The 66,916-nt window shown below is 44.2% G+C and overlaps 2 long non-coding RNA genes across 4 annotated transcripts; both read left to right on the top strand.

Moving 5' to 3' along the window:
• Nucleotides 1–17,221: 17,221 nt before the first annotated feature.
• LOC138915609 (uncharacterized) lies at nucleotides 17,222–18,750 on the top strand. Its single transcript, XR_011421656.1, has 2 exons — nucleotides 17,222–18,330; nucleotides 18,454–18,750. It is a non-coding gene; the product is annotated as an uncharacterized lncRNA (long non-coding RNA).
• Nucleotides 18,751–20,816: 2,066 nt separating this feature from the next.
• Nucleotides 20,817–58,013, top strand: LOC102147851 (uncharacterized). Of its 3 annotated transcripts, XR_001377521.3 has the most exons (5): nucleotides 20,817–21,093; nucleotides 30,932–31,017; nucleotides 32,237–32,272; nucleotides 50,694–50,805; nucleotides 53,913–58,013. It is a non-coding gene; the product is annotated as an uncharacterized lncRNA (long non-coding RNA). The 3 variants fall into 3 exon arrangements; XR_011421655.1 differs by lacking the exon at nucleotides 32,237–32,272 and having other exon boundaries at nucleotides 20,980–21,093; XR_011421654.1 differs by lacking the exons at nucleotides 20,817–21,093; nucleotides 30,932–31,017; nucleotides 32,237–32,272 and adding an exon at nucleotides 42,128–42,600.
• The last annotated feature ends 8,903 nt before the right edge of the window (nucleotides 58,014–66,916 follow it).

The raw sequence follows: 66,916 nt of genomic DNA, 5'->3' as shown, positions 1-66,916 counted from the left end.
CAGTTGTAAACATAAGCTCTGAGGTTATAAAATGCCCTGCGTGGTGGCGGTGAACAAGACCGGTCACTGCCTAGTTCTCCAGTGTGAAGATGGGAGAATAACCCACACTCAGGACAACACTATCATTGTATCTGCTTGAGAGTCACTCATTTAGGTGTATTCAATAGATTCTTCCCCCATTTTTCTTAAAGGTTTGGTTTTGTTTTGTTTTTAATCTGGGTTATTTTTTCATGTCCAAATTAGTCTGAGGATAAATTTAATAGGCTTTGTTTTAGGGTTATTCCAGCTCGAAGGGTGCAATAGTAAATCTCTTGAGATTTAAAAAGATAAATGGATAAATTTTTTATTTGCTGGAATCATTAAAAATTAATGTGTGCATATATTATTTTGTGAATAAATATGTTTCAGCAAATTACAATTGTTATACCTTTCTCTTTTTTACAGTGCCCCTTTATGTGCTTTTAAAATTGTATGGTATGTAGGGACTGGCCCAGTGGCGCAGTGGTTAAGTGCGCACGTTCCGCTTTGGCAGCTTGGGGTTCGCCGGTTTGGATCCTGGGTGCGGACATGGCACCTCTTGGCACACCATGCTGTGGTAGGCGTCCCACATACAAAGTAGGGGAAGATGGGCACGGATGTTAGCTCAGGGCCAGTCTTCCTCAGCAAAAAGAGGAGGATTGGCAGCAGTTAGCTCAGGGGTAATCTTCCTCAAAAAAAAAAAAAATACGTTCAGTAAAATTGTATGGTATGCAATGTTAGCTCTGCAGAATACTTATGGTTTTGTATGTGTTCATAAACCAAATTCTTTTTTGGAGATTCAAGAATAATTGTTAGTCTAATTCTCTTGCATCTTCATTCTATAAATTGCAAGTATTTAGAAGTATGGAATTACAGAGTTAGTTATTTCTTCCTATAATTGGGCTATAAGAAGGTTATTCTCTGTCACAATAAAAATTAGTATTCCTTCTCTTTGGGGATTAATTTCTAAATTTGAAGACTCTAGGTCAGAGTTGGCTGGACTGTTTCACTGAAACTTCAGCCCCTAAGAAACAAAAATAGGTTTTGAAATAGTTTTTAGGTCACTGGCACAGAAAGCTGGCAAAAGCTGTAACTTAACTTTGGATAGTCCTAGTTAGTACAATTCCATCAGCACAGGCTGTTCTTTTAGACTGTGATTCAAGTTTAGGGGAAAATAAAATATAAGGACCCCTAAATTCTTTCTCTCTAAGTTTAGGCTTGGGTGATTCTCCTTTAATTTATTAGAGCCCTTGATTTGGGGGAAGGGAGACATATTCAATCAGATATCAGTTCTGTATTTCACCTTTTTGAACTATCCACTTTCGTTTGTTATTTTAAGTTCCAGTTTGGGATGAGACACTGAAAGCTGTGGTTACACTGGAAAACATGTAGACTTGGGGTTGATCCTAGCTTTTCTCAATATGGACTGACTTTGCTCAAATAATTCACATTTTTTGAACCTTTGTCTTCATCTGTAAAACAGAAATAATACCCACCTCACAGACTTATAATTAATTAAAAAATAACTCTCTTATGTAGGTGCTGTGTGAGCACATGTATGTGTACTAGGCCTGTTGTTATCCCTGTAAAGAAAACAAGGCTAAAAGAGTTAAGTACGTTTCCTAAGATCGTGGAATAGACCAAACCAAGGATCTGTCTAATTTCACTGGTTTTGTGTGTGGCCATTAGAACATGGTGCTTCTCCTATTAAATGAGCCACCACATCAGCAAGTAAGTGGTACTTTATAGGGGCTCAATATAAGTTACTTCTTTTCTCTTGGCAGAATAAATTATATGATTTATTGACGGAACTCTAGCTTTTCATGTGCAAATGAGCTACACATTATCACACTATTTCTTATTTGCCAGGGAAGCTTTAAAAGCTGCTTTATTAATTATAACCCCTATCCATGATTTTTCATAGCAGCCTTATAAGAGCGCATAGAACCTTCTAGGCATCATCTGATTGGCTCACCGATTAGGAAGTTTTAAAATGCCACCTACACACCCTGTAGGACTCAAGAGGATGATTTCAACTGAGTTCTATGAGAAAAGATCTGGGTATTGGTAGCCATGTTTGCCAAATTCTGTTCTCTACTAGAATTGCTCTTGATGATAACAGAGAAATAAGAATTATGGAAGCTTGTATTTTCTTTCTAGTCGAGCTTTTTTTCTGTTTAGGAAGCATGAAACTTTTCTCTCATGATTTTTGTATCTGCGATTATGTTGGCACTATCAGATCTCCAGAGCTGTGTTCACATCATCTTGCCTAATTACAAAAATGTTTTAATGGCTGAGCTTAGAAATCCACTATACTTCTTATGATCTTCAAAAAGTATATGTTGGTCACATGAAATGGAAATGCAGTAGATCCTCAATCAACAAACCTTCAGCCCGGTCTGGAAGCAGCGGCCCCAGTCCCCAACACAAAGGAACTGCCCTTTCATCTTTCCCCTTTGACAAACCCTCCACCTTTCCGAGGCCTGCCCCGCCCAAGTCTCAAGCTGCAATCCGGAAGAGAACGACTTGGAGGGCAAGCAGTTAGCTTGTTCTCTGGCCCTGACTCAGAGAATGCTCTAAATAGAAGGGACCAGGAGCTCCCACCCACCAAATTATGATTCTTTTTGTACAGACTAAACATCTGACCCTGCTCAGACTACAACTTCTAGTAAATCAAAAGGCTTATCCTTATTAGAAAGAAATTATTCCAATTCCAAGGTTATGTGACTGAGCCCCTTTTCTCCTGCTGATTGAAATTCTTTATTGTCTTTAATGGAGTCCTAATTACTCAGGCAGTCACCTAACTTTGGTTCACTGGTTATGAACTGCTCAAATAACATTCTCAACTGTGGAATAAATATAGACAGTCAACTTATTTCAAAAGTCAGCCTTTTAAAATATGTATGGATATATGATTTTTCTTGACCATTTAATTTGGATAAAATAAATTGTAACAGAGGGTCAACGCAGTGCTTCTGAGTTGCAAGAATGGATACAAAGAGATGAGATGAAATGCCCCACCTTCAGTACCCTAAGGGAAACACACAAACACACAACTTGGTCTTTCTAGTCACCGTTTACCAGATTCATATGAAAACAAAATAAACAAGGCACAGCTTTTCACAGACACCTTCTGATTGTGACTAGGGGGCAGAATGGTGTGGTGGTTAAACACATGGGCCTTGGAGTCAGACAAACCTGGCTTTGGATCCCAATCCCACAACTATAGTGGAGTGGCCTTGGGCAGGTTTCCTATGCCCTCTCCCCAGCCTCGGGTCCATCATCTGTTAAATGAGAATAGTAACACTAACCGGAGGCTCAAATGAGAACGTATGTAAAATACTCAGTGCACCTGGTATATAGTGACTCTCAATTATTAGTATAATTATATGATTATTTCCCCTTTAGGCCAACCACTGCCTAGAACTGTGACAGCCCCCACACAAGAAGCATTTATTGGCAGAAAGACAGGACAACTTCTGTTCTCTTGTAATTGGTCAGGCCCTCAGGCACTGGCTGATTGGGTTCTCAGATGACTGAATGGCTTTCACTCTTCTTTGAGCTTTCATTAAATAATACCTTAATTAGTAGCTCAAGAGGACGTTGAGCACACACCCTGCCAATCTCCCTGAACCCTCCCTGCAGGAAGCCGATTTGAGGAGCTACAGAACACTTCCTCTGCATGTTAAGAGAGATCTGAGGACAAGAACAAAAGCACGCCTTATGCTTTCTAGGTCCATCTACTTATTCTCTTATTTGGTCCCAGTGCTTCTCTGTAGGGTAGCAGAACTGGGATTTTTCACCCTCCCCTTGTTTACAGAAGAGGAAACTGAGGCTGGGAAGCTTTGCAAGGCAAGACAGAAGCCGAGTCCAGGCCATCTAACCTTCAGGTCAGAGCTCTTTGCACTGGCAGCTCTCATCTGAGCATCAGAGGCTGAGAGAGGAGGGACACAGATGCCAGAGTCCCTGATGGGTAGGGCTGTCCCATTCACAATTTGGAGCATGAAGCAGCATCTCTGAAGCTCTGCCGTTGGAGAGGAAGCAGAGAGACCTTCCCGCAGGGCCCCTACTGTCCAGTTCCTCCCTGCAGGCCGCTCAGGGCACCTGCCACTCTCCTCCCTCCCCATTCCTCAAGCCTAGTTCAGAGGGCCATCCTCTCCTCTGCCAAGGCAAGATGCGACCTCCACAAGGCGAATCACATCCGTTTGATCTCGAACAAAAGGCTGCTATGGTGTCTGAAATGACAGCTCCTTGGCGGTGATGTCCTGCTGCTTTGTTTGTCTGCATGGACTGTGGGGATCTGATTTCAGTTGCGAAGAAAAATGGTCTGGGGAAAAAACTTACTTCATTCGGAAAATTCCGAGAAGCCATAAATACAGTTTGCAGCTGATGAAAGCACATTCACAGGCAGACATGGCTTTGAGATGGGAGAAAGCCCTCCCAAGAGGCTGAGCCCTTCACCCCACCCACTGCCAGGCAGCCTTGCTGCGCAGGCACGTGTATGTGTGCGTGCTTCTGGCAAAATCCCAAGCAATCCCCCTCTCCACTGAGGACACTCTTCATAACCCAGTGGCGAGTTGGCTGGGGACGTGTTTTCCCTGGTTCTCATCCTAAATTGCCTCCAGCCCAGTCCATCCTTGGATCATCCAGCACAATTACACCCACTTCTCTCTTGTAAATGCTTCTGAATCCTTTTTGCTTTTCATATTCTTTTCTTTTTTTCCTACAGTCGGCACAGTGAGAAAGAGGGAGAAAACAGGATGAAATTCTATTTTGCTATTCACAAGAAACTTAAAAGTTTAATTCCCAGGCCAGACCTTCAGCCCTGAGTCAGGAAGGAGTACCCACTGCCAGGAAAGACCAGGGGCAGAGAGCTTAGATCCAGGGGCAAATTTTCAAGAGATCTTGCATCCCCCTGCCCATCTCCCTCTCTCTCTTTTTAAAAAAATAATATAAAAACAATATGGCAAGATTACAGAATTTTGGAAGATAGGATAAAGTCTCCTTAACCCAGCCCCTCCTTCCATCCTTGTATATTCCTGTCGCCAAGTCCCTCAGTCACTGAGCCCCTCATTCTGACTTCTCTGTCCCCCTGGCACCCAGCTTTGTTGGGGTGCCCATCTCCCCAGGACTGGCCTCCGTGAAGTCACAGCTCCACGGTGCTCCCGGTCTCTGGCATCTGGTTTTTCCTGCAACTCACTCACAGCCTCTTGTTCCCATCCCCAAATCAGTTCCAGAGCCAACAGGCCCCTTGCATTTTAGTCCTGAGAACACAAAGACCCTTGGCCTAAGAAGTGAGCTGGTCTCCAAGCAGCACTCCCCTGCCGGGTGCCTGTCCATGCAGATCTGCCCCTGCAGCCCCCAGCTGCCATTCTGAGGGCCCGAGTGGAGGCCATTGCTGCCCTGACTCTGCCCCCAGGCACCTGCCCCTTCCCTCCGTTGGGCTGCTGCTTGTGAGCTTCAGCAACACCTCCCAGTACACAGGGTCAAGGTGGGGACTCTCTAGCAGGGCATGGGAGTGGCCCTGTTTACCGCCCACTTCCCCACTCCTCCTAGTTCCTGGGTCACGGGCCGGTAGTTCAGTAAACATCCGAGGAACCCATGGAGGAGATGTGTGTGTTCTCTGGGAGGGCTTTCAGCCCCTCAGGCAAAGCATCACCATATAGAAGAATAAAAACAAAGCCAAAGCTTCTTTAAAAGTTCCCCTTAACCCAATTAGTCAAATCCTGAAGGGGCCTTTGTCTTAATGGAGTTCAACTGTATCTTGATATTACTTGAAATAGAGGAACCATCAGTTCACATTTAGGAAATGTGGATTTTCAAGGTCATGGGATTTGATTTCTAGATGCAAGTAGTTTTTCCTCATAGATCAGCACCATGCCATAGACATATAATGCAAGCCACTTACGTAATTTTAAAGCTGTTAGTAGCCACATTTTTTTTTAAAGAGAAATTATTTTGAAGATTTTATTTTTCCTTTTTCTCCCCAAAGCCCCCCGGTACATAGCTGTGTATTTTTAGTTGTGGATCCTTCCACTTGTGGCTTGTGGGATGCCGCCTCAGCATGGCTTGATGAGTGGTGCCATGTCCATGCCCAGGATTTGAACTGGCGAAACCCTGGGCCGCCACAGCAGAGCTCGCAAACTTAACCCTTGGCCACGGGGCCAGCCCCCAGTAGCCACGTTTTAAAAAGTAATAAGAAACAGGTGAATTTAACTTTAAAGGTATATTTTATTTAACCCAATATATCCAAAATAGTAACATGTAATCAATATTAAAAATTATTAATGAGATATTTTACATTCTTGTTTGTACTAAGTCTTTGACAGTTTATCCTTTCAACACGCGTCAATTTAGACGGGCCACATTTCAAGTGCTCAGTAGCCTCACGTTGACTAGTGGCTGCTGTGCTGGACAGTGCCATTATAAACAAATGTCATGCAGCCCGGGAAGAGGGGGCTGTGTTCCCTATGAGATGTGACCCTAGAAAGTGGACGGTGGCTCTGAGAACATGACTGTAGCCCAACAAACCAGAGCCCCACATCTGTCTGAGATCCAAGGGCACAACCAAAAACACTCCAGGAAGAGTCTGGCGCTTCTCCCAATTTTCTCAGTCCTGACATGGGGAGGGATCCTTCTAGATCCACCTTTTCTCTGTAATCTCTTGTTTCAGCCTGGTCAGATCTGGGCTGATAGGCCAGAGGTGAGAAGTGTGCTCCCTCTGGAGAAATTGCTTTAATTCATTCAACAAATACTTACTGAGCAGCTTCTATGTGCCAGGCACTGTTCTAGGACTTGGAATACAGCAGTGAACAAAACAGTCAGATTCCTGCCCTTGAGCAGACAGACAATAAAACATAAACAAAATAAATAGCCTGATTGTATAGTATATTAGAAAGTGATGAGTGTGATGGAAACACAGGGAAAAAATAGAGCAAGCTAAGGAAATAGGTGCTGGGGTAGGGAAGGTTGCTGGATTAAATTTCGTGAGTAGGCCTCATTGAGAAGGTGAGATTTGAGCAAGTCTATGTAAACAACTGAAGGGAGGTGAGGAAATTGGCCAGCAGAGCATTCCAGCTAGAACAGCTAGAGCAAAGGCCCTCAGGTGGGCACGAATGTGCCTGACATAACCGAGAAACAGCAAAAAGACCAGTGTGTCTGGAGAGGAATGAGCAAGGGGGAGAGTATTAGGAGATGAAATCACAGAGATAAGGTGGCGCAAGGCTAGATCATGTAGGGCCTTACGGGCCACTGCAAGCCATCGGCTTTTATTCTGGGAGAAATGAAGAGTAGCTATAGAATTCTGAATGACGTGATCTGACTTAAATTTTAACAGCGTCACTCTGGTTGCTCTGTTGAGACTGGACTGTGGGAGGGCAAGAGTGGAAGCTGGAAGACCCAGTTAGGATTCTGTTCCAAAAATCCAGAAGAAAGATGATGGTGGTTGGACCAGAGTAGTGACAGTGGAGATGATGAAGAATAGACGGATTATGGATATATTTTCAAGGCACAGCTAGTGGAGTGTGAGAAAAAGAATAGTCAAGGATGTCTCCTAGGCTTTTGATTTGAGCAAATGGTAAGATGTCAGGGCCATCTATGGAGATAGAAAAGGCTGCAGGTGGGCATATTTATGGGAGAAGATTAGGAGTTAGGGTTTGAGCACGCTGAATTTGAGATGTCTATTCAACATCCAAATAGAAACGTCAAGTAGTCAGTTGGAATTATGAGTCTAGAATTTGGGAGAGAGGTCTGGGCTAAAGATAAAAATTTGAGAGTTCTCAGCACATGGATAGAATTTAAAGCCCTGAGACTCTGTGAAATCATCTAAGGACTGAGCACAGAGAAGAGCATCCAAGGCACTCCAACATTAGGAGGTTGGGAAGATAAGGAGTACCAACAAAGGGGACTGAGAAGTTATCAGAGGTAGAAGGAAAACCAAGAGATTACTGTATTGTGTCCTGGAAGCCAAAGGAAGAAAGCGTTTCAAGGAAAAAGGCATGAACTGTATGGAATAGTCCTCTAGGTCAAATAAGATGTGACTGAGAAATGAGAATTGCCCAGTAGATTTAGCAACATGGAGGGCACTGCAGTCTTGATGAGAGCAGTTTCCATGGCATGATGAGAACAAAAGCCTGACTGGTGTGAACTTAAGAGAGCATATGTGGGATGGAATTGGAGACAGTGAGTATACACAATTCCTTCAGGAGTCTTGCACAAGGGTAGCTGGCAGGGTAAGTGGGTCAAAAGAAAGCTTTTTAAAAAATCAACTTCATTGAGGCATAATTTACATTTAATACATTTGAAGTGTACAGTTCAATGAGTTTTGACAAATGTGTACATCCATGTAACCACAACAATCAATATATATAACACTTCCATTACCCCCAAAAATTCCCTCATGCCCCTTTATGATCAATCCCTCCCACCACCACCACCCCAATCCCTTGCCCCAGGCAACCACTGGTCTGCTTTTTGTCCCTGAGATTAGTTTTTCCTTTCTAGGATTTCATATAAATTGAATCAGACAAGGTGTACTCCTGTGTCTGGCTTCTTTTGCTCAGCATATTTTTGAGATACAGCCATGTTGCTGTATGTATCAGTAGCTCCTTCCTTTATATCGTTGAGTAGTATTCCATTGCATGGATATACCACAATTTGATTACCCATTCACTTGTTGTTGGACATTTGAGTTGTCTCTAGGTTTTGGCTATTATGATTAAAGATGTTTTAAACATTTGTATCAAGTTTTTTTGTGGGGATAAATTTCACTTCTCTTGGATAGATATCTAAGAGTCGAATTATTGGGTCGTATCATAATATATGTTTAATTTTATAAGAAATTACCAAAATGTTTTCCAAAATGACTATATAATATTACATTCTCACCAACAATGTATGAGTTCCAGTTGCTCCACAGATTTATCAACTCTTGATATTACTGTCAATCTTTAAATTGTAATGAAAGGTTTGTTTGTTTATAGAGAGCTCTGGTATACACTTTGCCCAGCTTTTCCTAATGTTACTTTCTTATAAAGCCGTAGTATGTTTATCAAAATTAAGAAATTAACATTGGTACAATACTAATAGCCCAGGTGCAATCTCTAATCAGATTTCACCAATTTTCTCACTAATGTTCTTTTCCTGTTCCAGGATGCCACATTGCTTTTAGTCATCATGTCTCAGTGTTCTCCAATCTGTGATCGTTTCTCTATCTTTCCTTGTTTTTCATGACCTTGACAGTTTTGAAGAATATTGGTCAGGTATTTTATAGAATGTCCCTCAATTTGAATTTATCTGAGGTTTTCTTATGATTCAGCTGGGGATATGGGTTTTGGGGAAACACATCCCAGAGGTGAAGTGCTCTTCTCATTAGATCATGTCGGAGGTACATGATAACAACGTGGTTTATCACTGGTGATGTCACCTTCATCACTTGATTAAGATGGTGACTGCCAGGTTTCTTCCCTATAAAGTTACTGTTTTTCCCGTTCCATTCTCTACACTTTGGAAGCCAGTCACTAGGTTCAGTTCACCATCGGGGAGAAGGGATTAAACTCCACCTCTTGGAGAGGGGAGTAGTTACATGTATTATTTGGAATTCTTCTGCAGGGGAGATTTTCTCCTTCTCTTTTATTTGTTAATTTGTTGAGTCATTTATTATAAAGAAAATATTCTTTTTAAAAGATGGAAAAATGCCAGCATATTTGTAAGTTGATGGAAAGGATCCAATAGAGAGCAAAATATTGTGAGAGTTTCTTTAGTTTTTTCACCAAGTGTTGAAAAACTTTTTGACTGTTAGAATTTCTACTAGGCCTTTTCTCATGTCATTTTAAACTTCACTTTAACCCATAATTCAGTTTCCTTAGGCCCTGTTGGAGGTCAGAGGACCTGTTGAGGTCAGGGCAGTTTTCATAGATGGCCCCACCCTTGCTAAGAACTCCGTGGAACTAAGTGTCAGGTCTGGTCATCCAGCAGAAGCCTTGGTGCTTGTGGAAGGGGTCACCTCTCTCCCCAGCCCTCACCCTTCCTACCTTCTCAGCTCCTCAGCCCATAGGAGCCCAGTGCAGGATGGGGAATTCCAAGACTAGGGAAGAGCCCGTGTTTTCCTGTGGGTAGGAAAGAGCCAGACGTCTATCATGGGGAGCTGTAGCAGCTGGAGCCCTCTGGAGGGGACTGTGGGGGCTGATGATAGAATTCTCCTAGGGGAGAATTCTAGGGGAAGGAAACAGCAGATGGAGCTCCTTGGCTCCAACTCAGGATCCAGAACAGTGGGCCCTGTGTTTCTACCATCCACTCATTGGGAAGATGGAGCTCCAAGGACAATGGCCAGGGCTTGAGCCCTGGCTAGGGGCTCAGGGAAGAGGCAAATCTGAGCACCCCAGGGAAGTGGGATGATATGAATGACCTTAGAGGCGCAGGTTAGAAACTCAGGAGTAGAAGAGACAGCTGAAGAGAGGGATGCCCAGAACAGGCCCTGGAAGGGACTTTGGCCGCTGCCAGCCAGCTCACCACCCCAACTTCCACCCGCACCTCCCCAATCTCTACACATAGAGACCTCTCATCTGGTCTCCAAGTGGGGAACTCCAGGCCCACACACTCGGGCCTGCAGAGTGTGAGGGTGGTGGAGAGAGTGGTTGTGACAAAGGTGACATATCCTGGGTGGTGGCAGAAATTATCTCTAGGCATGTATTTTGCAAAGGCTAGCAGTCTCGTGTCTACATAGATGTATATATTTGTAGATGAATCAATCCACGCTCTGCCACGACACCAGAAGAACTATCACCATTAAAGGAAAGTGGTAAATTCCCTCTCATTCAGAGAATACCTCTCTCTTCTCAACCAGCTGCCCACGGGTTTCTCATCAAGATAGTAATTCATTGTACAGGGAAGGGAACTTACCATGTGGAAATTCCCACTTCCTCCTGAGAACAGTACGCACTGTGTTAACCTTGGTGAGTAAGAATCCCCCACCCCACCCCCACACCTCCCAAGGCAGCTTTTCTTTTTGGAAGCTGGCAGTCACACTAGGTCTTACCCAAAATCTTGGCCCAAGTCTGAAAAATGTCCAGGGCACACCTATTGGTCTTCCAAGCACCAATAACCTGATTGATTGGAGCAGATATTATACAGTTTTTCTTGCCCTGAGCCTCCTTCTTCTGACAGCAGAACTTTGGTTTCCCTTTGGGGCAACAGGTCTTCCCCCCTCTCAATTCAAGTGCTTCTATAGGGGCCTGAGGGTCACAAGGCCCAGGCCTGGCCCATCACAGCGGTACATCTCTCTAGCCTCAGGGATGGACACATAACCTAGGCTAAGCCAGTCAGAGTGGACTTGGGCAGGCATTGCTAGCCTTGAGTCCAAGGCAGAGCCTGCCTGAGAACAAGCTGATGCTGAGGAAAGAAAGCTAAGAGATGGACGGTCCTGCAAGCATCCTCGGAGCTCCTGGCTCCAGCTGGTCTTTTCAGTTACAGAACCAAGCATATTTCTTTCCTTCTTTCTTTCCTTCCTCCCTCCTCCTTCTTCTTCCCCTCTCTCTCCTGTTTGTTTTGACTCAGTCCAGTCTGAGATCAGTTTTTTTCTCTTGCACTGAAATTGCTCTAACAAATACCCTAATGGCATTGCCACCTCACATGCCTGCCCACCTCAACCCCCAACTCTTTGAGAAAGGCTCAAGCTCTCGTTCTTTGAGGTTCATGAGACTACTGAACCATTGCAACCTACAGCTGCTTTCGTCCCCTAAAGTGTAAAATATGAATACATTTTTTAAATTGAATATATGTATCTTTCTATTATATAAATAATACAAAAAATTTTTCTTTAGAGAAGGGGGGAAATTCCTCATCATCCAGCTACTATGAGCATTTTAGCTTATTTCCTTACAAATGTTTCCCCACGCACATTTACATAGTTATAGCCCCAGTGCACACAAAATGTACACTGCTATTATTATCACTATCATCGTCATCACCACACAGGGATTGTCATCACCATCTGTCTCTTTCTGTGGTTTTTCAAAGTCTCCATTTTCAGTGGCTTCCCTTCGTGGAGGTAGAGTTGTTGTGAGATTGGAAAGTAAGTAAATACCTAGAACAGGGTAAACCCAGTTGTTTAGGTGGAAGCTGTTACTGTAATTAACCATTTTTTTTTATCGTTTCCGAGAATCTGGCTTTCATCACCTGGAGTGTTACACTGATGCCTGGGTCGCACCCCTAGAGATTCCGATTCAGTAGATCTGGAGTGGGTTCCAAGAATTTGTATTTCTAAGCAGTTGCCAGGTGATACTAGTGCTTAAGGTCTCAGCATGTAGGACTCACCTGGAGGTTGAAAGGTATTTGCTGTTCAGGTGGTTCATAAGCATATTCAAGTGCAAGAAGCCCAGATATAGAGGAGTCCTAACTTTCAGTTTAATAGTCATTTACTAAATACTAATTCATGCACCTGTGGTTTTTCAGAAGACTACATCTTTCTTGAGGGCCAAGTTTCCGAGGGGGTATGACCTACAGCTTCACACCTAAAGCCCCTGGGAACCCCCAATTTCACTTAACCTAAAAAAGGGAAATGTTAGTGAAGGGTTTCTTTCACTATTCTCTAATAGCCTTCGTTCAGTTGTTTAGAGGTCAAGGGGCAGGCTATGGGGATTGGAGTCTTTCAGTTCAGTTTCATCTTTATTGAGTGTTGGGGACTATGTCGGGGGATGCAATGATGAATAAAACATGGTTCCTGTCCTCTAGGAGCTGACCGCCAATGGAAAGATGAACACAAAATAAATAAATGCTATGTAACCTGAGAAAGAGCAAGGGGAGAGGAAGGCAGGGTTCCCTGGGAGCCCGGAGAAGGGGCACTCAGCTGGCCCTGAGGGATCGGGAGGCTGAGCTGAGTATGAGTTGGCAGTTAGCCAGGCGAAGGAAGGTGGGAAGGGCATCCATGGCAAAAGGAACAACAAAGGCAAAGGCAAGGAGATGTGAAATCTCCTGGTGTTACTAGGTGTAGGATGGTGCGAAATGGACCTGGACAGTGGGGTGGGTCAGGCCCCGCAATTTCAGCTGGAAGGACAATGTGACACCTCTCATATCTCTCCCACTATAGGACCATTTGAGGATTTTCATCCAGTCCACTAAGTGGAATGATTGGTTTCTCTGATTGCTCTCAATTTCACCTTAAAGACAACACACTTGGTCAATAATTTCCCAAGCCTGGTTTAGGCCTGGCCACCACAAGGCCCCATCAAGAGCTCCTGCAGCTGGAACCACATGTCCGTCTAAAAGTAAGGACAATGTTACTAGATTGGGTTGCTAGTAAAAGAGAACCAAATAGCAGTGGCTTAAATGAAATAAGGCATATTTTCTCTAGAAAGCAGTCCAGGGTTCATCTAGGGGACCCATGGCCAAACTCAAGCACTTCCAGCATTTCAATCCACCATCCTTTACTGTCTTGCTATTCAAAACATGGCCTGAGACCCAGCAATGTCAGCATCACTGGGATCTTGTTAGAAACACAGAATGGGGCCTACTCCAGACCTACTGATCCATGGTCAGCATCTTAACAATCTCCAAGTGATTTATTTGAATACCCGTAGTTGAAAAAGTTGGCTTTATTACTCATTGCAGCCAAGGAGACTGCATACCCTGGGGAGCTGTGGACCATCTCAGTAAAACAGTATTTGAAAAGACTTGTAGGACTTGGGTTTTGGTTAGGTGAATTTGTTGGGGTGGGAGTTGTCCAAGGAAGCATGGGTTTGCTCTGGATTGGATACTGTCAGGAAACAGGACAACTCTATGACTGGGTGTCTTAGTACATCTTTATCTATAAGGAAGGCAGACCAAATGGAGGCTAAAGTTGTAGTAATTGCTAAAGAAGCATCTGTCACTCATATTAGCCAGGAGAGGGAGTTATTTAGTATTTTGTGGTTGTTTTTGTCTGTGCTTAGACAAAATTATAAGGGGTCTGTTTTGACTCACTTCATCACAGTCGCAGAGTGACCTTGTCTGATGTTGGTGTTCTGTGAAATTGTTTATGTCTAACAAGAGAACATCTAGGTCAACTTCTAGCAAGACTAAGGCCTAGCTGAAAGTGTCAGGCCAGTTTCCAGATGTCAGGGGCTGCTTTTTCCTATCTCAACATTAAAGACTGAGAGTCAATGTTTTAGTTTATGGCTTCCTTTTTCAAGGTTGCCTTGAGGTCCAATATAGTTGCTAGAGCTCCAGTTATCACATTAATTTCCAGGAGCAGGAACAGGGCAAGGGAGGGTGGAGATCACATTTCCCAGCTCCCTTTAAGAAGTTAAGGAAGCCCCATCCAACTCCTTGCATTTATGCCTCATTGGCTGTCCCTAGTTTCAAGAGAATTGGGAAATAGTCTTTTAGCTGAATGTGTTGCTGCCCCTCCCCAAATCAGGCAATTTCAGTAAGGCATAAGGGGAAATTGGGTACAGAGTAGGCTACTGGCAGTCTCTCTCAGACAGGGCAGCCAGGGCTCAGGAATGGGGAAATTCCAGGCCCTGGGGGGTGGTGAGATTTTATCTCCTCCTCCTTATCAATATTTAACATTCCTGCAACCAGAGTTGGCCCGAACCTTCACAGTAAAAAAGAATAAACCTGTCTCCAAGGTTTGCAAGGAATTCTTGTAAGGTAGAATTTGCTTCTCAAGTTTTCCATACCACTGGCTGGGTGAGCAGGAGTGACATAAATATACAAGTCAGAACTGCCCCCACAGCCACAGGTGGGAGAGCTATTGGGACAAGAAAGGAGTGTCTGTGGGAAGAGTTGGTTTGCTCCCTTAGAAGGTTTATTCCATAAACCAGCACAACGGCTGGGAATCCCAAAGGTTACCAGCCTGTGTATGCAGAAGGGTCATACGTGCCTAATTCACAATGACTCACCCCACCACACACATAACCACCAACTCAAGTAGAACTTCACTCCCTTCAAAGTGTCCCCTAGTCATTTTCTGGAAGCCCCCAGAGGGACCTCTCACATGTGCCTCTTAGTAGTGTGCCAGTTACCAGGTTCATTGCCTCATTTAACACAAATGTATTGAGCACCTTCGAGATGCCAGGTCCTGTGCCAGACACCAATGTCAGCGAGAGAGACACATCACTGACTGTATGGAGCTGACACCTTATTGGAGGAAGACGCAAAAATCGGATGGGTATATATAGTTATAAATTGCGGAAATGCTATGATTAAAAAAATCTGCTAGTGACCAACAAAGGTAAGGTCTTCCTTAAAAAGACCCCAAGTATCCCAATGTGTTCCTGCTTCAAGGCGCAAGTGCTGTTCTTTCTGCCAGGAGCAAGTTTTCCCCTGCACATCCCCATGACTCATTCCTCATCCCTTCAGGTCTTTGTTCAAATGTCACCTTCTCAATGACACCTTCCCTGATGCCACTCCCACCCCCTGCACTCTCTAGTTCCCGTCCTTGCTCTGTCTTCTCCACAGTTTTACCATCTAACATCTGATATATTGGTTTATTGATGGTCTCCTCTCTCTTCCACTAAAACTTGGTTCCATAGAGATCGGAGTTTCTGTCTGTTTTGTCACTGCTGTGTCCCCAGTGTCTAAAAACAGTATATGATATGACTTCAGTGACTGTGTGTTGAGTGAATGAGTAAGCACAGGAAGAGGACAGTCAGGAAGGGCCCCTGGGGCCATGATGAAGAGCTGGCCTTTTCCTCTTTGGGAAGTTGGTGAAGCAAGTTCAAAGGTGATTTGATGTATGTTTTATCACTACTCTGGCTATTTTGGGCAGAATGGCTTGGAAAGAGCCAAGTGTGGAATTGGGAGAGGCAAACAATGTGGGAGGCCGTTGCAGTGGCTAAGGCAAAGAAATCGGTGCCTGGATAAACCAGCTGGATACAGTGCTGGTGTAAAGAGAGCAGGTTAAGAGACATTTTGGTGGTGGACTGGACAAGACTCTGAATTGTGCTGAATAGGAAAGGTATGGGAAAGAAGTCAAAACTGACCCTTAGAATTCTGGCCTCTGCCACTTGAGACAGGGCAGATGGGAGGAAGAACAGGAATGGGGGAAGTCAAGAGTTTCCCTTTGGATGTGTTTTCCCCCTCTTGCTCTGCCCCTCAAGCAGCTTGTGGCCAGAGTCTCAGCACTGCCACCATGGAAGGCCTGTGGCTATGCAAGGTAGGGGCTTGAGACCCGCCAGGGCAGCCAGTCCTTGAGGAGCCCGAGCAATGCTGGGTTCCATTCAGACGGGGGATGTGCCTACCCCGACCTCTGGGCCACACTTTGCCCAAGCCACTCTGGCCATCGCCCTCTAAGGTCCAGGACCTCAGCCTAGTCCATGCGGATAGCGGGGGAGCAGACACCGCCTGCTCCTGCACTGTCCCATTCCCTCTCTCATCTGCAGCACCCCTTGCTCCAACCCAGCCCACCCAGCTCAACTGACTGAAGAGACTGCACATGCCAGTGTTCCAGGGGTGAAATGCAAATAATGAACAAGCAGTATAGCAAGCGCACCGCCAATCAGAACAGACACCTGGCCCATCAGCTTGGAAGCTGTCCAGATAGCTATCAGCACCCCTAGGCAACCCTCATCCAACACCTACCGTCCACCAGCACACCTGGAAGGAGCAGGGAGAGCTTACTAGAGGCTCAGGCCCTCCCCAGAGCCTTGAACCCTGCGGGGAACAGACACTCCAAGGGCTCTGTCCCCAGTTCCAAGGGGACCAAGAGAGGCCTCTGATGGCCTCGCATGCCACAAAACTGAGTCCAGTCTCCTCAAGGTTTGCATATTCTCACTTTCTCCACTTTCTTTCCTGCCCCTTCCTTCCATTCCCCAGATGTGCTCCAGTCCCATCCCCACCTCTCCGCCCCACTCCACCTCCTCCATAAAGTCACCCCTGGCTCCTTCTTCTTTGTCTGTGTTTCTCCTTTGGGTTCTTTGGCATCTGTGTTGGGTTTTTTTTTTTTTTTTTGAGGGAGATTAGCCCTGAGCTAACTGCTACCAATCCTCCTCTTTTTGCTGACGAAGACTGGCCTTGAGCTAACATCTGTGCCCATCTTCCTCTACTTTATATGTGGGATACCTACCACAGCATGGCTTGCCATGCGGTGCCGTGTCCCCACCCGGGATCTGAACCGGCAAACCCCGGACTGCCAAAGCGGAACATGCACACTTAACCACTGCGCCACGGCCGGCCCCCAGCATCTGTATTGTTATTTCAGTGTTTGGGGCTATGTGTTTCATCTCCTGGCTTTTTCATTCCTACAAGCTGGAGAGTATGTCTTATGTTCCTACAGAGCGGTGTGGGCAAGCACAGACTTTGCAGCAGACAGAACGTGCATTCAGGTCCTACCTGCTGCTAAGTGGCCTTGAGCGAGGAACCTAACTTCTCTATGCCTCATCGATAAATGAGGATACTCACGCTTACTTGAGAGGTTCCTGGGAGGGTTAAATAAAACCCTGTTTGCAAAGCACCCAGCTCTGTCTGGTGAGCAGTAGGGACTCCACAGATGTCAGCTGTTATTCTACTATGACGAGTCTCCACAATACTCAACATGACACCAGGCATTCCTTAAGTGCACAGTAAGGGCTCAGTGGCTCAATGGGCTGGATCTCTGTCTTCAGTTGCCTCATGTGAGTTATGCAGTAGGGCATTTGTTTCCATTTTTCTATGAACTTGCCTCATATCTGCAGGACTGGAGAAGTACAAGGCTGATCTTTCATTTCCTCAGAGCCTGAGCTGGCAAAGAGACAGCAGGTCAAGTTCAGGGATAAGTAGAGGAATTGATGCTGGGCCCTACTCAAGGGGTGAAGAGAACTTTTCTCACAAAAATTTTCACTATTCATCCCACTCTTTTCCTCATAGACATCCCTGAAGCAGAGGCAGAAGACAGATTCTAGAACACTCTTTGATGATCTCTCAGGTGCCATGTGCCCTGCAGCAGTGATTGAGGCTCTGTCAGAGAGTGGTGAGCTTCTCTGTGATATGTGGTCATCATGACACCTCCCTATTGACCCTGTCCTGGGATCCAGGTCCTGGACCAGCCATGTTATGTACCAATGTCTCCTGTCATCCGCATGATAACTCCATTCTATAGGTGAGGAAACTGAGGCTTGGCAAAGCTAAGTAACTTACTTAAGGTCACACAGCTGGTAAATAGCAAAACCAAGATGTCCACCCTGTTTGACCTGTCCCAGCCCACATTCCTGCCACTGTGCCACTCCCCTTTGTAATGGGGCAAGCATTGGCCTGGAATTCAAGATTCCAGCTCTGAGCCAAGTGATGGACTTTCCTGATGGACCTCCGCTTTATCACTTTGTAAATGGAAGGAGGAAAGGCCACCCTCCCACTGCCCAGGTAAGAGTTTTTTTGTAGGGGGATTGGTCAGGAAGAGACTAAAGAGTGAAAATAACTTTTTTTAAATTTGTAGCTAACCAGATTCTCTCTTGCAGTAATTTATATCCATTTCCTCTAATCCAGGCAACTCTGAATATGAGAAGAGCAGTCAGCCATTTGAAGAGTGCTATTTAACTCATTACAGAGAACAATCCTTTTGAATCTATGAGAATTTTCTGGAAGTCACATGTCATTTTCACTTTCACCTATTAAAACCGAAGCTTACATTCAGCTTTTTTAAAAGCTTCCCTGTGCAGAGGCGGCCAGCAGCCAGCGGCACAGGCTGGGTCTCAGGCCTGTGCTGAAGGTCAACCCTCTCTGGAATCATAAACCAGCTCAGCAAGCTACAGTCTTGGGCTCAAACCTGAACTTACTTTGAAAGAAAGAAAGACCTGCAAAAAGGTCACAATGAACCAATAGAAAATATTCAATGGCTCTCATTATCTTGACTCAATGTAGGGTTGGGGGGCGATGTAGCACATCCTAAGAGCCCAGCGAAGAATAAACTGAGCCGTGAGGAAATGGAGTTTCTGGGCTGGAGTGGGGCCCAAGGCCTGGATGAGATCCCTTACCACATCTGCTTCCCTCATAAGGGATCCTTAACTCCCAGGCTTTGCCAGGTGGAAGCCAAACCAGCCCTGGGCCAGGAGCCAGAGCAAGGACTTACCTGGAAGGGACATCTGCTAAGCTCTTTGAAACAAATGCAAAAGCTGCTATTTTAATGATCATAAATTCCTATAGCAGGTTCCCCCAGTACCCTGGCTACCATATTAGCAGAATCATTTTTCAATTTACTGGGTACAGAGGAGACTCAGTGCCCACGGCCAAGCAGAGGGGGTGTGTGTGTATGTGTGTGTGTGTGTGTGTATGTGTGTATGTGTGTGTGTATGTGTATACACGTCTGCATTTTTCAGGAGTGAGGATATTTGCATAACAGGTATCTTTGCAGATACCAGACAAACAGGAAGTTTCAGAACCTATGCCATTTCCTTTCACTGTGAATCAGCAGCCTCTTTCTTCTCATACAGAAATGATGAAATCACAGGGTATGGCCCCGGAATGTGAAGACCAGGAGAAGAGCACAAAGCCTTCATAGTCACCTTCTTTGGTGGGTGGCTTCCCTGGACACTCACCCATAGCTGCCCTCCTTGGGCCATCGCTCTCCACCTTCCCAGCTTCTTAGAGTGCTTCAAGAGATGTTTGACACCAGCCCTAAACACATTAGCAAACAGCCTCTAGTCACACAACACGTTACCTCAGTGCTGGTGATGAGGCCCAGCCACAAGGCTAGGGGGAACCCCCACCTCCTAGTTCCTGGCCCCAGGTTTGCATCACAGAGAGGCCCTGCCGAGTAATGAGCACGCCCTGATCTTGGCACCAGAATACCTGGTTCAGACCCCTGCTCTATCCAGAGAGACCTTGAGCAAGCTGCTTTCCCTCTGAGCCTTGGTTTCCCTGTTAGTTAAATGGGCTGATAATGGCTCCCTGCAGATCTGGGGCTAATAATGCATGTGAAGGGTGGGGAATTTAAAGCAGCAATAAAAGCACAGGCTCTGGAGTCAGATACCTGTGTTCAAAACCCAGCTCCATTGTGTACTGGCTGTTGGACTTTGGGCAGATTACCTGTTTTCCAAGTCTTAATTTGACCATCTGTAAAATGGAGATGATAAGAATATCTACTTGCCAGTCTATTGAGAGAGTTAAATGATACATCTCTTAGCACTGAGCACAGCGTCTGGCTCAAAGAAAACTCAACAATGTGAACCAGTTTTCCCACCGCCTCCTCCCTCCTTCCCCACCCAAAATTGCAAGATCCATGAGGTAGGGACCACTGCTGATCTTCAGCAGTGAGTGCCCAGCACCTGGTTTGGCCCTAATAAGGCTTGATAACTCAGTTGAGTGAATGAATGGATGTTCCTAGTTCATAGCAGGTGCTGAAGAAATATATCTATATAAAATAAATTTATATGAAAGCCACAGGCCAAATCATGCTGTCTCTGTTTTTGAAATTTCTAAAAGGACGGCAGTATAGAATAATGATTACAAACATCACAGGCTTAGCAGTCAGATCTGGCATGTCCTTTAACTTCTCTCAGCCTCTCTTTCCTGATCTGTAAAATGGGCACAATTGGTAGCAACTCACCCATGCTGGGTTGTTTCAGGGTTAAATGAGATAATGCATGCAAAGCACCTAACATAGTACTCTGCACATAATAAGCATGTGGAAGAATGTATCAGCTAAATCCCAGTTTCATGACCCTAGAAGAAGATAATACAAAGACTTGACTTTTTTCCCAAGAGGACAAGCCTTGGTACTGGCATCCCTCATGCCTCGTTGCTCTTGGTTCCCTCCTTCCCAACAGTATCCCTCTCCCTCCTTAGGCCTAGTGGTCTGTTCTTGTTGAAGAACTGGAGCTTCTGAGGCCCATCTCCCCCACCTCCTGCAGAGCCCACTCCCCGCTGACCTCACCCTACTGCACAGAAGTACAGGGATGCAGGAGCCTTGTTTCTGCAAGGAAGACAGCACGCTCGCCCAGGCGTTTACTCTGAAGCACGAGTGTTCAGCTCTGTCTTCATGTCGTCTCTGCCACAGTAGTGCTCACTGGCCACTCCTCCAGGAGTAACTCCGGGACACAGTGGACACACAGGCTCAGCACCAAGGTCTAGAGTCGGACAGCCTGACTTTTCATCCAGGCTCTGCTCAGACAAGCTGTTTGATCTCAGGTAAGTCTGCTATCCTTTCTCGACCTCAATTTCCTAATCTATAAAATGGGAACCAATGGTAGTACCCAGGGCTGATATTGAAAACATTTAATAACCAGCTTTGCACTAACCTCTTAAATGAATGTCAGCCAGCACCAGGGTATACTTGCAAATATTATCTCTGCTAATTTCTATTGCAGAGGGTGTTATGGTTTTAGACACATTGTAAACACCCTAAACATTAGCCACTAGTTTTACTATTTTTATGTTCAGCTCATGTCACACAGTTCCTGGCACAGCCCCCAGTGGAGAGACCTTCAGAGAAGTGGTGGCTCTAGACAGACCTTGTCTTCATTCTCTCCCAGGTTAACTAAGGCCCTCCTGCCTCTCTTTGCTCACCACAAAGTCACAAAAATGCTGGGGGTGGGATGGGACCTTGGGCTCATCTGCCTGAAGTGAATCAGAGTGCATCCCTATGTGACCCATGGGTAGGAGCTCTTTTTCCCTGTGAACACTCTTTGCAAATCTTCATCGCAGCAACATAAGAGCCAATACCTGGAGGCCCAGTCACTGAGTGTATATTTACAGTACAAACCAAGCCAGTATGTGGCTAACATATCACACACTGGCACCCCTTGCATTGTCTGGAAGGAACAATCCAGTAATGTTTATTGTGCATGTACCACCGGACAATTTCTGTGTCAGAGGCCAGAGTTGCTTTCCCTCATGTTATCACTCCTTGGACCAGTTTTTTAAAAAGGGTTCCTAGGGCATTCCAAGCATGGAGGCAGCCCTCCACAGCAGCAGGAGCTTAAGTTCAGTCATCCGCAGTTGTGCTTCCTGCGCCCCAACAATACAAAGCCAAAAATAGCAGGGACGCTGGGCCCAGCTGCCCAGAGACCGGAGGTCATCTCTACCCCCAGGGAGAGACTGCTAGAGTCCACATCTACTAAGAGCCAGGACAGCCAGTCACCCTGGAGGCCTGTGATCCCCTGCCTGGGCTTTGACAGCCTGCTGGGCCCCTGTTGTGAAGATTAAAAGCAGCCATCTCTCTCCGGCAGACCTGGCAGTCCATCTATGTACTGGGCTGCGTATCTATGAAGTGCTTTCTTGTCATCTTGTGAAAAATGCTCCTGCTGGAGTGAGTGTGGAAGCTGGCCAGGGAGGAAGATGACTGCACCTCAGAGCATGGCTCTGGAAATGTAACCTAGGTGATGGCTGCTCCATCAAAGCCAAATAACAGAATACACACCCAAATGGGATTTTCTGATAACTGTTAGATCAGTGAACTTTTTTTTTTAGAACTGCAACCTTTGTGAATAGAACCCAGCAGGAATTCACCCATGAGTTTTCAAGCATCTAGATCTGTCCTTTGCTATGTCGTGACTATGAACAATGCAACATAACATGGTAATCATAAACCTACCATTTCTTGTCTGTAAACTATGCTCATATCTCTAGCAGGTATTTATATGTATTCTCTCCTTTGATGTATTCCTTGCCAAAAACCCATGATAAAAAATGATAGTAACAATTATTATTATAGTAATTATACTTCTAATTATAATAGATTATTATATTTAATAAAATAGATTTTATTTTAATAAATAAAACATTTATTAAACTTTTTCAACATGCCAGGCATTGTGCTCATTGTCTTATAACTAACATCTCATTTGTTCCTCTAGGAGCCCCATAAAGCAAGAACTATTATGAGCCCATTTCACAGATGAGTAAGGGGAGACCTGGGACTTCGGCCCAGATCCACTGCACCCAGGGCCTGTGAGCTTCCCCACTGCACCCTCTGGCCTCCCTTCTCAGCCCTGCTGCTTCTCACTCGTCTCCTGCCGGGAGAGACAAGGTCCAGGGGGAGGCAAGGTCCATGGGGCTGAGGAACTCATGGCCAGAGTGTGGGCGGCTGAATCAGCCAAACTCCAGAATGCAAACCCACCTGGCTTTCTGGGCAGGTCAGGATTCTGGGGCTGGCATCCCACTGCCTCCCTGTCAGTCAGTGCGGATGCATGGTAACTCTCCCGTTAGCACAAACAAAAAAATCAGGATGACTTCTGAAGCTCTGTGACGGCCCTGGTTTAGCCACTCGAACTATTAAATTTAGGCTTTGGGGACTGAAGTTAGAAGACCGAGGACTGGATAACATTAGCAGAAAGTACAGAGATCCTGTATACTTCCTCCCTCCCCTCGTCAGTTTCCTCTATTATTAACACCTTGTATTAGGGTGGTACATTTGTTACAATTGATGAACCAATATTGATACATTATTACTAACTAAAGTCCGTAGTTTACATCAAGGTTCACTCTTGGTGTTGTACATTCTATAGGTTTTGACAAATGTCTTCAACACAAAAGTCCTGGTTCACTCCTCCTTCAGAGCAGGGAAATAACTGTATGGCTTTCACAACCAGTTAAAATTCATTACTGCTGAGTGTACACAAAGATGTCATTTATGTCAAGCTAAATAGTTTAGAATGTCAACAGAATTTGAAAGTAAAATTTTGGAATAATTCTGGAGTATAATCGAATTTGTACGACTATTACGATGTTGTATGATGTTATTAGATTCTTGAATTTTAATATATTCCATTTCTTTTTCTTCCTTGAATGCTGTTTTTCTTATTGAATTATTCCTTCCTCTACTTAGCATGCATACCTCTGCTTTGGAAAATCACACTCATGCTTTATTAGCTCAACAGGGCAGGAGGCAGGCCTTATTTGTCTTTGTAACACCTAAGTATTTATTGAATGAATATTTTGGAGAAACGTATCTTGTTTTTTCCCTCCAGTTTGAAAATGTCTTTCCATTGAGTCAGTCTTTACAGATGGAGTACAGATATGTACTCGTGAATATCACTGGAATGTTATTAACATACAGATTTAACATGTATTTAAATGTACTGTTTACTTCCCCGGGTCACAAAGTCTTGGAGGAGATAACAAAGGGCATGAGTTCACTCTCAAGGGTGTGTCCCTGGGGTTCCAAGCCCCCCATCTCAGGCCTTTCTCACAAGGTCTTAGATGAGCCTGTTGCTGCTGCTGTCAGGGTCCTTTACACACTGTCCCTTGGGTCCTCTCTAAGGCCAGCTGCTCCTGATCCCTTTAATGGTCTCTGCATTCACACTCACCAGTGGTGCCTCTCGGGAACCAATTTATAGAGGCCCTGGTGCCTTGGACCACTGGTACTGTGCACCTCCGTAAGATGATGGCTCTTCCCTGGGTTTTCAGTTTTATCAAACTCCTCAAAGGAAGAAGAAGGAAGGAAGACTCTTTGTATTTAATTTGTTTGACTGATTTGTTTGATTAACCTCTGGTTCCTTCCACTGAAGAAACAGAGCCTAGTTTTCGGAGAGCATTTTGAATGACTGTCACACTCAAAGTCACTCCTCCTACTGTCCCAGGTGTGACCCAAGAGGAGCCCTGCTAGCTAAGACCTTCCTCCCATCTCATAGAGGGACAGCCCACCCCTCCCTGCTTTGATCAGGAGTCCTAATTCTAGTGTCCCAGGTCTTGACCATCAGTTCAGTGTTCTCTACCTCTTTTCTCCAGAAGCGCTAGGAATGAGCTCTCAAGAAAAGCAAAGTTTCTGTGGCCCTCCCTCCCATTCCAGAATTCCTGTGGTGGGCAAGCTGAATTGGCCCTGCTTTTGTTAGAGTAGGATGAACCACTGTAACAACTAGACCCCAAAATGCATTGACTCAAATACAATAGAAGTGTATTTCTAGCTTGTGTAATGTTCTAGGTTGGATGTTCCAGGTCAGCAGGTGGCTATGCTGCATGGCAATTCAGTGACCCAGGCGCCTCCCAACTGTGGCTGCATCATTCCCAAGGGCCTTGAGCCAGTGTAAGGGGAACAAGAACATAGAGAAAGCATGTTGCTGTCTCTAAAGCTCCTCACACTCCATCGGCTGGAATTCAGTCTTATGGCCCCCCAACCTGCAAGATGGGCTGGGAAATACTACCTAGCTCTCACCCAGCAAGAAGAGGAGATAGATTTTGGTGGAAAGCCCACAGCCCCTACCACAGAACCCATTCTTCTTCTTCCCAAGTCTACCCTCCCTTACCTTCCTGTTCTTGCCTCATCTGTCACCCTTGCTATATGACATATTGAGAATTTTATAATTCAGGAACTAATATAATCGAGAGACAGCCACCTCCTGCTTCTAAGGAGCAGACAATAGAATTTCACAGAGGACTAATTATTGCTGTCTTCATAACACACGCCATATCCCAGTGCTGGTCTGCGTTAGCGTTCTTTGAGTTTTTGTTTGTTTTAAAATGTATTGTCTGTGCTGTTATTCATTATCCCCAGCCCTCACTAATGTGTACCAGCTCCAGGGGAAATATAAACTAAATGTTAGCAAACATCTTCCCTGAGCACAAATGCATTTCAGAGCTTTGAGCTTAATATCAGTCTTATGATGTTAATCTTTGGATAAGTTCTTAGGATCCCATTCAGACACATTTGCCTTAGTTAATAAAAAGCAGGAGCAGACTTGGGGTTATAGCCCTTGACACAAGGGACCTGTAGCTTCTACACCCACTCCAGTTGAGGCTGGTTCCTCCCATCTATCAACAAACAAGAGAAGTCAAGTTGATTTAGCGGGGCTTTGGACATTTATTGGGTGCCCAGTGAGATAATGTGAACTTTTGGCTTAGAGATGGGGGAGGGCCAATGGGAGAAGGGGGGATCAAATGTGGTGGCATCTCCAGAAACTGTAGTGGTCCATGGGAATTGTCTAACTGGAGGTAGCCATCTGCCTTATGGTGAGAGACTCCCCAATTTTTTATCATGTCATATTCCCCTTTCTCTTCCTAATTGTTCTCATTGTGAGTACATCCCAGCCAGAGCCTGCCTTCTGCTGTTAATCCACTGGCTGGCCTCAGCTTGTCTTGACACCTATCCCTCAGGGTCTCAGGGCTTAAGATCTTGCTGGTACTCTTTGGTGTGTGACTTTGGTAAGCCCCCCATTTCCAGGTACAGCCCTCTCCATCTTGACAGTCCCCTGTCGGTATCTCTCCCCTAGTTCCCCATGAGAACCTCCTGCTGCCCCTCCCCCAGGCTGGCCCTCGTGGGAGGCAGTGCCTGGACTGCTTTCTGCATACTGTGACCCAAGGGTTTGGACACCTCTAGGTGCCATCCTCCTCCTCGGCCCCTATCTCCATCTGCAATCTGCAGTGCAGTCAGTCCTTCTAGCCCAAGACCCCCTATAACTGTGCTCCTCCTCCCTGCACAGCCAGAGGGCTCCTATGTGCTGCCTGACATTGGAGCCTGCACAAGCAGTGAGGATCATTCCCACCTCAGAACTTCCTTCCTGCTGTTTTCCCAGCCTGGAATTCCTGATCTGTCCCTTTCCGTCTAGGCTTATCTTGTCCTCACTGCTCCTACTCCCACGTGGAGCCTCCTCTGATGAGCCCACAGGGGATTTCTTGAGCTCTGCCTCATTCAGGACCCCTGGATCAGGGTAGCTATTACCAGGCCCAGGTGAGTAAACCTTAAGCAGAGTCCCCCATTAGGGCAAAAGCTCTAGATTTTCTGTGGGATGAATCTACTGGAATTGTGCTGGAGGCAATAAACTTCCCTTCTCTGTTAGTTAATAGAAGCTTTTAGCCACAAAGGGGAGGGGGCACACTTTGTCCTTGCAGTGGTGGAGAATGTAGAAATACCAGGTGAATCCACTCTCTGGTAGCCGTGGTCAAAAAAGAGTGAGTACTTCCTTGTTTTGTGGATATAGTGTGGCCTTAGGAAGTTTGGGTGAAGTTTTTATCCCAGATGTCTCTAGAGGTGAAAGTGTCTCCAGGTGTGCATCCAGGTGTGGATCTTGGACCACCTGCTTCAGAACCACCAGTGGCACTTGTTAAAATGCAGATTCCCAGTCTTCTCCCCCAAGACCTAGTGAACAGGAACCTCTGAATGTGGGGCCTGGGAATCTGCATCTTTCTCAGGCACTCTCCGTTGCTTGGCTGTGGTCTGTGGTCAGCTGTTTGGCACAGGTTGCTGTCACCTTAGCCCTTCCACCACGAGGGCCTTCCAGCGTAACCTGGGAGTCCTGGAGCCTCCTGCCTCAGTATCAGAGACCTGATGGACCCACCTCATCGTTCCAGGCCAAGTTTCACCCCTGGTTTTGGCACACTGTCCTATACCATATTGCCTAAGTGGGCATTCTATGAACGTTTGTTGAACTGAACTAGTACCCTTGAGGGCAAGGCCTTGCCTTCTCTGTTTCCTTGGGGTCACCTCCTGGCACATGATAAGTATTCACTCTACCCCTGACAGTAGGTTGACCGAAGAGGTCACAGATCCAGCCACATCTGCAAAAAGAGACAGGAGAGGAAACAGCAGCTTTAGTTTAATGCCATCCTCCCTGCTCCTCAGGATGTTTCTAGAGAAAGAAGCTGTTTTGTTCATGTTCACAATCCACAGATTCTCAGCTGTGCGGCTAACCCTTCACTATTTTTAAAAAAGAAACACTGCAGAACAGGAATTGTACAGGTTATCAGTGCAGTAAGATTCTATTCAGGGGAGTTGGGGAAGTTGTAGCAGAAAGGGGGACCTTGAAGAGTTTGGAAGATTAGGATAGATGGAGAAGAGGTGGGGAGGGTCCCCAGGCTAGGAAACCACCCAGAGGTCAAAATTAGCTTGACATGGATCTGAGGGCAGACAGAAGGCAGCCTACTTCCCTACCAAGCCAGCCCTCTGCAGGCTCCAGGTCCGACATGGGGAGACCCATCTCATGCAGCCTCAGTCTCAGTCTCTTCAACATCACCAGAAGTCCTATTTATCGTTAACCGACAGTGGCATCACCACTGCTCCTTTCAGCAGACAAATGAGGAGGGCCCACTTTTGACACCCCGACTACATTACACCCAGAATAACAATGAGCTGAATCATTAGCTGAATCAGTAGCAATTAGTTGCTACTAATTGCTTAGTCTAAAACTGTTTTCAAGTGCAAGGTGAAGAGAGATTACCAAAAATGAAAATACCGTTTTTGCTTGTACATAGTATCTTTCACAGCACTCCTTGTATAAAAAAAGCAACTATGGCCTTTTAGACCAATGGTGCCTAATGTGGATGGTTACCAAAGATCACCTGGTGAACTTCTAAAAATTATTCCTAGGTCCATCTCAGATCAGTGTTAAATCAGGACTTCTAAGAAGGGAGCTGGGTTATCCATATTTTTAAGACTCCCCGTGATATTTTCATGAACAGTCATGTTTGGAAACAGTGCCCTAGACATTTCAACATGCCTCAACTTTCCTTCGTATATTCCTTTGGTCGAGTACGAATCCTAGGACTCCCTCTTCACTACTCTTTCCACCTAACTCCATTAGTTATTCTTCTTCCCAACCAACGAGAAATTTCAAACTGCAGAAAAGTTGAAAGACCTCTACTGCAGTCACTTGTGTACCCTCTACCTAGATTCTACATTTAACATTTCGTTACATTTGCTTTATCTCATATCTATTCATCCATCTATCCAAACATCCCTCCATCTTATTTTTTTATGCATTTCTAAGAGAGCTACAGATCTCAATATCCCTCACCTGTAAACATTTTAGATTGCGTATCATTAATTAAGTTCAATATTTGTGGATAGTTCTTTTTTTCATATAAAATTTTACAAAAACTAAAATGTGCAAGTCATAAGTGAACCAATCAATGTGTTTTGACAAATGTCTATCCCTGTGTAACCCAAACCCTCATCAAGATACAGAATATTTCCGTTACCTTGCTGACTACCTCTTCCCCTCTCAATCTCCATCCCCATTTTGAGAACAACTACTATTCTGATTTTTTTCACCTTAGATTAGTTTTACCTGTTCCAGAATTTCATATAAATGAAATCGTACAGTATACTCTTTTTGTGTAAGGCTTTTGTCACTCAGCTAAAGAATCATCCTTTTTTGCGTTTATTAGTAGTTAGTTACTTTTTCTTTTTGATTTTGTTCCATTTGCATGAGTATACCATAGTTTGTTCACCCATTCTCTTGTTGATGGACATTTGGGTTGTTTCTCATTTTTAGCTATTATAAATGAAACTGCTATGAACATTCTTGTACAAGGATTTTGTGGGTATGTTTGATTTCTCTTAGATAAATACTTAGGAGTAGAGTTGCTGAGGAGTAAGGTAGGCATATGTTTAGTATTAGAAGAAACTGTCCAGATCTTTTTTCTAAGGTGTTTGAACCATTTTATACTTGCCAATAATGTATGAGAGTTCTGGTTGCTTGACATCTTACAACATTTAGTGTTTGCAGTCATCTTACTTTCGTCTATTCTGGTAGGTATGTTGTGATATATCACTGTGGTGTTAATTTACATTTCCTTGATAATTAATGATATTGAGCACTTTTTCACATGCTTGTTGGCTTGTGGTGTATCTTCTTTTGTGAAGAGTCTGTTCACACATCTTTTTGCCTATGTTTGATGAAGTTGTCTTTTATTTTTGAGATTCAATATGGTATGTGATTTACTTTGATTGTAATAGCTTTCTTTGGTTTTGATATCAGGGTTATGATAATCTCATAAAATGAGTTCATTTTGTAAAATAATTTGTGTTACTATATCTTTTTCCACCTTTTTACTTACTACCTGGCTCTGACTGTACATTTATAGTGTGCTTGTAGACAGCATAAAATTGAATTCTTGTGCTTTTTTTTTCCAGTCTGACAATCTTTTGACTTTTAAGTGGATGTTTTAGTCAATTTATATTTAATGTAATTAATGTATTGATGTCATTATTTGTTTTTAGTTTGTCCAATCCATTTTTCACTCCTCCGTTCCTCTTTCATGCCCTCTTTGGAGTTAATTATTATTATTTTTTTTTAGAATTACATTTTAATTTGTCTACTGGGTTTTTAGCTATCCCTATTTGCATTAGCTTTTTTTTTAAGTAGGTACTCTAGGGGTTATAATAAATATCCTTAACTTTCAACAATTTACTTAGAGTCAATATTGTACCACTTCACAAAAATGCAAGAATTTTGCAACCATATACAGTAGTCCCCCTCATCCAAGTTTTATGCTTTCCATGGTTTCAGTTACCTGCAGTCAACCACTGTCCAGAGTGGATGATCCTCTTGTTATATCATCAGAAGGTCAATAGTACACTACGTCACAATGCCTATGTCACTCACCTTACTTCACCTCATCACATAAGCATTGCATCATTTCACATCACAAGAAGAAGAAGAGTACAGTACAATAGATATTTTGAGAGAAAGAGAGACAACATTCATGTAACTTTTATTACAGATACTGTTGTAATTGTTTATTTTATTATTATTGTTGTTAATCTCTTACTGTGCCTAATTTATAAATTAAGCTTTATCATAGGTATGTACATATAGGAAAAAATATAGTATATATAGGGTTTGGTACTATCAGCAGTTTCAGGCATCCGTTAAGGGTCTTGGAACATATCACCTGCAGATAAGGGGGACTACTATAGTTTCATTCACTGCCTTCATCTATATGCTGTAGTTGTCATATGTATTACATCTACATGTCTTATATACCTTGTAATACAATGTTATAAATTTTGCTCTAAATACTGATGTGTATTTTAAAGATATTAAGAGAAAAATAGACTTTTACATGTACCCACATATTTAGCATTTCTAGTATCCTTTGTTCCTTCCTGATGATTTGAGTTTCTATCTGATATCATTTCCCTTCAGCATTAAAGAACTTTCTTTAGCACTTTTTGTAATTCAGGTCTGCTGATGATTAATTCTCTTAATTTTTGTTTGTATGAAATCATCTTTATTTTACCTTTGTTTCTTGAAGTGTATTTTCTCTGAATATAGAATTCTGGGTTGACAGGATTTTCTTTTTCTTCCAGCACTTTAAAGAGGATCCATTGATTGTGACCTCCACTGTTTCTTTCATTATAAATGAATCAGCTGTCATTCATATTATCAGTCTCCTGTAAGTAATGTGCCATTTTCCTCTAGCTAATTTTCTCTTTATGTTTGGTTTTCAGCAAAGATAGAATACATGCTGATGTGTAGTTTTCCATGTATTTTTCCTGCTTGGGGTTTGCTTATATTTTTGCATCTGTCTTTTATCAAATTTGGATTAATATTGGCCATTACTTCTTCAAACATTTTTTCATGACCCATTTTCTCCTCTCCTTCAAGAACTTCAATAATATATAATAGGCCTCTTGATACTGTCCCACAGGTCTCTGATCACCTGTTCATTTTTTTAACCTCATTTCTCTCTGCTCTTCAGATTGGATAATTCCTGTTGATATAGCATGAAGTTCACTGACACTTTCTTCTGTTGTCTCCTATCTTATGTTGGGCCTATCCAACAAATTTTTATTTAATTTTGTATTTTTCAGTTCCAGAATTTCAAGGTGTTTATTTTTTAATAGTTTCTATTTATCTGCTAGGATTTGCTTTCTTTTCATTCATTGTGAGCTTATTTTTCTTTACATCCTTAAGCATAATTATAATAGCTGCTTTAAAAACTTTGTCTGCTAATTCCAATATCTGGGCCATCTTGGTGTTTGTCTCCATTGATTGCCTTTTCTCTTGAGTATGGCATACATTCTCTCTTCTTGAAACATCTAATGATTTTGAATTTGATCGTTGCAAATGATACAGTGTATAGACTCTATATTCTGTTATATTCTTTGGTAAAGTGTTGACTTTTATTATTGTTGTTTTAGCAGGCAGCTAACTTGGTTAAACTCAAACTTCAAACTCTATCTCCCCTCCAGCGGGCAGCAGCTACATTCTATGTTTGATTCTTTTAGCCTTAGCTTGGAGTTTGCCCCATACTGTCACTCGGAAGTCAGCCAGAGATTTGAGCAGAGTTTATATGCAGATTTTGGGGCTCTCTCTCTTTGGTTCTATCCTTTTCAGGGTTCTCCTATCACTTTATAGCTGCTGTGGCAGCTCCAAATTCATTTCTTAATTCCTCAAGCCAGTAAAACTTCCAGTTTGCTTCCAAATTATAGTTAACCCTACACACCTGACTGGGATATACCATCAGGTAAAACCATAAAAGTAAAAACTTTTTAAAAGGGAAGCTCACCCAGGGTCATTTTCTCTTTGATGTATCAGCTCTCCTCCAGTTTCTGCTTGATTATGATCATACACTAGTAATTTCACATTGTTGTTTTTTATTCTTTGTCCAGAGTCATCCTTGTCATCCGTGTGACATCTGTGTGAAGGTTCGTCCAATATGAACTCTTATACCATTTTTGGAAAACAGAACTCTATCACTACTACTTGTACTACCTTGAGAGACAGCTGGGAAATCATCTGGATTTTCTTTTTCTAGCAAGGCTGTAAAATGCAGTAGTAGTTAAGATCCTAGACTCTGTGGCTCAATTTCTTGGGTTCAAATTCCGGCTCACACCCACGGTGACTTTGCACAAAATACTTGTCTTCACTTTGCCTCAATCTCCTCACCTTTAAAAATAGGAATAATCCTGGGGCCGGCCCAGTGGCACAGCGGTTAAGTTCACACATTCCACTTTGGCGGCCTGGGGTTTGCTGGTTCGGATCCTGGGTCTGGACATGGCACCACTTGGCACGCCATGCTGTAGTAGGCGGTCCATGTATAAAGTAGAGGAAGATGGGCATGGATGTTAGCTCAGGGCCAGTCTTCCTCAGCAAAAAGGGGAGGATTGGTGGCAGATGTTTGCTCAGGGCTAACCTTCCTCAAAAAAAAAAAAAGAAATAGGGATAATCCCAAAGTATCTCCTAAGTTTGTTGTGAGGTTTGAATAAATTGACATGTAAAGAGCTTGGAGGAGTACCTGGTTGATAGCAAATTATAGATAAGACAGTTTTGCTGGGGTTTATTGACCTGTTTTCACTTCTTATCTCAGTAAATTTTTTCGTGCACAGGGTTTGGGGCAAAGTTAATTACCACCATTTTACAGACGTGCAGACTGAAGATGCCAAAACTGTAAATAGAAGTCAGAAATTATGGCTGTATTCCTCTTGTTCTTTGCCAGTTTACTCAGCTATCATCTTTTCCTCACCGCCCATTATCCTGACTCCTTCAATGAAATGAGCTTGCCTAAAAAAGTCTATCACATGTCCCATTCACTGGGCTGGGGGGAACCCCAGATCTCTTGTTAAATAAGGACACCATGTTATGAAGCTTTTTTCTTTTATTTATGTTTGAAAGGCTACAACATTCTCATTGCCTAAGAGACAAAGCCCGTTCTCTCAAATGCTTTTCTCCTTGGCCATAGACCCCAGCCTTGAGTTCATATTCTGAACCTATGACTTCTTTTAAGTGGTTAGTTTATTATTAAAAATGTCCTTCAGACTTTATCTAAACCTTGGCTGGTGCAGCTGGAGGTGGCAGGGTGTGAGAGCTGATGTTGTCAATTGTTCAGGCCTATACACCAGGAAGATTCTGGTACCTGTTCCACTCAGAGTTCCCCTCTCCAGTTCCTGCCAAACCACAAATCACCTTTTAAAAAAGCTGCAGTGGTGAGTTTCCCTTTTAAAAATACCTGTCCCCTGATGAGCCTGTGAGAGAATGCTGATTTTGAAATGGGCTTAGTTTCATCCAGATTACAAAGTTTGGCCTGAAGGCTGTATGGGATATATTTTTTTAAACATTTGAATTCAAATGCTTTTGGGCAGGACAGGCACCACCAATCTCTATTATGCTTTGACTGGTTCCAGCATGCATTTAGGTTGCAACCCTTCTAGCAAGTTCTATCCAGGAGCATCTAGAAGAGTAGAAGAAATCCTGGATTTTGACTCAGCCATTGGCACTTGAGTAAGGGGTCCAGAGACCAGAAAACATCAACAGTAGTAGATTCATATCTGAATATTATCACCAAAGATATAGAAACATGCTTTCAAGGCCCCAAGTCCTAGCCCACCAGTTCTAGGCTCAGCTGCTATCACAAGTTATTTAGGTTCGTCTTATGGTTATACAAGAAATAGTTGGAAAAATCCACCTGCACAGCCTAATTTTATATCTCAAAAACTCAAACCTAATGTGGTATTATTTGTAGGCAATATCACAAGCAACTCGGATACTCCTGTACAAGTCAGGAATGACTCAGTATTTAATTGAATGAAATGAAGCTGATCTGGGTCCTTGGAACTTCAGAGGAGAGCTTGGAAATGCAACAGGAGCTGCTAGAGCTACAGACCCAGTAATGAATGTTGCCTGCGGCCTCCCCTACAGCCTCTCTGCCTCTGGTCTTACACCACTTCCCCCTCCTCAATTGAGACTCTATATCACTAGCCACAGGGAGCTTCCTCAGTTACCATTTGATAGTCTGAGTCTCTTTCCTGCTCAAAATGCCTTTAATGACTCCCAGTGCCCTCAGAAGAAACCCCAATTCAATGACTTGGCTTATAGGGTCAGAATCTTGACCTGAAGTGCCTCCTCAGCCTGAATTCTCACTACACCACTCTCTCCACTCCCTACATCTTATGCTCCAGCTACAGAGTCATAGGATGTGCTGTGCCCATGCTGTTTCCTCCACTCCCTGTCCCCAAGTCCTGTCCCCACTGTATTTGTTTCCTGTTGCTGCTATAACAAATTCCCACAAACTTAGTGACTTAAAACAAAACAAGTTTATTCTCTTAGACTTCTGGAGACCAGGAGTCTGAAATCAGTTTCCCTGGGCTAAAGTCAAGGTGTCGGCCACGCTGGTTCCTTCTGGACGCTTTGAGGAAAGAATCCATTTTCATGCCTTTTCAGCTTCTAGGGCCTCCTGTCTTGCATGGCTTGTGACCCATCCTCTGTCTTCAAAGCACATCGCTCCAGTCTCTGCTTCTGTGGTCAACTTGCTTTCTCCTCTGCCGAAGTCAAATCTCCCTCTTATAAGGACACTTACAATTACATTTGGGGCACTCAGATGACCCAGGATAACCTTTCATCTCAGGACCCTGAATTTAGTCACACCTGCAAAGACCCCTTTTCCATATAAGGTGACATTCACAGGTTCTGTTGATTAGCATGTGGACCTCTTTGAGGACCCAACAACCTAGCAAACCCCTAGCTGCCCTCCAGGCTCTACTCAGACTTTATTTTTCTCCCCTGAGAGGCCTCCCTGATCCCCAAGTCTGTGTTCAGGGACCAGACTCCCTAGTGTAGCAAGTTGCACACCAGATTGTAATTGCCTTTTTGTCTCCCTTCTCTCAACTATCAGCTGCTTGAGGGCTGGGATCTCATCCACCCTCTTCCTCTCGATACCCCCAAGGTCTGGCACATGATATATGCTCAAGATATGTTTGCAGGGATAAAAGTGCTCTTCTGGCTGACAACTCCAGGATGAATAGCCCTGATGAAGTGTGCACAGAGGTCTCCTGGTCAAGGTGATAAAGGGGCCTGAAGAAAGCAGGGCTGTAGCCAGGTGTGCTGGCTGGATAGGTCACATTATGCCCTGGAGGTGCGTCCCTTGTGTTTAGACTCTAGAGCTTTGCATCAGGTGTACAACAGCCCACCAGCAATAGACTGGGCTCCTCAGGTCACATGCACTGCTCACTGCAACTTTCCTATTGCCCTCACCCAAGGGACATGACCCTTGGGAACAAGTGCTCAGAGTCCAACTTCACTGCACCACCGTGGTGATCTGTGACTGGCTCATTTAGACATTGATTAACTTTTCAGGGAAACACAATCATTAGTAAATTCCATCCACCTATCAGGGAAGGTATAAACATAAGCAAACATTAACCTAGACACATGGGTTTACAGCCCACAGCTGCCCTTGGGCACGTTGGTGGTGCCAGCTTGTCCCTGGATCCAGGTAGCTACTCGGTTAAAGGGAGTGAAGCTGACAGTAAAATGCTTTCAATTTATGTCAACAGATACAGGAATGTGACCCCTGGAATGTGGACTTAAACATCACCAAGGTTTATGTATGAGCAAGAAACACAAACTCACATACCCCTCAAGGCACTATTATCTCATGGCTGCACGTGTTTATTCCTGACAAGGCTAACCTAGTTTTAATCACTTAGTCAAAACTTATGCCACTAAAAATGTCCTGCAGAATAGGGGTGCAAAGGGAAAGAAGTCTTGGTAAGCTGAAACCTTACTAGAGCAGGCATCCTGCCCTTCGCTCTTGCAGGCAGCAAGCTCAACTGTTTACTGCTACACTCTTCGGCTGTGTGGTGGAGGTAGAGTGGGTGGGAGAACTTCTGTGAGTTTCCTCTGGATGGTTAAGGGTGCAGATAGGCTGGGGAGTCTGGTCACCCCTCAAAAAGCATACACCTCTTTGAGACTGCAAATGCCAGGATAGCGTAGGACCGACCACCCCACTCTGTGGAGTCCACCAAGCCACTTCTGCCATCTACACCCCGTCAGGAATCTGCGTGCTGGTGGCTGGACATTTTGGAACTCACAGTCAAAACACTGGTCCTACTGGAAGCCCTAAAATCTTCATTCCAGTCTGATCCCTCAGCTTATGGGCCCTGTCTATAGAGTCTTTGGCTCTTTCTAGACAGTTCAGAAGACATTCTTTCTCCTTATTTTGCTCAAGAAGCTCCTTTCCACCCTTGATTTTCCTTCCTCTCTTCCCTCTGCTCTGCATCTTTAAATCACTCCCTCACTCTGTTACCTCCTCCATTTAGAGTCCTGTGCTTGTGAGCATCCTGGGCAAGGGAGAAAGACAGCCACAAGAGAGGGCCTTGGAATGAATAAGAATTGTACTTTTGATTCTGACATGTCACATAACTAGCGTCAATTATAAAACTGAAATTTCTCTTTTCTCTATCATCAACCCTAAATTGACAGGCAGCTTATGGTCATGATTAGAGCATGGGTTTTGGAGCCAGACAGATCCAGGTTAGTGGCAGTTCTGCCATTTATAAGCTGTATGCCCTTGAGCAAGCTAGTCCATGTTACAACTCCTTAGTTTCCCCATCTGTAAAATGGAATAACAGTGATACCTACCTCACAGAGTTTTTATGAAAACTAAATGAGATTGTGAATGTAAAAGATTTAACAATTCCTTATGTATACAGCAAGTGATGAATAAACGTTAGGTGGTGTTATTATTAGCAATGATAGGATTGTGGGTAATATAGGAGCATAGTATACAAACTTTGGTTAGATACTGCTGGTGAATCAACCACCATGTCATCTCTATCTTATATTCATGGTAGATGAAGGTATATATGGCAGTTGGAAAACTTTTCCAAGAGCACAGGCAAGATAAGGTCATGTAGGATGGAATTCTGAAAGCCCACTCCCAAATACCTCCTGGATCTCTAAGTGAATGAGGAAAATCATATCTTGATCCTGCATATTTTTTTTGTTCAGAATCTGGCCCAAAGAAAAGTATTTCAACAGAAACTGTCACAAATAGGCTTAGCGCCCCAGAGGAGGAATGTTGAGCCACCCCGTAAGGAGGGGCTGGGTCATCCAGCTTCTTATTATAGGTCTGAGAAAAAACGAAAATGATTGAGAGATAGCTTTTACTCACTGAGCCAGCAGCCTCATGGGGTCAAAAGCTACTTCCCCCAGGTATCAGGCCAGAACCTTTAAAGAGGGAAGTACCCAGGGCTGAAGTAACCACAAACAGATCCAACTGGTTTTTGTGGTGGGTAATGTTTGTTTGACATTACGTCCAGATGTCTAGATTGCGAGACACATATGTTGGCATGAGAAAGTGTTTATAAAATTCTTAGTTAAACTTCATACTGGGTTAGGTACTGGGGTAAATCAAACTGAAACCAAATTGCAGGCCCCACCCTTGTAAGGAAGGGCTGGAACTGGTCCCAGGTTTCAAAAAAGTGGACAAGAAACCAAAAGAAAAGAATCATATGAGCAAGAAGGACTTGCCCAACATTCTCAGCTGTTTTCCAATTCCAGGAAAAATGCTAAGTTGTGGACATGGCAAAGTAATCAGGGGCTTCCTTAAGATCTGGTTTCCTAGGTGAGCCCAGGACACTGAGAAAGCCCCCTCCCAGGGAACCTCGGCTCCTTTCCATTGCTGGGCACTTAGTGAGATACCCTGCTTAGCAACCTTCCTGGGGTAGGGGGGAAAGTGAACACTCCACCCCCCCAAAAAACTGGCTCAACTGTGCTGGGTTGCTTTTTCTTGGCTTTTCTACCAAGCTTAAGCATTAATATCCTCTATTTGGCAATGTCTTCCTTTTCTGGCAAAGAAATGGAAATGATTCTAATGGTTTTTTCCTTTTTTTTTTTACCCCAGTGTGGCTATAAACTCAGGTTTGTATTTTTAGGTTTCCCTTTGGGTAGCAGGATAGAACACAATTAGTCCAGGCCAGGAGCTCCAGTGTAGAATCAGCTCGACATTTGCTTCCTTTCTGTGGGATGTTCTCAGTGTACTGTCCTAAGAAGGGAAATGTCCATAAATGTAATTCTTGTGAAAAAGGAAGGAGGCATAGGTAAGAGACTTTCAGATAGAGGTCTCAATCAGCTAACTTAATCTCAACAAAGTCCAGCTTACATTTGGGCCTCAGAACAATGACAAAAGGTTTCTTCACAAACGTACCTGAAAAGTCATTTATTCACACTTACTATGACTGAGAGGCTGTTATCTTTAAAATAGTCTATAAATTTCATTCCCTTGATGGATAAGGGGTGAAGGGATTGGAAAATAGACAGAGGAATCCACCTCACCCCACACCCCTCCACTTCCCACCAGTGTTTAAATTATTCAGGCAAATTTTCTTCAGCAAACTGAAGATAAATTTGAAATATATGGAATAACTGGTGACAAAGTTTTTCCTCCTGGCAAATTAAAGCAAATAATTTTGCTGTCAAACTTTTATCACTGAAGTCACTTGGCAGTCCAGAACAACATTTCCAACAGAGAAATTGCAAAAGTGGATGCTTGGAGTGAGGTTAGAAAACAGAATTTTTGACTGAAAAGATAAGATAGAAAATTGAGTCTTTGCATTCTGTTGAATGAGCACACAGAGAATTTTCTAAAGATACTTGGTTTTAGAAGGTTGCATTTGTGTAGACAGGGCGTGCCAGGATATAAGACTAGAGAAAAACATCCGAGAAACAGTGAGTCTTGCTGGGTTGTATGTTTTCATTGTGCCTCCCATTGGGCCTCAAGTAGGTGCTGTGAGACTCAGAGTGGGGACTGGATATTTGGGGATGACAATAATCATTGAGCATTTGCCCCCATACCCAGATATTAGAGGAGCCCCAGAAACCCTCTGGTCTATCAGATACAGAACACTCAATAGTTAGGGCCGCAGGGTGTGGTGTCAGCTGGACTGGGTTGGAATCTTGGTACCACCATCCACTAGCAAGTAATTTAATATCTCACATTCTTCATCTGTCAAATTGAGATTATTATATGACTTACATCCTTCAATGGCTTTGAAGTATAAATCAGGTGATACATGCAAACGTTTTAGTATGGTAACAACCACAGACTGAAAATGCATTTGACGTGAGACTGTGTAATCACTTGAAGGCCATATGCAAGAGGGTCACATTATTGGGCGTCTTGAGTTTCATTCATGTAGACATTGAAGACCAGTTTCAAACTGGCTTAAGACTAAAGATGCAATGTGCACGGTTGTCCATTCATTTTTTTTTTTAAAGGTTAGGTGCTTTGCAGATAGTAGAGATTTTGGAGGGCTTCCTAGAGTAAAAATATTACAAGTGTCAATAAATTTTAATTAGTAGGTGGTACCAAAAATATCACAAAGAAGTAACCCATCATTTTCCACTAAGGCCTTACACTGGGCCTCCCCCGTCATGGCTATAGGCTTCTAGAATAGACGGATAGAAATATTTTTGTGCATGTGAAACTTGCAAGACATACCAAATTTCCAAAATTTTATATTGTTTATTCCTACCACAGTAGTTTTAGATTATTATCTTGGAGGAAGTGTTTGCAGTGTAAATAAATTCATTCATTTATTCATAATTTATTTAGTAATGATTTATTAAGCACCTCACTATGCGCCAGGAATGGTTCTAGGCACTGGGATTACTCCATCAGAGAACGCATCCCTGTCCTTGTGGAGTTTATAAATACTTCTAATTGGAGACAAGCAGAAATTGCCTACCTGATTGGGCATTTCTTTGAATTCTATAGTGGGCTAGTGGTTAATTACCTAAGCAAGAAGATCTCAAAGGCTCTGTGAATGGAATGATGGCCAGCCATTTGGAACCTGAATGGAACCCCCCAAAGTGGCTTCCTTGGGGACAGCCATCCTGGAGGATACTCTCTCTCCAGGAGCAAGGACTTGTACCTTTCTCATGACAGGCTGGCTCTTAGAAGCCAGGCTGAGGGCGACTGACATGGTCACATGAGATTTACAGACCACTCCTTCCCCAGTCCATTTCCTGCAGAGTGGCTATTAGCTTGGCAATGTGAGAGGATAAGTCCAAGAGGAAAGAATGGGGGGCCTGAAACTTATAGGCAGAAACAAAATTTGAGGAACGAGATTTGAGAAAAGAGACTCTTGAAGTTCTGGCTGAGACTCCTGCTGCTGCTGTGGCCAGTGATCTTGGGGCTCAGAATGTCTGTAAGATGGAGTATAGAGTTAGTAGTTGGTTGCCGAATCCTTCAGGGCCCTCCACTCTAAGCCACAGAGGCTGATTCTGGTAATCAAGCAGAAAGGAGTTTATGAAGAGGCAATTGGCCAGCTCACAGTATCAGTGGGGCCCTGAGTAACCAATCTCATAGAATGACTTCCAAGTCCAGGCTCCAGAACTGCCCTGATGAAGAAGCTGCTGCCTCATGGCTGCCCCAACAAGGAAAAAGGCTACCAGCACTGCCGCTCCACTGATGCCATTTCGGTCCCATTGCTTCTAAAAGAAACCTCTGCTGCCCACCTCGCCAGCCAAATGGGCTCCACCTAGAGCCCTTTTCCTTAGATTTCTCACTTCCAAGCCAAATGTAACTCTGATTGGTGGAACGCTGTTCATATGCCTGTGCTGTAATTGCAGAGGAATTTGAGAACTAATTTTCTGGATTCTTCATGGTGAAAGTAGGACTCATAAGGCTGGAAGTTTCCCAAATAGAGCAAAGGGTTAAAAAGTTGCCAAACAGCCAGGAAATATGCAATTGTCTGTTTCCCTCAACCCTTAGCTAACCCAAGGCCAAGATACGCCACCCACCAATATTAATCACAACCTTATCTATAATGAGATTCTTCCACCTGACACAATTCAGCTCTCCCTCATGCAAGCTAAAAAGACTCCTCTTCTGCCTGAAATGGGTATAACTCAAGCTCAAACTCAAACAGTAGTGGTCTCTCAGAAGTAAAAAAACTAAAAATAACTGAAACACTCTCATCTTTTACTGGAGAAAACTGGCAAGCAGTGTTTATGGTATAAAATCTTCAAGGGACGTTTGTTTGGTGGCTAAGGAATTATCAAGTACTCAACGGTTACCTCTCCTTTCTGGATAGCTTCTCCCTCAGCCTCATGCAGGAGAGAGGAGCTATCCCAGAATCATCTCTACAGCCTCCTCTCAAGAGATAGAGGCTTTGGATTCTGGGTGTCACATATCTGGGAACAGGGCTGCCCCCTCATAAGGGCTCAAGACACAGCTGTTCTGAGGGGCATGTTGATGGACTCTGCGCTGTGAGCGTTGACTTTTCTGTGTTGGGCAGCCCTTAGCCAGATTGTGAAGTTCCCTTTCAGAACTCACAATCTCCCAGTTCTTCTCCACATCCATTTCCTCCTAAGCCGCTCTGTAGAGAAAGACCATAGTTGTCATTCTTATCGGTTTACCTTGGAATCCTGGCAGCCCTTGAAGGTCCCTCAGAGAGGGTGTCCTGTGACCTACAGGTGGAGGCTCAGAGTTTGAGAATGCTCCCCACAGCTTCTCAGGAACTGGCAGTGGAACTAGTACTAGAATCCAGTTCTCTGCTCTTCCATGATGGCTCCACTTGTTCAGGGTTTTTGCATTTAATAGAAGACAGAGATTTAAGCCAAAGGACTGAGTCTCCTCTTGTGAAATGTTGGTCACCTTTGAGCTCTCATGCTGAGGATTGCTGAGTAAACACACAATGTTTCCCAGGAAGCCACATGGAGATAATGACACAGTGAGCAGGGCAGGCAGCCCCTTGGCATCTGTACCTGGGTGAACCCCAGATGCCCTCCGCTCACAGGCAGTTAAGACCATGGGGCCAGAGGAGGAAGGAGCCCATCTGAGGTCCTTCAGGCACTTCGATTTCCAGGCCTTCCCACGTCATGGCTGTGAAGCCATGCTTCTCTTTCATTCCTCACACCCTCTTTCCCACTGGCCAAGTTCAGCTTTTGTTACCATCTCAGCTTAGCAAGCGTGCTAGAGGAGGAGAATTCGTGGGATTTCAAGTTTCCTCCTGTGTGAAATGCCAGAGTTGCCCTCTATGATCTTTAAGGCTTCTCTGGGGCAGACTCTGCAACCCTGTGAGAAGGCTGGCAGAGGAGGGATTACCGTTGAGGAGCTGCTTACGCACAGGCCCCGGAGAACGCTTCAGTCGGGGCACAGAAGCCTGGGGGCTGGGAGCGAAGCTGAACTCTAATCAGAAAGCGCAATGGGACCAACAGTCAAGGATCTGAGGCCGACAGCCACGACATTCAGGTAGCAGTGATGGTTTATTCATCACAATAGGAGGAGGATGTTCGGAGACTCTTTGGGCTTAGAGACGTCAGGCTTCATCTGTCTGCATTCATCTTTGTTCATTTGATATTTGGAGAGCTAAGAACAAAGCATGGGGCTGCTGTCTCACCTTGGGAATCCACTAGCCTACTGCCCCAGATGTACTCCTCAATCCCATCACTCAGCTGAACAAATGCTGCAAGTGTTTACTTAAATTTTCAAGTAAGCTTCTGAACTAATATCAATCTATGCCAAAACGTATTATGACCCTGTTTAAGCTGTGGCCCATACAGTCCAGCCTCAGAGTAAGACAGTGATACATGAAAGACGGTACAGCCAACTAAAAGCAATTCTATTTAGCTTAAATCCTTTATTTGTACTCTTGGACATCATAAAGCAGATAGATGTGTGGGTGACACTGCTAACAGTCCTTCTTTTCTCTTCCATCTGTTTCCTTCTTACGTCATGCGTGCTCTTGCTTCTCTTTCCTCTGAAATATTGGGGGAAACCCTCTCCACTACTAGTCTGGTACATTTTACCCTTCTACCCTCTTCACTTTCTGCATTACTAAAGCTTCCAAGAGCTAGTTTGGCAAAACGGGGGTTGGGAGGTGGAGGTTGGGGCGTCGTATGGCAAGTATTTCTTGGAACAGGATCAAGTATCTCCTGAAGCAGATAAATGTTCATTCAACACACATTTGGGTCCACTTCCTGTGGACCCACCTGCTTTCTCCTTTTACAAAATGCTTATAAATTTCTAAATTTGTTGTAGCACCTCAGGTAAAGAAGAGAAAGTGGGATGACATCTGTGGAACAGAGGTAGAAGAAAACAAATACCTGTGAAAGAAAATTGTTGTGATTTATAGGTGGAAGTTATCAGTGTGAAGAGAAGAAAGGAGGCGAGAAAAGAGTAGCAATGATACTGATTGGTTGCAGTCAGTCTGCAACGAGTATCTGCTGAAGCAGGCTCAATAAATAATAACAATAATAGTATTAATATTTACTGTGTTGATTATGTGCCAGGTACTTTACACAGAATGTTCCATTTATTCCTCATAACAACTCTGCAAGGTAATATCCCTCTGCTGCAGAGAGAGGATTTACAGCTCACAGAGGTTCAACCATTTGCCCAAGGACTCACATGTTAGTAAGTGCTGGAGTTGAGATTTGAACCTGAGCATTCTGACTCAGAGACCATGCTTTTAATTTCTACTCATGCTTTGCTGTTTCCCTTTGGGAGGGTGGAGAGAGAGACACACACACAGAGACTCAAACAAGACCACAGACACGTGGGCAGGACTGGTGTTTTCTTCACAGAAAGATAGGAGCTGGGGAAAATCCCACTAATGCTGAGACCCATTGCTTTAGGAAATGCTGCGCGGGCACTGTCTTAGTCAGCGCAGGCTAACTGCTGGGGAAAACAACCCCAATGTAGGAACAGCTGAACACAAAAATTTATTTCCTGCTCACGCAAATTCTAATCAGATGGTCCTGGTCACACGGCTTTCTTGGGCTTCTCCTCCACACAGTGACGCAGAGACCCGGGCCCCTGCCCCTTAGCGATAGAAGGCAGGAGAGAGTGAGGGAAGACATGCTGGCTACTTAACCACCCCAGCCAGAAAGTGCCACATCACTTCATATTTCACTGGCCAGAATTAGTCACCTGGGGTGGGTTGGGGGGCTCAGAAATGTAGTCTCTGGCTGGTCAGCTGCTTCCCAATAGCATCTCTACACTCTGGAGGGAGACCACGACTCTTCAGGGGTCAACTAGCCATTTCTGTCACAAGCCAATTTGAGGGAATGAGTGGAGAGTGATAGGAGAGCCTGGCAAATGCTGCCGAATGGTCCTGAATTTCGGCCTCATCTGGGCTGCCCTGGAAGTGGGATGCTCCAGAGCCTTAGGCTGGGCACTTCTCCTAAGGAGTGCATCCAGGAGGTCAAGCCCGTTCCCCAGGCATCTGTGCCCTCCTGAGTCTTGGCCTAGGCACTTAGATTGGGGTTTGCTCTGGCATGCAGCCCAATGTCACTGAATTTGACCCCAAAAGGATCCTTGCCAGAGAACTGGTTTCTGAGAGCAAGACCATCCTTCCTGTGGGTTTAGTTAGAATCAGTTATGTCTGGTCACATGACTACTGAGGTTTTTAATAAGCTCCTATTGACGGGCCACTTTGGGAGTCCAGGCAAGACATATTGAATCCTGGGATCTAAATCCACAGACTAAAGACATTTACAGAAGGAATTTGAAAATATGCGCCTGTCAGAAGGGAAAGGGGCCAGAAAAAAGGGTGGACAGATTCTGAGCAAAAAAACACCAGACTGTCCTCAGAGATATATTTCAAATTCCAAGTTTTTATGTCTTTTTTTTTCCAAATTGTCATTAATTATGGATTGTGTGTCCCTTGGAAGTTTGTTAATATTATTAGTTTTGGAAAGGCTTTTCCTGCTTCTTTTCCATATGCGGCTGTTTATTTAGTCAGCTGGTTCTCATTTCTGAGTGTAGGTTCAGTGGTCCAGCTAAAGGATAATGGGCCGAACTGTCTCAAACGAAACTTGAAGAAATAAATAACTTGGCTATTTGTTTTCAGGAATGGATGAATACAGTATTGAGTCCATCGGGACTACCTGGCCCCTCTTTAGGAAAATGCCCCTAGATGGAAATAATAGTGGATTTGAAAACTTTCGAGTTGCAGAGTTTCTGAAACGCCAGCACTCTTTCCGTACATCTGACACTTTGTACTTGGAAAATGGTCTATAACTGCTCTTCAAAATACCCCTCAGAGGAAAACTGCAAAATTTCCCTTAGTTTCCAGATGAGGAAACAGGCTCTGGAAAGACAGACGTCTCTCCCAAGGTCACAGGGAAAGCACAGGACTTAGAGATCCCAAGTCCCAATTCTCACCCCATTTCTCACTCCTTTGTTCAATCCTGCCTTCGAGCAGCCACTTTTCCAACCAAACAGCCAAAACGACTAAACGGTGTACTTGCACAGGCCTTATAAGTTGCTGTGAGAACTTTTAGAACAATTGTAGGAATTTCCCCCTGAAATTAGTGCTCAGTGCCTTAGTCAGTGTTGTGTATAAACTGTCACATTAAAAAGCCTCCCCAAAGCAAAGTTTTTCCTTTACTTGAAACCCTTCCTTACGTACCAGCTCATGCCACCTGCTTGCTGTCCCCTCGCTCTCCCTCCTTCCTCTGCTATGACACCTCCCTACAGCTCTCTCATTTTAGCACTCCAGTGTCAGTGTCCTCAGTTGTCTTCCTGATGCCTCCTTCCCTCCACAGAGCATTTTCCGGGCGACCTGTTCCCCTCCTTGCATAAACACAGCCAGTTTGAGTGGACAGGGCTCAGACAGAGAGTAGGAGACCAAACTCCTGAGTGCGCCAGCGTCCAGGTGTGGGCCGTGGTGAGCCGAAATAGGCTCAGCTGCTCCAGCAGGTCAGCAGGGCACTGCAGAGTTGAGCGTGGCAGGAGGTCAAGACCTTGAACATGGGAGCAGGTGGAACGCTGAACCAGAGCTGGCGTCAGAGGCAGCCATAGAGCAGACATAGCTGTGGTGTCATGGAAAAGGGTGCTCTGGACATGTAGTCAGAAATCCTGCCTTCAAAGTTTGCCTCTGACAACTGCCAGCTGTGTGACTTTGGACAAATGGCTTAACTTCTCTGAATCTCAATTTCCTCATCTATAAAATGGAGGCTACAACAATATTAGCAAATACTTATGTAGCTCTTAATACATCCCAGATGTTGTTCTAAGCACATTACACATCTGAATTTGTTTAGTTCTGATACTGGCACTCTGGAGTGTGTACTATCATTAGGCTTATCGTACAGCTATGGAAATGGAGGCACAGAGAAGTTTACCAACTTCCCCAAGACCTCATGGCTTGCCATGGCCAAGCTGGGATTTGAACCCCAGCAGGCAGACTGACTCCGTTATCTCAGAGTGTTGCGGTGATGTCATCTTTGTAAAGCTGCTAGTTTAGTGCCCAGCACAGGATAAACACTTGAGAACAATTTAGAAATAAAAGAGGTTTGACATGGGGGGCAGGCAGGGCACGTCCGGCAAAGGGAAGAGGCTGAGTGGCACATGTGGAAAGCCAGCCTGGACAGAAGGATAAGAAGTAAGCCACACAGACAGACCAGGTGGGAGCCAGGGTTTGAACTAGGCCCAAGGCCTCAGCTTAGCTGTCTCTTCTTCCAGGAAGCCTTCCCTGATCTTACACAACTGACTTAGGGGCCCCCCCTCTCTAGTGGATCCTTCGGCATGGGACCCAGGCTCCCATGGCTGCAGTCACTCCCCACTGTGGACTCAGCAGCAGCTTTGGCCTGCTCATCTGTGTGCCCAGGGCCTAGAGGCCAACCCGACACACGACAGGTCTCTAGAGGTCCGCTTGCATGAATGAATGAATGAACAGATCAGCACAAAGGGCACCAGGGCAAGCAGACTGACAACAGTATTCCTGCCTCTCGTCCAAGCATTTAGATTCTCACAGCAGCGAGTCCCGCTTAGAAGCCTGTCCGGGCTTCATTCCCACTCCAGGAGTGGTAGGTCAGGTCTGCAGGGTCTGCTGGGTCTGTGGGGCATGTGACTGGGCCTGCAATCAGGCAGCAGACAGCTACTAACAGCTAGGCTGCATCAGAGCCCAAAGGCGGACCTGGGGGCAGGCACACCTCCACCTTCGGGCTTCTCTGCCACCTCTGGCCCAGACCCCAGCAGTCCCCAGGGACTGACTGAAGCAGCTGGGTATGGCATTGGGAAATCACCCTTCTGGAGCAGGCCCCTCATTCTTTCAGGATCCCCAAGGCTTTCCCAAGGGAGTTTAAATATGTCTAGGGAGAGTGTACCACAGAAATGCTCCTCTCAGCAGACATTGTTAGTAACAGCTTTTCTTACCAAGGCTCATCCCTAACCAGGCAGGCACTGGGGTCACCTCCCCCAGCTTCAACCGGGCCACTCTGGACCTTCTTTCCTCCTTGAAGCTCTTCCTGTTCCTTCCAAGCCTGAGGGCAGGGCGAGCAGCTCTCGCAGGGAAGTCTCCATGGGAACCTCTAGGGGAATTCCGAGTCCCATGGATTGCCTGCCATCTGAAGTTGGCCTCTGTCACTGTTGCTGAAGAACGCTGACACACAGATTGGGAGGCTCAGCACAAAACGCCGTGGTTTTCTTTCTCCAGCATGGTCGCCCTGGCCAACCTCCAGTACTCAGAAATGTCTTATTGTGTAAGCTAGAAACAGGCAGGCCAAGATGTAATAGGTTTTGGTACAAAATATAAAATCAATGTATAATCACCTACCAGGCCCAACATCAGTTTTGATGGTTTTACTTTGCAGCTTCCATCAGGCCAAAGCAAGGTAGGCAAAGCCATAGTTGACAGGGCCCTGGAAAAAGTCTGGGCTTGGGACTTCAACCTGTCCTGTTTGCACCTCCTGTTCTGGATGCAAGATAGAGCAGGAAACACAGGTCAAAGCAGTCATTGTGCCGGAGAGACCAGGTGACTCTTGTTGGCAAAGATAAAGGGCTTTCTGCTAATCTTTTCTCTGGAAAATGCAGTGCAGGGAACGTTCCGGGAAGCCTTCAGATATCCCGCAACAATAAAAGTTCTCCGTAAATGTAATTGTTGTTGTGAGAGATAAGAAACCATGCAGCCAGAGGCTGACTGAGGCTGGCCCAGCAGGCTGGGTTGTTGGTGAAAGTGCGGCACATCTCTGTACTGAGTGGATCAGGCCAGGCTCTGGATCGCCTGAGGGGGCCTCCTGGGCCTGATTTGATGGGAGGCAGAGCATCACGACACTACGAAGACTTAGAGCCCATCCCTAGTTCTACTCCCAAGACCTCTGCAAGTCACTGACCCAAGTAAATGGAGATGGTACTATCTGCTCTACCTCTCAGGGTTGTCTCGAGGTTTAAATGAAGTAACGGAGTGTGTGTATCTGTGCTGGCTACTAAGCTGTTGTTTCTTGCCTCTAAACACCCCTCTGCTCTGTGCTGTTGGGGCTGGGACTCTGCTGCCACCTGTTAGATACTCCCAATAGTGACTAGCAGTTGCAGAACTAGAGTGAGGCAAGCAAGTCACTTCGGATATAAAATGTAAGGGGGCGCTTATTCTGAGCTGCGGAGCCTGCACCCACACGACCCTGCTGAAATGCTGCAGAGATTCAGACTAAGTGCCATCCCTCACTGCGTGCAATGTACAAACACGTACCTCGGTCTCACTTATGGAGGGCCAACCTCCTGAACGTTCTCGGGTAGTCGTTTTAACCATTTAGGTTCCTTTCTTTTCACTCCAGTGACAATAGGCCTGTTGCTTTTGATCAGCATTCAGGGCTTCGGTATGGCTGCAGAAATTCCTGAGGCAGGTGGGGCTGGGGAAGTCCTTGCTACCTATCTCTGGAGGAGAGAGCCTAGGCTTAATGAAAGGAGGACAAGATGATTCAGTGGCCTGGATTCCGTGTTGTCAGTGTTGTCCATGTGCCCACCCCCAGCCTATACTGGCCTGCCAGAGGAAAAAATGTAGAGTAAAAGACAGAGGAGCAGTCAGTGAGGACAGGTTTGGAAGAAGGAATGGAAAGGAGCCCAAATTGCTAAGAAGGAAATAGAGTGACCTGGAGTTCAGACAAGTCATCCACGAAGAGCAATCAGCCATTTGTGTGGGCATTGTTATTCCCCGGTTCTAATGAAACCATGATTCCATCTGGTTTAAGGATAACAAAGTCTATGGTGTTTAATGATTTTGTTCCCATAATAACACTAAATGAATGAACAACATCTCTAGCTCTGCTTGGAGAAAAACACAAACCATTCTAATGAAGTGATGTTTGAAAATGAAACTCACTCTCTCATTCACCTCTGCCTCCCCCACCCCAGGCCTGCTGCTCTAACCAGTGTTGACAGAGCAAATGCCGAATCATCGAGCTGTTGATATTATGCTCTGGGGCTTCTTGGTTGCAATTGCCACGTGATCTGTGTGTCTGTATTCCATCTGAGGCCCATCGGGCTAGCCAAATCCCATAGACGGCAGCCTAGAGCTAGAGAACAGAGCAGGCAGTGGATTTATTTTTCCATGCAATAAAATGATAGAAACAGACCAAACACCGTAGCTTTCAGAAAGATTCCTTATCTTACATTGTTTAACATGTAATTTAGAAATGTACTCTTTTGGTCAGTAGTATTGTATTAGTTTGCTAGGGCTACTATAACAAAATATCACAGACTAGGTGCTTTAAACAACAGAAATTTAATTTTCACAATTCTGAAGGCTAGAAGTCCAAAATGAAAGTGTCAGCGTGGTTGGTTTCTTCTGAGGTCTCTCTCCTTGGCTTGCAGATGGCCACCTTCTCCCTGTGTCACCACGTGGCCTTTCCTCTGTGGGTGTCCATATCCTAACCTCCACTTCTTATGAGGACACCAGTCATATTGGACTAGGGCCCAGCCATATGATCTCATTTTACCTTAATTACCTCTTTGAAGGCCCTATTTCCAAATACACTCGCATTTTCAGGTACTAGGGGTTAGGACTTAAACATACAAATTGGGGGGGGAGGGGGGGTACAATTCAGCCCATAATAAGTACTAGTGATGATAATGCAATAATAGCTAACATTTCCTGCAGGGTTGCTAAGTATTTGGAATTGTACTGAAAACTCAACTTGAATCTAATCCTTAAAAATAGTTTTATATGTTAGGTACCATCATGCTTCTCATTTACAGATTAGTGACAAAGGCTTTAAGAGGTTATGTGACTTGCCCAAGTTAACATTACTAGGCAGTATAGAATCAGAGGATGAAGTATAACATAATGTGAAGTCAGGTCTGTCCAACTCCAAAGAGCTTCAAGTTTCAGAGGATCCTACAACTATTTCCCTTTCCAGCAAATTAGTGAAAACAGTTTCCTAACCCTTAGCACAAGTACATTGAAAAGAATAAGGTGAAATGAGAAATAATGCCTCGGGCATTTCAAATTTTAAAGGAAGAATATAATATATGGATGATAACGAGTTTCACAATTGAGAAGCATTTTTAAGACAGAGCAATGAATAATTAAACTTTATTTGTTGATGTTCTTGGCATTGCTTTAGAAAACAGATGATGATTATCTATTTTGGAGAAAACCCCAGATCTCAAGAACACACTTTGTACTATGAAATTTGAACCTTACACAATGACAGGAACAAGAGCTAAGTTGAGGAGGTAAGAAACATCCATGTTTATTTCTCTCTACTTTAAATATAAAATCATGTAATTTTATTGATAGATTAGACCTTTCTCAAAATTATCTTGTCCAACTCTTTCATTATCTATCTCAAGATTCCTATTTATTTAAAACAGTTTATCAATGATCCAACTGTGACACTTTTAACATAATATCTATTTTCCCTATTCTTTCGTCTCTGCCCTGCTACCTGACCCATCCTAGCTAGATATTAGCCAGCTAATCTTAACAGGAAATAGAATGAGTAACTATGATCCGAAATGATTCTTTAACTCAATATTTCAAACATTTCAGATAAACCTAAATTGGGCTTCCTCCAAAACGTTAAAAATACTCAGCAAATGTCGCTGGTATTGAATTAACTAGTTAATGTTAGCTGTAGTTCTGGAATTAGCAGCAATGAATATGCCACTATCATTACAAAAAAAGTATGCATCCAGCATCTTCTGGACATGGTTTTGTCAAAGTTACTATAATAAGCAAGATGCAAAGATTTAGTTTGTGCCCTTAAAGAGGAATAGAGACAGTATTTTAAGATCAGTAATCTACTTTGTATATATTTTGGTTAAAGACCCAAACTGGCATAAATTGAAATTAACCTGCTAACCTTGGATTTATCCACAAAAAGTATCTAAAGACTGAAATAGGGAAAAAACACATAATTCCTAACGCAGGCTCCAATCTGATCTGAACATAAATCCATTTAACTTTGAGTTCCTGAATACATAATGCACAGGAGCTAATAAAAACATTTGATCTGGGGCCACCCCTGAGGCCTAATGGTTAAGTTTGGCGTGCTCTGCTTCAGTGGCTGGGCCTAGGCTCCCAGACGCAGACCTACACCACTCGTCAGACACCATGCTGTGGCAGTGACCCACAGAAACTAGAGGAAGAGGGCACAGATGTTAGCTCAGGCTGAATCTTCCTCAGCAAAAAAAATAAAATAGAATAAAAAATTTGATAGAAGGATTAAGTAACCAAAGTCAGTAGTGGCTACACTGAGACTTTAACTGCAACAAACCCTCTGAGGAAAAATAGTATCTTCATAATAAAATCAATGTTGCTTTTTAAAATCATAAATAATGCAAAGCAGGACCAATGTCAACAACAATTTTACCACAAAGATATACAGGCTTATAATTTTATACAAGCACAATAGCATTCTATGCCCAGTTTGGTAGGCAGGGGTGTGTTGCAGTTGGCTCTCTTTTCAGGAGTACATAGGAGATGTCCCGCACATCCTGTCCTCACCCTCCAGCATGGAGAACCCACCTCCTCAACCACCGCTCATCTCCAGACCTTTTCTCCCGTCCTTCAACTTCTCCCTCTACACCCTACAGTTCCCAAACCCTCGTTATATTTTGCCCCACAACATTTGGGGTCACCTTATTATCTCCTTCTTGTCACACTGTAAGCTCTAGGAAGGTAAGTGACAAATGTTTTGTTAATTTTTCTAGCTACAGAGTCTAGTGTAGTAGTCATTCCATAAATGTTTAACAAATGAATAAATTATAAATTAGTCTTTTTTTTATCGTGTCTAATCCCTCCAATCTGTTGTTGGTAGAATACACCTTTATGTCAATACATGATTTCTTTCCATGGTAATAACATTTTTAATGATAAATATATTTTAAAAATGCATTGTCTTTGTTGATAGAATGATCACTGTACACATTCAGCCTCTTTGCTGAATATTAAACTGGCTTGTCAGAATAAGACTCGAACTAAAATTAGATATTTTCAATAATCTAGAGTGACCGATTCTCTGTAGTACCTAAAGAAATATACTCAATGCACAAATATTCTTTTTAACTTTTCCCAGAAGAGAATTTTAGAGGACACTGAACAATTATTCTTGCATCTGGCTGTGTGACTCAGATTTTAGGAGCGATATGACAGAGTGAGAGCAAGACTCTGGAAATCCCCCAAAATGAATACTTGTGGTCCAGCCCATGTTGAAATTCTGCAGCATGGTGTAGACCTGTTGCTAGGCACTCCTGATGCTGAGACCAGACTCTCTGCCTCAACAGAGCTGTGCTCCAGCCCAAGTAAACAACCCTGCTGCTGTAAGCAGTCAGAGAGCTGTCAACAAAATATTTTCACGCAGCTCTGAAAACCTACCATTTCCAAACTTGGAGGGTACGCAGTGCTCTCCTGCTAAGAGGAATCTGCTGCTTAATGTAAGAGGAGACATACTTAAAAACTAGGAGGTCACAGACCACATGATTCTCAGGGCCAAATGTTTAGCAAACAGGATCACCATTTTGTGCTTGAGTAGTTGTTTTTCTGTTGAGCCCAAGTGAGGAATATTAAATGCAGGTGTCCACATTTGCATATGTACCTCCCACACTGCAGTTCTGTTTGCCAGTGGCATTGGCCTGTTGGGTTGTTTCTGTTAAGCAAGGGAAATCTTTGCATTGACTAGACCTAACTGGGATGCTGTGCTCAAATTGCCTGCTTTCGACTTAGAGTCTTCCCCAGGACTTGAAATCCTAACCTTATGGCAGAACCTTCTGAGGGAAAGAGAGTGAAGGGAGCAAAACCAGACCCCTTTCATACCCTTCTCTCTCTGCCAATATCCCAGTAGATAGATTTTAGGTGTAGCATTCCTTGAGATGGTGAGTTAGAGTTCCCTTAAGCTGTTTTTGAGCAATTCTCCAAGAAACCAGGAAGCTCTCATTCTTCCTATCCTATCTCACATGCACACACACACACGTACACGATACATATGTATTTTCTTTGACTATGCAGTTTTTATTAATGTTTTCTCCTAAAATAAGTTAGTACTTTATGTTGCTCAGATTGTGTTAGCATTCAGTGGGTATTCTGTAGTAACTGGAGGTCAGTAAACACCTAGCAGAGTGCTATGCTGTGGTTTTAAAATGTGTCCATAAATTCTTTGACATGCCTCCCTTCAAAAGGTAAAACCTAATTCCTCTCCTCTTGAGCATGGGCCAGATTTAGTGACTTGCTTTAGGGAATAGAATGTGGCAGAAATGATGCTATATGACTCTGAGTTAATAAAAATGATAGCTTCTGTCTGGCTTACTCTTGGATTGCTTTCTTTGGTGGAAACCAACCACAGGTTCAAAGACACTTAAGTGGCCCTATGGAGAGGCCCAGGAGGAGAGGGGCTGGACCTTGTCCCAGGAGCCAGCATCAACTGAACTTCAATTCAAGCATCAGTTGAGTGAGCTTTCTTGGAAGTGGACCTTCCAGTCTGTCAAGCCTTCAGATGACTGCAATCCCAGCTGACATCATGACTGTAATCTCTTAGGATATCTTGAACCAAAACCACCCGATCAAACTAGTCTCATATTCCTGACCCACAGAAATTGTGAGAGACAGTAAATGTAAGTTTTGAGGTAATGTGTTACACAGCAATAGATACACATTGAGACTCCTCCCTCCTGTGCCCATGACAAACAGCACCAATTGATCATGGAACTCTTGTCCCCTGAGCTGGACATGGCTTTGCAACCCTCCACACATTGCATTAGGCAGCCACTACCATAAGAGGTTAAACCCATTTGCCAACACACGTCTAGGGGACCAACTAGAACTGTTGAACATTCAAGCTAACACTTTAGAAAGTGTCATTTTACTATTAATTGTAAATGAAGACTCATTTTAGCAACCCTTCCATTGCAATGTAGATGCTGTTTACATATTATTTACAACTGTGAACAGGTAAAAGTGTGGTCTATGGAGATTGATCTTTTGTTTGATTCTGGTCTGTTTCCTATGGCCTTTTCAACTTATTCTACAAAAAGCAGGTATTACCCACCAGCTCAAGATTTAGTCAAAGTGGATTTTGTGTGTGTAACCCAGTTCTCCAGGCCACAGTAGTACAGAGGTAAAAACAAGGTCACTCTCATAAGTATAGCTGAGTGATGTCAGCAAAAGGGAGGAGTACATAGCTGCAAACTCTTGTTTCTCCACAGAAACACCAAAAAAACAAGCTGAAACTGTCAGAACCAACCTTGTCAGAACTCTAAAAATTGCCAAAGGTTCACAGCAACCAAGTAAATGCTGAATCAAGAAAAAAGCAACTTGGAAATAGTAAGAAAGTTTTGTGGCATTTTTACTTTCCCTTACTTCACCTCCTCCCCAATATGAAGGCAGTTTTGAAGACATAGCAGCCTATATTCCCAGTATGGGACCCTGGTCCTGGGTTCCAGAAGGAGCAGAGCAGATCTTGTTCACACATTATTGTGTGTGTCTGTCCTAACCTGTCTGGGTTACCTGAAGATGCTTGTCTCAGTTTTGTCCAACTCAGACCTCAGGCCAGAAAAGCAGTCGGCATTGCTCAGAAATGTTGCTAGGTGAACTAACAACACACAGAAGTCTGGGGCAAAAGATTATGGTCCAGATATATAATAGATTGGCTAAGGCCCAGGAGGAAAAGCTGGGTCAAATCCTTTGGGAGATTAGGACTTTAAAAGTACCTGGATATACAGGGGAATTTAAAAAGCCATGCGCATGATCAAGACAAGACTCATGCTCACAAAAGACCTAAGAAGACACTAAGCTTTCATCTTGTGCCAATCCCTAGGCTCAGAGCAAGCCTGACTAAGTGTTGGAGTGCCCCAGCAGAGAGCTTAATTTGTGAAGATCAAGAGAGGTGTTTGCTTTTTGTGTTTTTCTTTTCCAATTTTTTTGTTTTGTTTTGTTTTACATTAACTTCTGGCATTGAAGGACATTTCTGTCAAACATTAGCTAAACATAAGCAAATGGAACAGAGACTTCAGTGACCACACATGACCAGGAATAATCTTTATGAAGATATTTGGAAAGTCACTAAACAATTATAGCCTTCAACAATCAGAAAAAACACAATAACAAAAAACAGTAAATCTTAGGGAGAGGGAAGAGATTCTGACTTTCAGATTTATGACATTATAATATTCATATGTCCAGTTTTCAACCAAAAAATCACAAGGCATACAAAGACACAGGAAAGTTTGACTAATTCAAAGGAACAAATTAAATGGACAGAAACTACCCCTGAGGATGTGTAGCTATCAGACTTACTAGACAAAGACTTTAAAACAACTGTCTTAAAAATGCTCAAAGAAATAAAGGAAAATATGGACATAGAACTAAAGGAAATCAGGAAAACAATGTATGAAAAAAATGAGACTATTGTAAAAAGGAACCAAACAGATATTCAGTAGCTGAAAAATACAATAACTGAAATGAAAAATTCACTACAAGTGTTCAACATTAGATTTGAGGATGCAGAAGAAAGAGTCAGCAAACTTGAAGGTAAGACAGTTGAAAGTATTCAGTCTGAGGAGCAGAAAGAAAAAAAATGAAAAGTGAACAGAGCCTAAGGGAATTGTGGGATACCATAAAGTGAACCAACATGTGCTTTATGGGAGTCTCAGAAGGAGAATTGAGAGAGAAAGGAGCAGAAAGAATATTTATAGATTAATGATGAAAAACTTCCCGAATCTGATTAAAGGTATAAATCTACATACCTAAGAGAAAAAGAGAGAATCCTGAAAGTAGCAGGAGAGAAGTGACTCATCATATACAAGGGATCCTGAATAAGATTAATAGTTGATTTCTCATCAGAAAACATGGAGGCCAGAAGGCAGTGAGATGATGTATTTAAATTGTTGAAAGAAAAAAAAAACTGTCAACTGAGAATTCTATATTACTGATGCCCTTCAACATTGTACTAGAAGTTCTAGCTAGAGTTACTAGGCAAAAAAAGAAATAAAAGTCATCCAAATTGGAAAGGAAGAGGTAAAACTATCTCTATTTGCAGATGACGTGATCCTATACATAGAAAATCCCAAAGAATCCACAGAAAGAAAGCTACTCTAGAGCTAATAAACAAATTTAGCGAAGTTGCAGGGTACAAAATCAACACAAAAAAAGTTGGACTCTTAAAATTAAAAATTAACTTAAAGAACTACACTTAGGAGCTAAAACTGTAAAACTCAGAAGAAAACATTGGGGAAAATCTTCATGACTTACTGCCACTGAATTGTACACTGAAAAGTGGTTAAAATGGCAAATTTTATCTTATTTATTTATATACATATTTTTTTAACCACAATTTTAAAAAAATGAATTTAAAAAAAGTATAGCTGAGATAGAGGAAGGGGATTTTTGCTCTCCCTCAGCACATTCCCCTAAAGCATTGCCTATTCAGCATTTTTTAAAAGGTAACTTGTTGACATAGCAATTGTTAAGGCCACAAGGAAAACCCAATAGAGGAAAACAGGACAGGTTCACTTGCTTACCCACCAACCAACAGGGCAGGCCTCACCCACTCAGGAGACCTCGCCCCACATGGCCCAGCCCCCAGATTACACCCCAGGTGACCATTCAGAAACACTCTGAGGTCTTCAACAAATTTTTTGTAAATAGAACTCACATCCCCAGAAAAATGTCCTCCATGTGCCTAGCTAATCCCCTCAGGTACCACATGGCTGCTGTTTTCCTCCTGTCCTTTTCCCCCCACAATAAAGTCTGCCCTGTAGGCTACTACATGAAGACACCACCACTAAGACATCTTCTCAGTTCTGGGTGCCCAGTTCTTTAGACTCCAGCAGACACCTCTTCGGTGGTGGGGAAGGGAAAATCCCTTTTATTCCCCTTGTGTACAGGAGGTTAAAAGGTTACAAACTAGACTGCTTAAAGCTCTCAAAGTCTGCAGAGATTTTAGGAAATGGCTTTTTGGTCTTGTTACTCCCTTCGCTAGAATTCAGGCAGGAGTCCATGGGGCCTAGGACAGCGGACCCTGGGTAGAAGGGAAGGGCATCAGTCTATGTGACAGACAGGGCTGTGCTTGATAACACCTGTCCCCTCCAGCTTTGACCGACTGCCCTTGATCTGACTTGGGAACTTCAATTCTCTTTCTTTAGCACAAATTCTATCCCAGGAGTAGCCTCAGACCCTCATGCAAATATAGCCATAGTGGGCTGCACCTCCAGTTCCCACACTTGCTTGGACATGCCTGCTTCCTAGGGGGCACTCTGCTTATTATTAATCATTAAGGTTCATGTTAGTTTTCTGTGTGCCAGGCACAGGAGTGAAAGTTTTAGACATGCTAATCTCTTTACTTCTTTTTTAATTAAAAAAAAATCTGATGATGTTTATGATATCTACGTTTCAGAAAATGTACAATGTACCAAAAATTATATATAAGATCATTAAAACTTGCCCTCAATCTTGTTGCTAAATATTTCGTTTAATCCTCACAACAATTGCAGTGAGGAAGATCGATTTTTTTCTATTATCCAGGCAAGAAAACCTTGGCTCAGAGGACCTTGCCCGAGGTCACAGCTAGGAAATTGATTTGCACTGGGAGAGCCCGAGCTCCTTCCCATGGGCCACACTGCCTCCTCGAGCTGAGACTCGAGCTGCATAAGTTAGTGCAGGGCTTCCCCGCATGCTCAGAAGTTTCTTTTACAATATTCTATACTCAGTCCTTGCTGAACTGATGATCCCTAAAAGAAGGAAGGGGACCCCAACTGTTGATAGCCACAAAAACAGCTGCTAACAACTGTGGACCTGGGGCAAGATGATTTCCTAATCTCGTTTTTTTTTGTATTGCAAAATGATTACCTCCATAGTGTTAGCCAACACCTCCATAATGTCATATAATTACCATTTCTTTTTTGCGATAAGAACATTTAAGGTCTACTCTTTCAGCAGCTTTTAAGTATACAATACAGTATTGTTAACAAGCACTTCCTAATCCTAACTGTGAGGGTTGGACTAGTCCCTGGACCAATAGAGATGACATGTAACAGGCCTAAAGAAATGCTTGGTACTAACATATTCTTGAAAATTTTGGTTGCACAAATAGAAGGATGTCCCTTGCAGGTCAAACATCCCATGACTGTTCTACCTTTTGGTGTTTGAATAGCAATTATACGTGGATCACTAATATTAGGATCAAACTGAAGTGGGAAGCATCCCATCCACATGGTCAGACACCCTGAAAATTATAGGGGAACACACCACCAGGGCTATCGTTAAGGTAGGAGTGTTAGCCCTGAGAGGGACAGTGATTTTGCTTCTTCTAAATTCTGCAATCATTTTTGTTTTTGCCATTTTGGTGTCTATCTCACCAAAGTCAGTTTTAGGTTTTTTCCAACTCTACTGTACTCAAGAGGCTTGGAAGTTCTCTCTGAATCACAGGCGTGATCTTCCTGCTCTGCCAGGAAGACTCTGAGTTACCTTCATGATAAATTCCTTCCCCGACTAACTTTAAATCTTCTCCAGGTACACAATGGAGTGCTAGATTTCTTCTGCTAGTGAGACGTTCTGGCTTTGGGCATATCTGGTCAAGGATATCGTAAGTTCTCTAAAGTGTACTTTTCCTCCACAATCCTCAAAGTCACCTGCAAGCATTAGGGAAGATGTTTTTCACTTAAAAGTCACCCCCAAAAGTTGACTTGCCTTCCATGGTTCACAATGTCAACATGAGAGAAAAAAATCCAGCCCTCACAGCTTCAGGTTGAGTATATACCCAGCCCACTACTTCCGTAACAATGCAGACAGCCTCTGACTAATCCTCACCTACAAATGATTCATGCATATGAACAAGTTCAGTGCGTCCCTGCCACCTCCGCCACTGGAGTTCACCCCAACAACTCTCTACCACAGCCAGAAGTACCAGCGCCCTGTCCCTCATCCCACTTCCATGTCCCCACACTTCTCAGGGCTCAGAGGAGCTAAAGTGTTGGAGACAGCCTCCTCAGCCCCTCTCAGCAAGAGTCACTGATGCCAAAAGGCAGTAGGGGAAAGTTTTCAGAACAAAAGTTTTGGAATCAGGCAGGCCATGGATCAAGTTCGAGTTCCTTCACTTGTTGGCTGTATTACCTTAGATACGTTCATTTATTTCTCCAGTCCTTGTCTTCTTCATTTGTCACATGGGAAGATAACTGCACTAATACCTTAGGGGAGTTGTGAAAATTGGACGACATGAGGCATAGCAAGCATTGACACATAGAAAGTGCTTTATATGAGGTAACTGTTATTATCATTACTATCATCATTATTAATACCTAAAGACTCAGCTCCACTCAGAGGCCTTGGTAGCCTAGGCCACTGTGAATAGCCCCAGACTTGTACCCAAAGATCTGCTCCTGCTATTTCACACCTCGTCCCATTGCTCACTCTCTCCAGCAAGTTTCTGGAATATGCCATCCTCCTCCCTGCCTTGATGACATGGCACTGGTGCTTACCTATGTCTAGAATACTCTTACTCTTCTTATCCCCTTCTTCCTTTTTGCCTGGCTGACTTCTCATTCATCGAGTCTCAGCTTGGAAGCCACTTCCCAGGGAAGCCTTGCTGAGTGCTCCCCCTCCACCACCAGACTGATTAGATTCCCTCTTAATGCTGTTAAATGCTATACCTCTTTGGAACATGGTCCACAATTATAATTATATCATTATGAATTTAACCATTGTTATGTGTCTAGACCCCTCCCACCATAAACTTTAAGTTCTGTGAGGGTAGGAATTGTGTTCATCATGATGTCCTCACCACCTAGGAAATGGCTTGGCACACAGTGTGAATGAATGAAAGAAAGAGGGAAGGATGGGAGGAAGGAAGGAGGGAAGAAAGAGGGAAGAGGGAGAGAGAGGGAAAGAAAGGAAGAAAGGAAAGAAGGAAGGAACGTAGGAAGGAAGGAAAATTGATTCTTAGCTATGTATGAACCATGCAAATCATACCATTTGAGATCCTGGCCATACTGGCTCAGCTCACAGCACTCGGCCCCTGTATCAATTTGCCTACACAGCTTGAGACCTGTTTCTGGATCTCAGCCAGTCTTGTGGAACCTGACACCAAACCAAGCTCTTCCAGACCCCTCTTTGGGGGATTAGATGCTGCTTCCAAATCTACCAGGCAGTTCCTTAGGTCCTGCTTGAAACATACCCCAGCCACCTGCCTACTTTTGCATATTTTCTCCCACCTAGATCTCACTGTGGTGCCCTAACCCCTGGTTGGCCACCTGGCCATGATGGCTGCCTGGACCTCAGCTAAGCTTCCATGCCCTAAAGACATTAGACACACCCCTAGACCTGTGGCAGTGAAGCCCCAAGTCTCTCCAGTGCTGTGTGGCTGAAGCCCCAACAGGCCTCATGCTTCTGGTCCTGGACTCTAGGGGGAGACACGGCTCAGGGTCACCAGTAGTTCTTCTAGGATAGTCCGGGAGCCTAACTCTCAGTGTAACGTCCTGGGACCATTTCTCATCAACTTCCGGTTAATGAATCCAGTTGATATCTTCCAGTTGAATATCATAGAAACACGACTTTCCTATGAATTTTTAAAATAACTTACTTGAAAAAATATTAATTTTTCATGAAGTTTCTTACTTGCTTAGGGTCCACCTACCACAACCATGTTAAAGTAATCCATGTACCACCCCTAACCCTGCTCAACACACACATATTTCAGTCTTACTACACCTACGCTAATCACTATGTATAACTTTGTTTCCGTGGAAAATGCATGCCCAGATCCAATCAACCGACCTAGATAACAGTTTTTGGAAGCTCAGTCTTCAGTGAGTGGAGGACTGCCTGCCTGTCCACCAGACCATAGGCCTCCCTACAGTGGAGGATGGGGGAAGTTCCAGGAGGGATATAGTTCAGGTTCAACCTAAAAGTAATGAGACAGGTTTAGGTATGTGCTTCAGGAAGTTGGTCACCCTCCAGGTGGCCCTTCCATCTGTCTCCCACCATGCTGCACCATCCGCCCCCAGTGTTTGTTCACACTGATTCTCCCTAACTTCTACCCTCCCCTCTACCTGGTTAGATTCGGCTCATCTGCTACGCCCATCTTGAAGCTTCCTGATACTGTACCTCTCTGAACTCTTAGGGCACTTAGCACACATGTTGCTGTCTCAGCTTGCTCTAGAATTGTCCCATATACGTTTCTCCCAATCACATTATAAGTTCTCAAGGGCAGTGACTGTGTCTGCTGCATCTCCACAGGGGTGAGCTCATAGTGATTCTCATAAATCCTTGATCCTGTTATGGAATTTGGACTAAAGTCCTGGCTATCTCCTACCCACTCTCTACCACCCATTCTGTAACCTCACAGGAAATGGGGAGAATGAGATAGGACCAGCCCAGAACACTCTGGTATCATATATGTCAACAAAAGATGTGGTTGTTTGTATCCACCAAAGGTTTCTGTGTGTGAGGGGGAAACCACGTGCTTTCTAGGAAGAAAGGACATCTTATTAGTTTAGCGAGCTCAGCCATTGGGTTGTGTGGGGTGACTGGTAGAGAGAACAATCAGAGAGGCCAAATTACTCTGTGTAAGAGAATTCGAGGGAGATACCCAGCTGAAGGAATTTTCTATTGCAGAAGAGTCTGGAGAAAGGAGGTCTTGGAAGGAGAGCCTATGTGGCTACAAGTTTGAAAAGAAAGAGGGGGAAGACCAGAAAGATGGAGATCAAGGAGGAGACATGGAGCAGCTATTGTAAAGGAGGAAACTTTGAGGAAAGACATGTTTAAAGACAATTGTAAAGAAGTTTGTGCTGTGTGATAGTATATAACCTTCTTCTCCCCTCCCTTAGAAACCTTCAGCAAAAATCGGTATTACTCCTTGATGTTTTCGGAATCAGATGTGTGGAATTTTCAGTTCATTTTTTCAGTAAGGCAAACGGTGTGGCAGTTTTCATGGGGGGTGTGGGGTAAACACACAGACTTCCAAGGCAGCCCTGCTTGGGGACAAAGGGGTTTATTCATGCAAGGACTAAATAGGAAAAATACAATTTGTGAAAATGAAAAACCAAAAAGTTACCCTGAGTCCCACCAAGTTAATACTATTTTTACTTATTTTTTTCAAATCCTGGTTGAACCTTTGAGAAATGTGTTCTTAACCCTGGCCCCAGGGAGAACCCTGAGACAACAGAGAATCCCCATCTTTGGCAACCTATGTTGAACTCATAGACAGCTGATTGCTGCTTCTTGTGGCTCAGTTAACAGGAAAAACAAAAAAATCCAGCCATTCTGAAGAGTGCTTTCCTGTCTCTTCTCGGGGAAGACCACGGGTGAGAAGGAGCTCCCCACCCTCATGGGAGAGCATTTGTCTGAGGAGCCGCACCCTGTGGGCTGCATAGCACGCTCACACTTATCATTTAATTCGAGAAATGGGAGCAAGCCAAGAGCAACAGCTTGTGATTTGTGGGTGTCAAACACGCCAAAGGCAGTCAGCATGTAGGCGACAGACGGGAGGGGGAGGCATTCCTTAGCTATGTGGAGGGGAAGGCTGAGGGCCTCTTCCATTTTGGAATCTGTGGCTTTTCTCTGCTGAGGAGAGCTGGATACACTGGGGTGGCCCTTAGGAAAGTCTGAGTCTGCAGGCCTCTGAGCCTGAAGGTCAGGCGTGGTTACTTTAAAAATAAACTCTTGTGACTGTAACCCTGGCTGAGCGTGTGCATTTGTGGCATTGGACTGAAGACACTGGCCACAACTATGATTTGCATTCACCAAAAATAGTCATTTCAGCATCTAAGAGTGAGATCGGGAAGGAAGAGCCAAGTTCAATTTCTCACTCTCTTGCTGCTGCTTTTCTTCCTGGGACCAAACAGATCACCTCAGTCCTTGTGCTTTCCTCTTGCTTCAGTCACAGCTGCTCAGGCTTAGTTACCTTCACTCAACAAAAATTTATTTGGGACCATTTATGTACCAGACACTGTGCTAGACACTGGGGATTCAACAGTGAACAAAACAGACATGGCTCCTGCCTTCGGGTCTTATTGGGTGTGTGTTAGTTTCCTGTGGCAGCTGTAACAAAGTACCACGAACTGGGTGGCTTAAAACAACAGAAATTTATCATCTTTTAGTTCTGGATGCCAGAAGTCCAAAATCAAGTTTTTGGCAAGGCCGTGCTCCTTCCAGTGGCTCTAGAGAAGAATCTTTCCTTGCCTCTTCCTAGTTTCTGGTGGTTGCTGGCAGTCCTTGGTGTTCCCTGGCTTGTAGATGCCTTACTCCATCCTTGCCTCTGTCTTCACGTGGCCTTCTCACCTGTGTGCCTGTGTCCAAATTTACTTCTTCTTATCAAGACATGAGTCATATTGGATTTAGAGCCCACCTTAATCCAATATGGCCTCATCTTAACGAATTACATCTGTCAAGACAAGGTTTCCCAAAAAAGGCCATATTCTGAGGTTCCAGGAGGATATAAATTTGGGGGTGACACTGTTCATCCAAGTACAGGGTGTCAAATAGTAAACCAATAAACACACAAATAAAAAATATGGGGCGGGATTATGTCAGGTATTAACTTGGTTGTTTTCTGTATGTTTCCATCTTCACCTTCCCTCTCATTGGTAGACCTAGTCAATATACACCAAAGCAGAAACAATAACGAAAGGAAACAGCACTGTTGGCACCACAGCAAGATTCTTGGATGCATGCAGCTTGCAGAGTCTGTTTTTTCTCCCCGAGACAAGAGCACAGATAAGCCAAGGCCTGGAGAAAGGAGAGTGAAAAGACAGCATGGCAACAAGAACAGGGGAGGCAGGGGAAAAGGAGGGGTTGGGGGTCCAGACTGAGAGAGGAAGGGACACCTTTTGTGGGGAGGACCAGGGAAAGGGAGCAGCTGGGCTGTTCTTGAGTGTGGGCCCCTCCCACACACAGACACAGACACACACATACACACATGCAACTCCCCACCTTGTCAAGAGTCTCAGGCACTTGCAAGTCCCTCTAAACCAAGGGGAGGAGGCTTGGACACCTCTGTGGAGATGGGGCAGTAGGAGGACTTGCATAGAACCAACTGGAATTTCTGTCTGAGCTGAGGCCATGGTGGACACAGCACCCTATCTATATAATTGCAGATGATGATAGGAATCACAGAAGAAGAGAGGGTGCTACTTTTTTTTTTTTTTAAAGATTTTATTTTATTTTTTTCCTTTTTCTCCCCAAAGCCCCCCGGTACATAGTTGTGTATTCTTCGTTGTGGGTTCTTCTAGTTGTGGCATGTGGGACGCTGCCTCAGCGTGGTTTGATGAGCAGTGCCATGTCCGCGCCCAGGATTTAAACTGACGAAACACTGGGCCGCCTGCAGCGGAGCGCGCGAACTCAACCACTCAGCCACGGGGCCAGCCCCGAAAGGGTGCTGCTTTTGACTGAGGGCCAGAGAGAAACTCTCTAAGAAGTCACTGCTAAGATGGGACATCAGGATGGGAAGAAGTTCACAGATAGAGGAGCAGGGGTGGGGACTTTTCCGGCAGAGAGAATGGCTTGTGTGCAGGTCCTGAGGAGGGAAAGAGCTGGGTACGCTCACTCTGCTGGACGAGGCCCTGAGCTGGAGGGAAGCGAGCAAGGGAGAGAGACACTAAGTGGGGTGAAGAGGGAGACAGGGGCTGGAGCCTCAGGCCTGGCAGGTCGCTGTCAGGAATCTGGTGGTAAATCAACAGGACTCTGTGATGGAATGATGGTGGGTGGGGAGTGGTTTGGGTGGTCTGGGAAGAAAGAGAAGTATCAGGAATGATCCAGCAGATAGAAGTAGGAGGAGCAAGTTTCGGACAGAGGGTACGGAGCATTCGAGTGGAGACAGGTGAAGTTTGAGATCTCTTCTAGATGGTCATGTGGAAATAAATCCCAAGAAGGCAGTTGAATAGCTGAGTCTGAGCTTGGAGAGAAATCACAGTGGGAGACAGAAAAGTGGAGTTATCTCAGGAGAGTCAATGAGGGTAAATCCATCTAAGTCAGCGGTGTGGCAGAAAGGAGAGAGCATGAGTTTTATTTGTAATAAAAAGTAAACATTTTTTTTCCTAATTACAAAAGCAAAACACATTTATTACAAAAATGTTGGAAATCCAGACCAGCAATAAGAGAGAAAAAAGGGGAACATTTGCACAAAACGATGTAATGTAAACATGTCTGCGTGTCAACACATATCCTACGACAGTGTTTCATAGCCGACAGGGTTTCCAGGGTCTGAACATTTAAGTTGTTCCTGATATTCTCATGAACAACACTGAGATGAACAACCTTGAAGTTTTTGTGTATATCCTTTTATTACTGCTACAGGGTAAACGCCTGGAAATCAAAAGAGGTTCATGTTTTCCATAGTTTTTGCTCATTGTCACCGCCTTGACCTCCAAAATGGTTGGGTCTATTTATGAAGCTATAGGTGTGGTTTGACCATGAGGAACACAGATGGGGCAGGTGCCCCCTCTGCCCTGACCACTACACATGGGGATGGGCAAATCCATGGGGTGGGGCATGTAGCCTCAGGGAAACACTCCAATGCCCATATGTGCATGCGGAGCTTTCAGGCACCAGAATGTTCCTGAGAGGAATGATTCTCCAGAGTGCCAGAGTGATGTCAGATCAGAGCTGGCCCTCTCGGGGAGCTCAGGGCCACCAGCTGAGTGGAACCTACATGACTGCGGGTGAGCCTGTGCTGCTGGTGGCAACAGGGCTAAATCAGGTGTCCAGAGTCAGAGAGAGAGATCTGGGTTTAAAACGCTGCACTTAGGTCTCTCTTCTGAGTCTCTCGGCCTCAGCTCTCTCTTATTCCAGAGTCCCCTGGGAGGCTGGGGGCCTATCCCAAGTGGGCACCAAGCAGCTTCACCCAGGTGCAGCCTGACAGACCCTCACCTGGGGCTTCTGAAACCACACTGTGGGGAGAGCCCGGGAACCTGCTTGGTGCTCAGCACGTGCAACCTGGAACCTGAAGGCAGCACACCTGGGATGTTCCCCCTTCCCACCCTGTGGTCTCTCCTCAGGCGATGGCCAACTGGATAACGCATGTTTGAAACTCCCTCCTTCCCCACTTTGCTGTCCATGTCTCTCACTCACTGGGTCTCACTCCCAGTAGAGGACTTGCATTTAAGTCTCTGTGTTAGGCCCTGCTTTTGGGGGAACCCATGCTAAGACAGCCACTTCTAGTTGTGTGCCCTTGAGAAAATGTCTTCATCTCTCTAATCCAAATGTTCTCATTTCCCAAATAGGGGAAAATAGGGGTGCTTCCTGTGTAGGCAGATTAATGGTGCCTCAAAGATGCCTGCATCCTAGTCCCTGGAGCCTGTGACTGTTAGGTTACATGGCAAAGGGACGCTAAAGCTGCAGATGGAATTGAGGTTGTTAATC

This window comes from Equus caballus, chromosome 9 (genome assembly GCF_041296265.1).
Source record: "Equus caballus isolate H_3958 breed thoroughbred chromosome 9, TB-T2T, whole genome shotgun sequence".
NCBI classification, from domain to species: Eukaryota; Metazoa; Chordata; class Mammalia; order Perissodactyla; family Equidae; genus Equus; species Equus caballus.
The sequence above is the reverse complement of the archived record's forward strand: the minus strand, read 5'-3'. Positions and strand labels throughout refer to the sequence as shown.